The sequence below is a fragment of the Taudactylus pleione genome, unplaced genomic scaffold, assembly GCF_031769625.1.
Source record: "Taudactylus pleione unplaced genomic scaffold, aTauple2 ptg000179l, whole genome shotgun sequence".
Classification (NCBI taxonomy): Eukaryota; Metazoa; Chordata; class Amphibia; order Anura; family Myobatrachidae; genus Taudactylus; species Taudactylus pleione.
Window position 1 is genome coordinate 21,691,852 of NW_028284581.1, and position 72,089 is coordinate 21,763,940.

Below are 72,089 nucleotides of genomic sequence, written 5' to 3' on the forward strand. Positions count from 1 at the left end.
ATTTCAACATTTGCCCTGGGCTCCAAATACCCTACTTACGCCACTGGATAGCACTAGATATAAACAATAAAAATGTAAATAATTTACTGATGGACTCCTATTAAAATGATAACACATTTATGAAAATACCATATTTGTAAGCTACAAAATATAATTAAAATAATTCATGTCATATTAAAATGGTGGTTGCTACACAATACCAGCTCCTAGAAAGGTCAGTTCATCAATGTAAAAATTGACTCTCCAAAGTGTATAGTCAAATTAGTACAATGGCCCTGATTCAGAGCCGGACGCTCTGACCAGAGCGCTCGCTCTGAATTAGGGCCCACCTCCATAATTATGGAGCGTCCTCCTGGACGCTCGTATAGCTGTGGGTCACCACCCACAGCCTATATGAGCGTGCAGGTTGATGGTCGCGATGGTCTTGACCATCGCGACCATCGCCACTGCGAGCCGGAGCCTGCGGTTGAGTTTCTCAACCGCAAGGCCCGGAGTGATTTTGGCTCAATCAGAGCCAAAATCACTCCCACTGACATCACTAGTGATGTCAGTGGGCCGGCTTCTGACGGTAGGCGTTCCCTTGGGAACGCCCCATCTGGGAGGCACGCCCCCGGCACGCCCACCAAAGGGGGCGTGCTGTCAATCAACATCAACAGCACACCCCCTTTGATCAGACACAACGAGCGAAGGAAAGTCCTTCGCTCGTCGCGTCTCGCGCATGTGCACGATGGAGCTCCCTCCGTCGTGAGCATGCTCAGTGCACACCATCGACCCACTTGCGAGCGGACAGCCGCTCGCGAGTGGGTCTGAATCAGGCCCAATGTTTTTAAATTGGTTCCAGTAATTAGCAGAGGTTTTTACCCAACATGTGGAGAAATAGATCCATAAAGTCCTTAGCAGTTGGCTTTCAGATGTATTAGGGCTGGAGGAGGTATAAACAGGATAACTTTTTTGGGGGGAAGGTGGGTGACACTTGCCCAGCGAAATGCATCAAGCTTTCACTACCTACCTACAGGACTCCTGTCATGCCTGAGGGTTGGTTTGGGTAGGAACAGGCGTTGGAGGCTGAAGGGGAGATCAGAGATGCGTGAAGGAACTTGGGTGGCTTGAGCCAGGACTTCCTCATGTAATGATGTGATGAGATAGAGATACAGCAGTGGATGATGGGCCCAATGACGAGTACATACAGATGGGCCCAGCTAGTTTGTTGCTCATAGCGCACCATTCAGGCCTCCGTGTCGCACCATGGAACGTTACATGATGGCTGGACTTTTGCGTATCATAGTATTCTTCTTAAATTGCATGGATATCACATTCACGCACTGTGGGCCTGGGCACTGAATCAGGGCGTTTCTTTTTTTTTTCGGCCTCCAGGCCACTCGCTAAGGTGTGGGTGACCACCAACAGCTTTTGTGAGTGGCTTAGCGATGGTCACGATTATCGCGACCATCGGGCTTGTGAGGAGACCCTGAGGTAGGGTCTCAGCTCTCGCAAGCCCGAGTGGACTTCATGCTCTAATAGAGCAGGAAGTCCACTACTGACATCATTCGTGATGTCAGCAGGGCCACCCACAAATACCAGGCATTCCTAAGGGAACTGCAAGCAAAAAATATGGTAGTTGCTCAATCAGCTTAATACTATACTACAGGTGCTTGTAAAGGGAGGGGTTTACACTGAACACAGAAAAAAAGAAAATTGCCCCCCAGCACACTGCAGATAAATCAAAAATACTTGAATCCTACATGATAATAGAAATTCAGAAATTATAAATTTTTGATTTATCTGCAGTGTGCTGGGGGGCAATTTTCTTTTTTCTGTGTTCAGTGTAAACCCCTCCCTTTACAAGCACCTGTAGTACATTAAGCTGATTGAGCAACTACCATATTTTTTGCTTGCAGTTTGGAGGCATGAAAGGAGTCAGCATTAGGAGGAGGTGCTGATCCTTATAGTGCCATGTGGAGGTTTTTTGGGGTACCTCCAAGGAAAGTTAGCTCTCAGCTCATACATGTACTGTTATCATGCAGTACATCAATTTGTAATTATATGACCCAGAGTGGGTGCTACTATTATGTAGCAATAATTATTTTGGGGTGAGCGTTTGCGAGTGGGGCCCCCGGGGCTGTTCTGGCTGGACCTTGCTCATGGCGTCACCACTTAATTCACATAGAATATTTTTTCACTTCTCTATACGTTTGTGTATTATTTATGTCATTTTAATTCTTTTACATTTCATTTACACTTATTGATTTATCTTTACACATCTATCCTTTTTACACATCACTATCACCTTTTTTCCCCTTTTCGTGTGATGCCCTGGGGATGGTCCTTGGCTGGAATTTTTTGGGGTGCCTTGCTTCTCGGACGTGAACCCCTTAATGTTAGGGACGCTGGTATAGAGGAACCTTGATGTCGGCCCAGCGCTTATTCTTATATTTGCATATGTATGTAAACCAATACCTCTGAATTTCTATTATCAAGTAGGATTCAAGTAATTTTAATTTATCTGCAGTGTGCTGGGGGGCAATTTTCTTTTTTCTGTATTCCTAAGGGAACGCCTGTGTTTGTGCAGCCACCCCCCCTCCCCGCCTACAAAATGGGGCGAGCTGTCAATCAACATCGACAGCCGCCCTGTCTTGTAGTGAGACCCGTTGCGACAGAGCTGCCGTTGCAGTACAGGTCTTGCGCATGCGCACACCGGAGGCGCCGCAGTCGGTGAATATCGACCCACATTTTCTAGTGCTGTGTGCTCGGTAGCAGGTCTGAATCAGGCTCTGTATTTGCATGTTCGCACAACCAATCTTATTAATATCACATAAGCTCTTAAAACGGGATGCAAATCAATACACAAACTGTACATAACTGTACAGTAGTGTAGTTGCCGTGTTGTCATGATGGTATAATACTGTAGATTAATGAGATGCACGCACAACTTTCAATGAGATGGGATGAATTATTCTCTAATGGTGGTGTACTGTGTGTATATATGTACTAGTATAATATTTTGAAAGGAAGACACATTTTTTTATTATTAAAAACAGCAGCGGATGAGTGGAGTGCACAAGAATGAGCCCGCTATGTGTGGTTCTTGATATAGCTGGCATGTGGGCTAGACGTTAGGTGATCACTTTGCAGTAGGGCTTGTCCCTGGTTCGAGCCCTGGAAAAGAATATTTTTTTTTGGCACTGTCCCAGATTTAGATACTATAGTAAAACTAGTAGTGGGCTGTTTAAAAGTGAGGCATTACACACGATTGTGCATTTTAAAATGCACACTTGCAACACTGTTGGCACATCGGTGAAGTGGTGGTTGTCAGATCTGGGGGTTGCAATGGGATCTCTGGCGCATGCCCAGTGGAGCCGCTCCATACGCCATTTCGCATTATGCCATGGCGTATGGAAGATCATAGCACTGCGCATGCCCAGTGGGTCGGGAGTCGCAAACAGCGAAAGTGGGACGTCTGTATTACATACTGACTGTGTGGTTGAAGTTGCACACTTGCGGCACTGTCAGCGCTGTCACAGACTTTGACACCATAGTGATTTCATGACTTTAGAAACTAGTAGTGTGGGTACTCTGGGCCTGATTCAGACCAGGTCGCAAGGGCTGAGAGCTCGCAACTGGGTCGATGGTGTCCCAGAGCGCATGCGCACGACGGAGCCGGCTCTGTCGTGCGCATGCGTGAGACCCGGATAGCGACGGGCAATCCGTTGTTCCGGGTCTTGCACCAAAGGGGGAGTGCCGTCGATGTTGAGTGACAGCACGCCCCCTTTGGTGGGCGGGCCGGGGGGGTGGCTGCCCAGACGGAGGTGTTCCCATGAGAACGCCTACCGTCTGGGGGCGGCCCCACTGACATCACAAGTGATATCAGTGGGAGAGCTTTCGGCTCTCTCAGAGCCGAAAGCTCTCTGGGGCTTGCGGCAACGAGACCCTACCACAAGGGTCTCGTAGCAAGCCCGATGATCATCGCGACCATCATCATTGCCGCTCGCATTAGCTGTGGGTGGTCACCCACAGCTATGTGAGCGGCCAGGAGGCCATTCTTAAAAAAAAAAAAAAAAGACCGGCCCTGATACAGAGCGAGCGCTCTGTCAGAGCGACCGGCTCTGAATCAGGCTCTCTGTTTAAAGAAGAGGTCTCTGTATTACAAACTGTGCGTTTAAAACAGCAAACTTGTGCCAATGTCGGCACATTGGCACTGTGGTGGCTGTCAGCTCCGAGGGGTTACAATGGGATCTCTGGTGCTATTAATGTGTCGGTCACTGCGGCACTGCAGAATACGCGATGGCATGTTTTACTAATTTGTAGTGTTGTTTTAACAGTGGTACATAAAACCATCATTGAACTAGAAGTCAACCAAAAAAGACGTGTCTCTGTATTACAAACTGACTGTGCGGTTGAAGTTGCACACTTGCGGCACTGTTGACGGTCTCCCAGACTTGGACACTATAGTGATTTCATGACTTCAGAAACTGGTAGTGGACTGTTTGAAAGAGGGGTCTCTGTATTACAAACTGACTGTGTGGTTGAAGTTGGACACTACTGTAGCGCCCTGCTAGTCACGCAATGCTGTGGCGCATGCCCAGTTGAGCCACTCGGGAGTCTCACACAGTGCATCAGGTTCCTTCCCCCAAAGCAAGCAAGAGCCTTTCATTACCATAATATATATATATATAAATAAAGAATAATGTAAGTGACGCACAAAGCTCATAAGCTGACTTTTGAACAAATGAACCAAAAATATGTGTAAGCATTGAATATAAATAAGGACACTCCCTAATAAGGTGGCTGCCAATCCTTCCAAAGGATGATCTATTCAAACAATCATTTAGAAAATAATAAAAATAATGCAGGAACGGCGCCTTCAGTGTACCAGTTCTTTTTAGATAATTTGCAACAAAACTGTTCATAGAGAGTCCGTAGGATCTTTAAAGGACGCCCTGACAGGATCTCCGTGTACAATGACCCAGGAGTATATCTCAAAAAAAGAGAATGAAAATAAATATAGTGTGACCTGATAAAAAAACCTTATATAATATATATGACTGTGCTAATTGCACAGTAATAATGTGATCATACAAAAACAAACTAGTGTCAGAAAAAACATAAATCACTCGTGTGATGAATTCAGCAATCACCAACACCCAAAATATGCAAGCCTTGTACCGAATGTAACTTTTCACAAAGCAGTGTACATAAGGTCTCTTCTCCTTAGGAAAATTTCGACTCCAAAGAATACATGGAAATGTAAAGAGAGAGTCTCCAGATTGTGTGATACGTTTAACACACAAAATATTTTATTAAGAACACAATAAAGACTCGTACAATTTAACAGTAAAAAATGGGCTTATCTGTCCAAAGTGTTGTGGAGGTAGTTTACAGGAGGTCCAGTCTCCAGCTCAACGTGTTTCGTCCCGCTGTAGTCTCTGGGGACTTCTGTTCTGATTAATCAGTTCTGACTTCGATTAGATACGTCTTGGCTGAGCTAGACGTGTCTAATCGAAGTCAGAACTGATTAATTGTCTTGCTTTGGAACTACAGGTCCCAGCAAGCTTCCCTTAATGCTGTTATTTGGAGAACCACAAGTACCAGCATGCAGGGCATTACAGGACTACTGGTACCTGTAGTTCCACAGCAATAGAAATATTAAATTAAACACACGGAATGGATATGAAGTATCCAACACCAGCAACCAGAAGGAAGAAGGTAAGTACGCTATCCCTACCCCTATCCCCCCCCCTAACCCTCCCTTAGCAGTGTCTAACCCTAACATCCCCATCTATTGTATAACCCTAACCTCCTCCCGGAGGTGCCTAAACCTACTGTACCCCTAAACCTAACCCTCACGGGGGTGCATAACCCTAACCTACCCTCAGGGGTTCTCATTTGGGCTGACGTCCTTTGCATTCGGTATTTTTTCAGGTATTTCAACAGCTATCTTAAGTCCCGTGCTGGGCTTCTGCAGTAGAGATATAGACCAGCAGTATCTCGTCCACTGGTCTAGTGACTGCATCCCTGCCCACACACATGCCACAAGTGTGCAACTTCAACCGCACAGTCAGTATGTAATACAGACATCCCACTTTTGCTGTGTGTGACTCCCGACCCACTGGGCATGCGTAGTGCTATGATCTTCCATACGCCATGGCATTTTCGCGAACTGGCATATAGAGCGGCTCCACTGGGCATGCTCCAGAGATCATTGCAACCCCTTCACTGGGCATGCGCCAGAGATCCCATTGTAACCCCTCAGAGCTGACAGCCACCACAGCACCGATGTACCGACATTGGCACAAGTTTGCTGTTTTAAATGCACAGTTTGTAATACAGAGCCCACTACTAGTTGCTAAAGTCATGAAATCACTATGGTGTCAAAGTCTGGGACAGCGCCGACAGTGCTGCAAGTGTGCAACTTCAACCACACAGTCAGTATGTAATACACACTTAATGATTTAAAACTTTATTAGACATTCTTCTACAGCCCTGATTCCATGAGTAAAACGCTGTACTACAGTATATTGTACAGAATCACTGCTTCTGTCAGCCTATCATCAGGTGGTGATATAGAAAATGCATTGGAAATCAGACACATGCACTGTGTAGTTTAGGAAAAGTGACACCTGGTGGGACAAAAAGTTGTATTACACATTATGAAATTTTTTCAGTGCTATGCCAGTCGTGCGTTACAAAACTTTCTGTGTGTCATGACTCATGGTATAGTGTGTGGTGTGAGATACATGGCGCGCTACATGGCATATGGAGCAACAAACTAGCTGGGCACATCTGTAAATAGAGTGTCTTTATTCAACAGAAGGTTAGAATGAATGAAAACTGGAGATGATAATACAGAAAGAATGAGCAGAATCGGGTTGGGACTGATGATGCTGGATTGAGAGCCGGATCGGTTTGAGACTGATGTTGAGAATAATGAGCTTGATTTGTTAACACCGATGTTGATGAATTGAGAACTTAATTGAAAGAGTCTGATGTTGATGAATTGATTAACTTGATCAGTCGGGACCAATGTTGATGAATTGATGCACTTGATTGGTTGGAACTGATGTTGAAGAATTTATGCACTTGATCGCTTGGAACCGATGTTGAAGAATTGATGTACTTCACTGGTTGGGACCAATGTTTGGAGATATCGGCTGGGACCGATAGTTGAAGATATCGGCTGGGACCAATGGTTGCAGATATCGGCTGGGACCGTTGGTTGTAGTTAGGAACAAGTCTCAGTGAATAACCCAGACTGGAGCACAGATGAAATGGAGACTTGCAACCAGAGTACCTGGGAGCTCAGCACAGAGCTGTAATTTCAGCAGAAGTGATATTCTACTGGCAATGGAGGCCAGTCAGGAAGTGGAATTTATAGGGGTGGATCCCCAGGGATTGGATGCTGCGATCAGATGGTCTGGGAGCAGCACTCTGAGTGGTGTAGTAGAGTCAGGTGACTGAATTCAACATGGCTGCACCCATACTGAGTTGTGGAGGTAACTGAGGTGTGCAGTCTGAGGGCCTGATTCAGAGCCGCTCGCTCTGACAGAGCGCTCACTCTGAATCAGGGCCGGGCTGTTTTTTTTTCTTTTTTGGAGCGGCCTCTCGGCCACTCGCACAGCTGTGGGTGACTACCCCCAGCTATTGCAAGCAGCCAGGATGATGGTCTCGATGTTCAAGACCATTGCGACCATCGGGCTTGTGATGAGACCCTTGTGGTAGGGTCTCGCCCATTGCAAGCCCCAGAGAGCTTTCGGCTCTAACAGAGCCGGAAGCTCTCCACTGACATCACTTGTGATGTCAGTGGGGCCGCCCGCAAACGGGAACGCCTCCGTATGGGCAGCCATCCCCCTGGCCCGCCCACCAAAGGGGGCGAGCTGTCACTCAACATCAACAGCTCGCCCCCTTTGGTGCGAGACCCGTCGCTAACTGGGTCTCGCGCATTCACACAACGGAGCTGGCTCCGTCGTGCGCATGCGCTGTGGGCCACCATCGACCCGGTTATGAGCGCTCAGCGCTTGCGACCGGGTCTAAATCAGGCCCTGAGTGCTAGCATGCTGAGTAAACACACTGAGAGCACAGAGCAGTAACCATGTGGACATACCTCATAGCCAGCTGGATGCAATGTGCAGTGCAGGCAGACCTCTGTGCCATCCAGGAGTGATGTGCGGCCACAGCGCGAATGGACCTCAGTGCAAGCTGGAACAACACCGCAGAGATAAAACATAGGAGAATATGGAAATACATGTCAGGATCGTAACAACTCCTTGGATCAGATCATTGCAAAAAAAATTTATCCTGTGGACACCTCCTCCAGCCCGAACACATCTGTAAGCCACTTGCTAAGAACTGCATGGATCTATTTATCCATGTATTGGGTAACAACCTTTGATAATTACTGGACCCAATCTAAATACATTGTTCTAATTTGACTACACACTTTGGAGAGTCGATTTTTTAATTTACAAACTGAGGAGCTAATTCAGCAGTACATGAAAGTGCACTGCTGAATGCAGATTCCCAATTATCGTGAATCTGCGGATGTGTATTACCCATTCTGTGAGTGTGCAGAATGGGTCCTGCTAACATGATTGACAGAGGCATTTAAGGGGCAGTGTGGGGGTGGGTTCTGGATTCAATAAAGGTCACGTGATCGGCGCGCCTCTTCACTCCAGTGGTGGCTCTGGTGTTGTTTGTGTCAGGGCTGTTCTGTGTCCTTCAGGGGCTGCTGTGTCCAACCAGGGGCAGGGGCTGCTGTGTCCATCCAGGAGCAGGGGCTGCTGTGTCCATTCAGGGGCTTCTGTGTCCATAAAGGGCCAGGTCCTGCTGTATCCATCCAGGAGCTGCTGTGTTCATTCAGGGCAGGGGCTGCTGTGTCCATCCAGGGGCTGCTAAGTATATCCAGGGGCTGCTGTGTTCATCCAGGGGCTGCTGGCTGGGTCCATCCAGCAGCTCTGCTGTGTCTGTCTAAGGGCTCTGCTGTGTCCGTCCAGGGTCTCTGCTTCACAATAAAAAAAATAAATGATAAAATTATAAGTTACTTTTTTTTGTGCTGTACCCCAGTGTAATATTTGTACATGTATTGTGACACTGTAGGTCATACCGCAGTGTAATATTCATACATGTATTGTTATGCTGTAAGTCATACCACAGTGTAATTTTCATACAAGTATTGTGACGCTGTAGGTTGTACCCCAGTGTATTCACATAAGTGGTGTGACTCCGAAGTGTCATTTGTGAACAAAGTTTAAAATAAAGTTAAATTTAAAAAAAATGGTACAGTACAAATTGTGGTGTGTGCTGTACCCCACTTCATTCATGTTTGTTGATATGGAAAACAATTAGTTGAGAGGAGAGCAGGAACAACATACTAGTGTTGGAGCTGCTGCCACCAGTCATGATGATACTAGTCCATCAATGTAATTTACTAGAGCCGATGCTCAAGGGCATAGAGGCTTAAGTCAGGGCATCTAAAATCAAATAATCAATAGTTTACAGTGATAAAGCAAAAACATTAAAGGGAAAGTTAGCTGCAGAAAGACATAAAATTGGCAATATGCCATTTACCACATTAAATGGCAAGGAAAGGTTAAGGCCTTGGCCTTTATTTATGACTGGTCGTTCTGCCTCTTATGATAATGTAAGCCATTCTCCCCATAGCAGTGTCAAAAAAATGTAAATTGTTAAGGCACGGGAACCACAGTATTTGTGCTCAGAAATGTCACAAATCCCTGAGGAGAGTCTATTGTGTCCGCGGGTGCCATGTGTGAGACTGACCTTTCCAATACTGTACTCAAAGAGGTTCCTCCATTCACCATTTGTGCGCCCTCTGCAAATGTGGGATGAGCAGCACAAGTCAACATGCTGACATAGAAATTGAGGATGCTGCTGTGGAAGTGCACCAGGATGAGGAGGATATTTGTGTAGCTGATGCTAATAAGGATGTTGATGATGAGGATGTTGTTTGTGTAAACTGTGGAAACAGTTGTTGCCCATGATAAGAAAAACCCATGCCTGGGCATAAGACAAAAAAACTCACTTCTTCCGTGTGGAATTATTTCGACCCAAATTCAGACAACAATTATCACGCCATCTGTAGCGTTTGCAAAGCACTAGTAAGTAGATGTAGGGACCTTAACCATCTAGGAACCTCCTCCCTGAAACATCATTTTCAGCGAATTCATGGAACATTTTTGGGAAAATCAGAACAACAGACAGTCTAGCTTCAGTTAGCTCCCTTCCCTCAGCTAGATCCCAGCACCTACAATGTCCAATGTCAACACCTTCACCATCAATATCTTAACTAATGATCAGAGTTAATTCTGTATCCAGAATAAGGCTAGGTGACTCCTCCCTTATTTAGGATTCCTCAGAAGAATCATTGAGCACTAGGCCTGCTGCTGCTACTGGAGGTGGATCTTCATCCCAGAAAGGGACCAAGAAGACTACTACTAGTAGTAGTTTAAAAAAAAACAATTGACTGTTAAACAATCCTTTGATAGGAGGAAGCAAGTATGACAGCTGTCATCCAGTTCCACAGCGGATCACTGATGGCATGACAGCTGTGCCAGTATTAGATGGTGAAATAATAGAAATTACAGATGATAATGTGGAGGAAGTGCAAAAGGAGGATGAGGGGGATATTTGTGTCCTATCTGATGCTATGAGTATGTTGATGATGAGGATGTTGTTTGTGTAAATCAACCAACAGTGGCAGCAGTTCTTGCTCATGATTAGGGGTGAGCGGGTTCGGATTTCTGAAATCCGAACCCCCCCCAAGCCCCCCCGATCCGAGTCCGATCCGAGTCAGGCTCGACTTTTCCCGCCTGACTCGGATCTGAAATCGAGGCAAAACGTCATCATCCCGCCTTCCGAGTCTCGCGGGTTTTGGATCCTATATGAGGTACCCGCGTCAGCGCCATTTTCTCACTCGGCTGTGGACAGTGAAGAGGGAGGGTGGGAGTTAGGGCTGTGTAGTGTAGTGTAGTGTAGTGCTGCTGTTGTCCACTACTTCAAAGTCCATAGGGGCTGGCTGTGTTGTGCTGTGCTGCTGTTGTTAATAGCGGCTGTGTCCACTACTTCAAAGTCCATAGAGGCTGGCTGGACTGTGTTGTGCAGTCAGTTCTCCATAGCGGCTGTGTCCACTCCAAAGTCCTGTGCAGTGTCCCAGTCCTAAAGGGGTGCTGTAGTGTTGTCCAGGGGGTGCTCTGTCCATCAGGGGTGCTCCCCCCAAGTGCTAAAAAAATAATATATTTTCTGTGTTTGTGAATTGTGTGCGCAGTAGCCACACGTGCATCAACAAAGTAGTGCCAAGCGTGCGCCTGTGTCATAAGTAAAGGGCCGGCTGGCTTGACCGTTAAAGGGTGCTGTAATCCCCGAAAGTACACTCCAATCCAAACCAAAAAAAAATTATTTTCTGTGTTTGTGAATTGTGTGCGCAGTAGCCGCACGTGCATCAACAAAGTAGTGCCAAGCGTGCGCCTGTGTCATAAGTAAAGGGCCGGCTGGTTTGACCGTTAAGGGTGCTGTAACCCCCGAAAGTACACTCCAGTCCAAACCAAAAAAAAAATGATTTTCTGTGTTTGTGAATTGTGTGCGCAGTAGCCGCACGTGCATCAACAAAGTAGTGCCAAGCGTGCGCCTGTGTCATAAGTAAAGGGCCGGCTGGTTTGACCGTTAAGGGTGCTGTAACCCCCGAAAGTACACTCCAGTCCAAACCAAAAAAAAAATTATTTTCTGTTTGTGAATTGTGTGCGCAGTGGCCGCACGTGCATCAACAAAGTAGTGCCAAGCGTGCGCCTGTGTCATAAGTAAAGGGCTGGCTGGCTTGACCGTTAAAGGGTGCTGTAACCCCCAAAGTACACTCCAGTCCAAACCAAAAAAAAAATTATTTTCTGTGTTTGTGAATTGTGTGCGCAGTAGCCGCACGTGCATCAACAAAGTAGTGCCAAGCGTGCGCCTGTGTCATAAGTAAAGGGCTGGCTGGCTTGACCGTTAAGGGTGCTGTAACCCCCGAAAGTACACTCCAGTCCAAACCAAAAAAAAAATTATTTTCTGTGTTTGTGAATTGTGTGCGCAGTAGCCGCACGTGCATCAACAAAGTAGTGCCAAGCGTGCGCCTGTGTCATAAGTAAAGGGCCGGCTGGCTTGACCGTTAAGGGTGCTGTAACCCCCGAAAGTACACTCCAGTCCAAACCAAAAAAAAAATTATTTTCTGTGTTTGTGAATTGTGTGCGCAGTAGCCGCACGTGCATCAACAAAGTAGTGCCAAGCATGCGCCTGTGTCATAAGTAAAGGGCCGGCTGGCTTGAACGTTAAAGGGTGCTATAACCGCCAAAGTATACTCCAGTCCAAACCAAAAAAAAATTATTTTCTGTGTTTGTGAATTGTGTGCGCAGTAGCCGCACGTGCATCAACAAAGTAGTGCCAAGTGTGCGCCTGTGTCATAAGTAAAGGGCCGGCTGGCTTGACCGTTAAAGGGTTCTGTAACCCCCAAAGTACACTCCAAAACAAAAAAATATATATTTTCTGTGTTTGTAACTTGTGTGCACTGTGGCTGCACGTGCATCAAGAAAGGAGCAGCGCCAAGCGTGCGCCTGTGTCCCATAAGTAAAGAGCCGGCTGGCTCATTTCTTAAAGGGTGGTGTAACCCACAAAGTGCACTACTCTCTAGCAAAAATAAAAAAATATTTTCTGTGTTTGTGTGCGCTTTAGCCGCACGTATATATCAATATAACATAAATGGAGGACCAAACTTTCTCCGATAAAAATAAAATAGGGAAAGATCAAGAACCACTTCCTCCTAGTGCTGTTGCTGCTGCTGGGAGTTGTTCATCATCCCAGAGAGGAAGTAGGAACATCACTACTTTTACTAAACAATTGACCCTCCAACAGTCCCTAGCGATGAAGATGAAGTACGACAGCAGTCATCCTGAAGCAAAACGTATAACTGAGGCCTTGACTGCTATGTTGGTGTTAGACATGCATCCGGTATCCGCCATTAGTGCAGTGGGATTTAGACAATTGATGGAGGTAGTGTGTCCTCGGTTCCAAATCCCGTCTAGATTCCACCAGCATCCTCAAAGCAGCAGCGACAAGCGTGCGTCTGTCTGTTAAAGGGTGGTGACACCCTCAAAGTGTGCTACACAAACAATAAAAATATTCTTCTTTTTTCTGTCTTTGTGAATTGTGTGGGCTGTAGCCGCACCTGCATCCTTAAAGCAGCAGCGACAAGCGTGCGTCTGTCTGTTAAAGGGTGGTGACACCCTCAAAGTGTGCTACACAAACAATTAAAATATTGTTCTTTTTTTTTCGGTCTTTGTGAAATGTGTGGGCTGTAGCCGCACCTGCATCCTTAAAGCAGCAGCGACAAGCGTGCGTCTGTCTGTTAAAGGGTGGTGTAACTCTCAAAGTGCTCCAAAAAATAAAAAACTATTTTTTTAATGTGTTTGTTACTTGTGTGCGATGTAGCCGCACTTGCATCCTCAAAGCAGCAGCGACAAGCGTGCGTCTGTCTGTTAAAGGGTGTTGTAACTCTCAAAGTGCTCCAAAAAATAAAATAAAAATTTTAATGTGTTTGTGACTTGTGTGCGATGTAGCCGCACTTGCATCCTCAAAGCAGCAGCGACAAGCGTGCGTCTGTCTGTTAAAGGGTGGTGACACCCTCAAAGTGTGCTACACAAACAATAAAAATATTCTTCTTCTTTTTTCTGTCTTTGTGAATTGTGTGGGCTGTAGCCGCACCTGCATCCTTAAAGCAGCAGCGACAAGCGTGCGTCTGTCTGTTAAAGGGTGGTGACACCCTCAAAGTGTGCTACACAAACAATTAAAATATTGTTCTTTTTTTTTTGGTCTTTGTGAAATGTGTGGGCTGTAGCCGCACCTGCATCCTTAAAGCAGCAGCGACAAGCGTGCATCTGTCTGTTAAAGGGTGGTGACACCCTCAAAGTGTGCTACACAAACAATAAAAATATTCTTCTTCTTTTTTCTGTCTTTGTGAATTGTGTGGGCTGTAGCCGCACTTGCATCCTCAAAGCAGCAGCGACAAGCGTGCGTCTGTCTGTTAAAGGGTGGTGTAACCCTCAAAGTGCGCTCCACAAACAATAAAAATATTCTTTTTTTTTTTCTGTCTTTGTGAATTGTGTGGGCTGTAGCCGCACTTGCATCCTCAAAGCAGCAGCGACAAGCGTGCGTCTGTCTGTTAAAGGATTACATCGGTGACAGCATCCAAGTAGGCATGTCAGACAGTCCGTACCTGTACTGGCAGGAAAAAGAAGCAATTTGGAGGTCCCTGTACAAACTGGCTCTATTTTACCTGAGTTGCCCCCCCTCCAGTGTGTACTCCGAAAGAGTGTTTAGTGCAGCCGGGAACCTTGTCAGCGAAAGGCGTAGGAGGTTGCTTCCACAAAATGTGGAGAAGATGATGTTCATAAAATGAATTATCAACTCTTCCAGGGAGACCAGCCTCCAGAACGTACAGAGGGACCTGTGGTTCCAGCAGGGACGAATTAATACTCTGTGAGGATGAGGATGTACACACTGAAGAGGGTGAGGAATCGGTGGATGAGGAGGATGAGGATGACATCTTGCCTCCGTAGAGCCAGTTTGTGCAGGGACAGATTAATTGCCAGCTTGTTTTGTGGGGGCCCAAACGAACCAATCATTTCAGCCACAGTTGTGTGGCAGACCCTGGCGCTGAAATTATTGGTTTGTTAAAGTGTGCATGTCCTGTTTATACAACATAAGGGTGGGTGGGAGGGCCCAAGGACAATTCCATCTTGCACCTCTTTTTTTTCTTTGCATTATGCACAGTTTGGGGCCTAGTTTTTCAAACTGCCATTCTGTCTGCCACTGCAGTTTCACGCCTAGATGGGTCACGTGTTTGTGCCGCCCACTCGTGTCGCTTAGCATAGTCATCCAGCTACCTCGGTGCAACCTTTTGGACATAAAAACACTATTGTGAGGTGTGAGGTGTTCAGAATAGACTGGAAATGAGTGGAAATTAAGGTTATTGAGGTTAATAATAGCATAGGAGCAGAAAAACCTACAAATTCTGTGATTTTAGCTGTTTTTATGCTTTTTTTCAAAAAAATACAGATCCAAAACACAAAACCCAGAACCCAAAACACGGAAGGGTGGTTTTGGCAAAACCAATCCAGATCCAAAACACGAAGAAAGATCCAGATCCAAAACCAAAACACAAAATACGAAAAGTGGCCGGTGCACACCCCTACTCGTGATACAAATAAAGCCATTGGTATGCCTGGGCATAAAACCAGAAAAGCCACGTCTTGAGTGTGGAATTATTTTAATCCAAATACTGACAACAGTTGCGAAAGCATCTGTACCAGTTGTGAAGCCAAAGTTAGTAGAGGTAGTGAACGCTAACCATCTAGGCACCTCTTCCCTGATACGTCATTTGCAGTGAGTTCACACAATTTATTAAACAAAATTACAATAATTTGTAAATTAATAACAAGCAGTTCAGTATCAGCTACTAACAGTTTGGACCAACACATGGAATCTCCACCGCTAACACCCTCATCATCAACGTTCTCCTTAATAATTGGAGGCAGTCTTTCAGGATTCAGCCTGGGATCATCCATTACTCACCGCGGTGCCGGCTTCCCTTGACTAGCAACATGGTCAGACACCATGCACGGCAGCGGGTGACATGCTAGGTATTATCCCCGAGGCCCAGTTCACTTCCATGTGATCCTCCATAGCGGAAGGTGGTCATGGCACAGCCATATTGTCTGTCTTACCTTACCGGACCCTCCACCAATGGTAGCCTGGTCACCTCTCAGCTGACTCTCGCCTCCAATGGATGGCTACATAATTGTATAAAGCTGGACTCCAGGAAACAGGAAGTCACCTGAACAACTTCTCTTCTCCAGTAGCTGCTTGCTTTGGATCGCTGTTCCAGGTTCCACGCTGTTGTTTCCTCAGTATGCTTCACCAATCTCTGTGATATTTAACTTCAGTCACTACTGTTATTCTCCAGTGACATTCAGCATCGGTCACTACCGATATTCTTCAGTGATATTCAACATCAGTCACTTCAGTGATATTCAACATCGGTCACTACCAGTGACATTCAGCATCATCCCTAACTATATTCTTCTATATCGGTCACTATCAATATTCTTCAGTGATACTCAACATCAGTCACCACCAGTGGTATTCAACATGGGTCACTACCGATATTTCTCCAGTGTTATTCTACATCAGTCTCTTCCAATATACTTCAGTATTACTAACATCAGTGATTACTGATATTCATCATTGATAATCTCCAGCCACTCAGTTGTCTTCTTATCTCTCTGTCAGTTTTTAGCATTTTAAAAAAAAAATACAGATCCAAAACCAAGGGCAGTTTTGCAAAACCAAATCCAGATCCAAAACATGAAGGAGATACAGATCCAAAACCAAAACTAGCAAAAATGGTCCAGTGCACATCTCAATGAAAACATTGCCATCTCACTCTGCAAACCCAACTGCATTGGTGGAAATCTAGGCGTACTTGTGCTACAATTACTTTGCACTGTCATGACCATTGTAAATTACCTTGATGATGGTTTCCAAAGAATTTTACTGTACTGTCAATCACTATATATAATTATAAGTTTAATGATGTTCAATAAATAGACAGATTGCAATCAAACACTACGCAAATTGTTCTTGTTAAGTATGTTTATATTTGTTAATTTGTCTAAGAGGTACATAATGTTTCACATGCATCTGCTGCCAAAAGTCTGGGGGAGGTAAATGACAACACATATGGCTGTGCAAGTCTTGTAGCATCAATATTTGCATTCATTACCATGTTGCTGGAGTGATAAATTGCATCTCTGAATGAAGTTCTAGATTCTGGATTTAAATGAAGAAGGCATGTGAAAAAAATTGCAATTTCAAGTTTTCTCTTGATATTTTAAATGTGTTACTATAAGTGCTGTTTCATATTTTATTCCAAGCACATAATTCTAAATACTGTTTCAAAAATGTTTTAATGCTAAATATAAAGTAATACTTATTTTAATGCCTAGGGCCTGATTCACTACGGTACACAATATTGCGTACGTACACAGCGATCGTATGTTAATCCATAGCGATCACAATGCCACCGCAGTACTACATAAGGAAACTTTGTTTACCGTGCACGCACATCCATAATGTTTATCAAGACTACATCGGTACAATGGAGTACCATCACAGCCTCACGCACAGTTAAGGCAGAAATTGCTAACTTCAGTGCACGCTATGAGACCTCAGGCTGCGTATGGTATCGCAGTGGATCATTTATGCACACCTACGGTCGGCGGACCTCCCCCCGTCACCACCCACAAATGGCACTTCCTGTCAATCACTCTGCAATGGGTCTGCATAGTCACTGCGATCGCAGTCCCGATCGTAATGGCTAGTTCACGCACGTGCACTGCATGCGCAGAAAACAACAATCGGCCGATTGCGTGCATATTAGCAACTGTGTTCCTTGCTGAATCAGACCCCTAGTGCCTAATCCCATGTTTAAATGCTTTGCAACCCTATACTACTTTTTCTACGTCAGCTAATATGCGACTAGATGTTTATGGATCCAAACTCTGCTGCACCCTACGGATAGAATTTTAAATAATTCAGCCCAAGCTAAAACTGGGCCGACACATCGGATCCTGCGTACACATCAGAACAATGTAATGAACGATGCAATGATCCCTCGTTCCATCCTTCATTAACATGCATGGAGCCGCAAGCGATATTGTCAAATATGATGTGCAGCACATCAAACCTGACGATGTTGTATGCAACCGCAGGAGCACGCATATCGTGAATACACATTGCATGATATGTCATTACAATTTGGTCCAATCGGACAAATCGTAATGACATTGTCTCAGTGTGTACCCAGCTTAAATCCAGTCTAACATTTTTTAATCATTATATAAGCAGATAACGGTGTGTGTCTAGAGCAGAGGTTCTCAAACTCTGTCTTCAGGATCCTGAGCAGTTCCCATTTTCCAGACCACCTAGCTGAGCACAGGTGTATTACCAATGGTCACATTTCTAGTGCAAACAGTAGTAAAGTACAGGAAGGCACTGTCCCCTTCCCTCACAGGCTGTAGAGAACATTAAAGGATGCAGCTGAAAAGACACACACAGGCTCTATGGCACCCACACAGGGCCGGTTCTACATATACGCATGTTACGAAGCCAAGGAGGGTGCCCAGGCCGCAACATGCTAGGCAGCTCAGCGCAGGCAGACTGTGCCACTGTGACACAGCTGCCTGCACAGCACCACGCCATTCCCTTGGCTTGTAAGGGGTGGCCCCTTTGCTTGGTCATGAAGTCACGTCGCAGTGCACAGACACAAGTAGGGCTGGCAGGGTCTGGACGCCGGGGTGGGGGACGCAGCTGTAACTATATGTATTACTCAGTACAAGCCCACCATTATTTTAACTAAGAGTCCCTCCTGACCTGCCTGGTCAGTGAGTCAGTACAGCGCCAGCACCAAACTTCCAGAGCCTCTCTGTTACTTACTGGACATAGTGACAGCCTCACAGGACCAACTGCAAACAGTCTGAGGTGAGGCATTGTTTGTGACCATGTGTATGGCAATGTAATTACCCCACTCTTATGTGTGTATGGGTGTGTTTATGCGGGCAGACTGTGAAACTCTCATGCTGAGTTGGGGCATACTTGCCGACATCCTGGCTTCCCCCTCCAGGAGGGAGCAGCCAGGTCAGCTTAGCATGGGGGTGGGGCCAGCATAGAGCGGCGCGGCCGGGCACATTACACAGCATTTAGGGCGGAGCTGTGGACGTGGCCATATGACCGCATAATTTTGCCCCCGCTACACAATGCCGAGATTTCCAGCATTGTGAAGCAGGGGACAGGGGCATGATGATGCGATTCAGCGCAAATCACCCGTTGTGGGCAGTGGTACCCGATTTTCAGGAGGCTCCCGGCCAAATCGGGAGAGTAGGCATGACTGAGTTGGGGTGTATATGGTTGATGGGTGCTGGGTGGGGAGATCATTATGGGAGCAGGGAGGGTGGATGAATGTTTTAGCGGGTGCTGGAAGCAAGGTCGGTTCTATAGATACACTGGGTACGTAGGGCGCAGCATAGAGGAGGGCGCCTTGACCAGGCCTCGGCCAGCGACATGTAGTAAGCTCCAGTGGGTGGCAGTCAGACTGTGTCACAACTGCCTGCGCCATGCCATTGTGTTTGGGGAGGACGGCAGCTCCTTTGCATGAGCGGCTGCTGGACCGGGCTGTGGAACAGAGGCTGCACAGAGCGCTGCTCAGTAACAGTCACCTCTCTGTAGATAGGTCTCCTGTAAATTACCCATGTATCTCCCATTTATACAGTAAATAAAAATGGGATGCTCATAGAAAATGTAACATAAAATTATCTCTGACCACATGGGTCAACGTCAAAATTATACCCCTTTTACACAGGAGCTAAAACCCGGGTTTTTGAAGGGTTAACCACATGGGTCAAGGTCAAAATTATACCCCTTTTACACCGAAGCTAAAACCCGGGTTTTTGAAGGGTTAACCCGGGCAGCTCCCTGGTGTAAAAGGGGAGAGAGTTGGATCGCCGGGTCGAGTGACCCAGCAATCCAACCCAGGTACCTAGCAGGATTTAACACGGGCTTAGCCCGTGAAACCCTGTTGTGAGAACAGCGCACTCCGGGTCACGATGACGTGGAGTGCGCTGCTAGCCGGCCGATTGGTCCGGCTTCAGTGGCGCTTGGAGATGACGTCATCTCCAAGCGACCACTTTCACTCCGCAAAAGCCGGGTCTATGCAGACCCGACTCCGGTGTGTGCAGCGCCGACTCGGGAATATCCCGAGTCGGTGCCGGCAAAATTCCGTGTCTGATCCAGATAGGAACTTTGTTGCAACTCCGGGTCAGACCTGGAATTTAGGTGGAAAAGGGGTATAAGAGATGAACTTTGATATGAAGCATTTGGGTTCCTATCACTTAGCTTTGTGTAGAGACATGGTGGTCTGCAGTTCGGGGAATATCTATGAGAAGTGAACACATATGCAAATCTTTTCAGACATCAGATCGGTTATGGACGAGTGGGTTTGCTCTGCTGTAATAACAATACTTGCATAATAATAAAAAAGGTTCTTTTTAATTACTGCATTTCAAATTAAACTGTTATACCCTAACATACCTACACAGCATGAGAGAAAACAAAAAGCAAACTAGCGATAGTTCTGTTTATCAAATTTTTAAATACATATTTTACTCACCTGGGAAATGCTTTTTCCTAATTGACCTGTTTAATAAACATGAAATAGTCTATATAAGGCACAGATTGTACGGTTTCCTGCCTGTCAGATTTTGAGGTAAAGCCCGATCAAAGTCAATTCAGCAAATATGCTATTGATTAAACTACTGGAAAGGATGTTTTGCCATCTGTACACCATGTTTTCAGAGAGACAATTCCACTCATGAAGATAATCTATTATTACCTAAAATCACCAAACGTAGTGTGGAAGGCTGTGCTGGGATCAAGTGTTTGATCCCAGCATCAGCAGAGTTGCAGGGGCAGGCAGAGGGGATGTGTCCTCTGCGGGACACATCCGTTGCCGGCGCTGGGACAGTGATGTCCCTAGCGTCGGTGCAGACGCCGCGGGCACCTGGTGAAGGGACCACCTGGTCCCTTTCATCAGTGCCGGCGGTACTGTGGCGCCGAGAGATGCTTGGCTCCGGGCGCAGGCTCAGCGGAGCTTGGCGTCCGGCAGCCAAGAAGCGGCAGGTAGCCGGCGCTAGGACAGAGTACCTGCTCCCAGCGCCGGTCAAGCGTCGGGCGCGGCGCTCCGTGTGGCGGGTGTTTGGCTTGCGGGCCAGCAGCCAATAGGAGGCGGACGCGACGAGCCAATCGTGGCTCGCTGCATCATAGCCCCGCCCACTCGCGCCGTCTTTTATTAGATGGCGCCGAGCGGGAAGAGTTAGTTCGGCGGCGGAGAGGGAGGAGAGAAGACCTCCCGAAGAGCGGAAGATCGGCGTGTCAACAGGGGCGGCGGCCGCGGAAGAGGCCAGAAGATGCCGCTGTCAAGAGAGAAGACAGGCAGCGCCGGCTGGAAGAAGAAAAGAAGAGGCGGCGCCGCTGGCCAGGACGGGCCAGCGGCCGAAGAATGCGGCTGAGGACCGGAGAGGACTGCGGGGGTGGGAAGTAAAGAGCTACACGAAGTTCCCCCCGCAGCCTCTTCCAACGTAGCAGGTAGGCCCTCCGTGAGGCCCACCATATACCCCCCTCCCTAGACCGCCAGGGTTGTCGGCGCTAGGCCCGTGGAGCGTTGTCGGGCACTAGGCCCGTGGGTAATTAGTAGGGATGTGCAGGCTCGGTTCTACTCGGTTCCGTTCGGTTCTTTTTACCGGATCTTATTGGGTTTCAGCTGTCACGAGTTTTGGATAGCCAATAAGATTCGGTAAAAAGAACCGAACGGAACCGAGTAGAACCGAGCCTGCACATCCCTAGTAATTAGTCGGGCACAAGGCCTGAGGCACAATAGCGGGCATTAGGCCCTGTTAAAAGGATTGGCCCTTAATCAGGTGTGAGTGGCCTGGGTACTAGGCCCAGGTCACTAGTCAATAAGATAGGCAGGCAAATAGGCCTGAGCCCCATAAAAAAGTGGTCTGGGCATTAGGCCCAGGCCACTACCAGAGCCCACCGTTAGGCAGGCCCCTAGGCCTGAGCTGCAAAATAGAGACGGGACTCTGGGTAGTAGGCCCAAGTCCCTTGAGTACCCTGCAGTAGGCAGGCATAAGCCCTGAGCTGCTGGTAAGACCCTGGGCGTTAGGCCCAGGGCCCTGAGCCCATTAGGTAGCCCCGCATAGATGATCAGTGGTGTGAGCAGCGGTGGAGAGCTGTACGGCTCCCACCAATAAGGTAGAGTTTCCCCAGTCACTGGGAAGAGGAGCTGGCCAGCTCTGGATAGGTAGGAAGCAGGCATTTAAAAGGGACAGTACCGTGTTTTGCTCTTGTGTACTTATAGTCTGTGATTGGTGTTCCGTGCAGGGCAAAAGTTTAGTTATTGTTATATATGTCGCACTACACACACTGTAGGTTGAGGGTGATGCCGTTTTAGTATGTGTAGTTGCTTGACATAGGTTTAGGCCCTGCACGGCTGTGTTGTGTATCTCCTTACAGGGACCTGTAGGCGAGTGAGCGGACGAAGAGCAAGAGTGGACACGGTGAGAAATATCTGTGTGTACTGTCTTTCACTGTTTGTTTGTCACTATCTATCTTTCCTTCCTTCTGGGCGGACGGTGCACCTTGCAACACGGTGCAAGGACGGATCTTCACCTGGTGCGTGAGTACCGATAGGTGAAAATTCGGGATCTGAGGCCATAAGTGCCAATGATGATCTTCACTTAAAACCTGAATTTATCCCTCGGTTCGGTAGGGCGCGTCGGTCGACATGAGGAAGGACGGTACTCATCTCGTCTCCTTCACCCTAGGTCATCGTGTCCGTGTTCTATTTGGAGGTTCCAGGACCGTCTGTTCAACACACGGCCTGAAGGTGAGAGGGTGCGACGCAAGGTAAGGAACAGACGTACACCTGCACGGCAGCAGGCACTGCACCGCACGAACGACCTCTCACAGTAGTATAAAAATGAAATAAACAAGGTGCCTTTGAGGGACTGAAGTGCAATAGTTCACCACAAAATGAGAGGAACTGTGCACATGTCACACTCTTCTCACACACACACTCATTTATTATTACTAGCAAGCTAATCAGTGCGGGGCTCTCTGGGCTGGTGTGGCTGGACTGTTTAACGTCATCATAATGTGCACTTTTTCACTTCTCTAGTTTGTTTTTTATATGTATAGCACTTTATACACTTTTAATTATAACCTCCTACTTATGTAGGACTTAACACATAGGCGTTTCTTTATTATTCTCTAACCTTCACTCTAAATCTCACACTAGTGTGATGCCATGGGGCGGTTCTGCTGGGTTGGCCTGGGGTGTCCCGTGCCCTGAATTTGTTCCATAGGAGTGTTAAGGACCTGCCTGATGGAGGTCACCTGGATATGGTGGGCAAGCCCATTATTATGGCCATCATTGTGTTAAGAACCTCTTGGATGCAATATAGCAGTATTATTATTAGGTTCAGCGGAGTTAGAGTGTGCACTTGCATTTGTTTCTGCTTGCAGCACTACAAGTCTCAGCAGGTAGCTCCTCACACTGTGCTTAGGGTATGCAATCTAGGGCCCCTCCCCTATGTAGTTTGCTAATCAGCCTGGCCTGATTATTGGGTCTATGGTTTAAGCACAGCCTTAATTCATTAGCCAGCACCCAATCCATTCTACCCTATATTAGGTTAGATATGTGCCAACATGGCATGGTGCTGCTATTTGGCCTAGTTTAGTACCATGTGCAGGAACTATTTTGTCAGCCTTTGTTTATAATTATAACCAAGATAATGTGCAGTAGTGATCTGAGAGAAAGCACTTCCAGAGTATCCTACCAGTTTCTTCAGATCATATCATTAGTGAATTATTTACAAAACAATTCGCTAGAATTCAACGCTGAGAATTTTAAACTTTGTCAAATTGTTTTGTTCAATTCTATAAAGTGCTTACAAACTGTACAAATAATGCACCTTTATATTAACTATAATATATTAATGTATCTGTGATCATCTCTGCCTTCCCTGCATTCATTCTAAACTACTAACACTAATGCTTCATAAATGTTTCTTTTTTATTTTTATTAGTAAATATTAATTAGTAATGAAGAAAAGAAAGTCTATAATTTAAAAAAATATATGTTTGATTAATATTCTTGACTTGTTCTTTATAGAATAGGTGGCACATTTCCAAATTTTACACAGAGCTCCAACACGCCCAGAAATTCCTGTTCCACAACAGATATTGCTTGTATGTACTGCAGACAGAGGGCCTGATCCAGTAAGGATCGCAACTGCTAATACGCACGCAGTCGGACGATTTTGCATTCGGCATATGCATCGCAGTGCATGTGCGCGAACTGGCCACTGCAATAAGGACTGCGATCACAGTGTCTACGCAGACCCATTGCAGAGTGATTGACAGGAAGTGCCATTTGTGGGTGGTGACGGGGGGGTGGTCGGCGAAATGCCGGCGTGCCAGTGCGTTTCAACACCGTTGCATGGACGTGCATAAATTATACACTGCGATGCAGGGGCGTCTTAAGAGAGGAGGGGGCCCATGTGCACCCCTCCTGCGGGGTCCCCTCCTCTCTACCCGGTGGCCGGCAGCTGACTGACACGGCTGGCCAGCTACCGGAGCATTAGTAGACTCCAGGCACTAGAGTGTGCCCGGATTCTACTGCACATTCACAGAACACCGGAAAAATGGCCGCGGCGACCATTTTCCGGTGTTCTTAGCAGCGCAGACACCCGAATCGGGACATCGGACAGGTGAGTTTAAACTAATATGGGTGCAGGGTGTGCGGTGCGGGGTCCCCCTGGACCCGGGGGCCCTGTGCCCCGCACACACTGCACCCATTATAGATACGCCACTGCTGCGATGCCTTACGCAGCCTGAGTACTCATAGCATGCAATGAGGTTATCAATTTCTGAGTAAGGTTAAGGCTTGTGTAAGTGTGCATGAGGCTGCGATGGTACTGATGGATTCACAGTCTTGCTAAGGATTACGTTTAGAAATTTTGGATTACGGATGTGTGTAAGGAAAAGTGGGCATCCTTATGTTGTGCTGTGATCACAATGGATTAGCATACCATCACAGTGAGACTGCGTGCGTAATCGCTAGTGCAGTCGCAATCTATAATGAATCAGGCCCAGAGTGTGATTAGCATTATGGGGTATATTTTTCCATATTATTTTACTAAAATAATGTGAAAATGGTTGTTTTCACACCCTTTTCACATTATTTTAGTATCACAGGAATGTATGAAAGGACAATTGGAGAAGTCTTCTTAAAAAAATCCTCCAAGCCCTCAATATTTTTTTAGTAAGCAGATCACATTTCCCATACTTGTAATGGGAAATATATTCTGTTCAAATTTACTAAAGTCAAATGTAAAATAATACCGGGGAGAGCCTTGCAATAATAACGCTATGTTCAGATAGCATTTTGCAGACTCCCCCGTTGCACCTGCTAAGCCTTCCATGCCTTCTGACAGGGAGAGCAGAGCCAGGAGTAGGCTTCTGTAATCAGTCATGTGTGTCTGGTAGACCACAGACTGATCCCAGTGAAAATAAATAGTTAAAATAAATCAAACTTACCTGCACCCATGGACCGGTGTTCGGTGTCTCCTTCAATGGTGGTCTCTGCCACGTAGGATCCATCAACTAAAAGTTCCTGGTTTCTTTTATTTACTTATGTTGTAGGTTTTATGCACTGTGCTTTATTTATGCATGTATGTATAATTGCCTAATACTCTAATGTTATCACAACAGAATACGACCAGTATTGTGTTATACATAGACAGGGGACTCTCACTGTACTGACAGTGAGCCAATGGGTTATTAATCAAAAACCTAAAGGGGCTAGCAGCAGACATTAGGTGCCTCCACCGCTTCACACATATTGTAACTATACTTGCCAACTCCCTGACATAGTAGTAATCTCCCTGACGACTACAGCAATCTCCTTGATTGCACCTTACCCCCATTATGTAGCAGTTATATACAGTATATAAAAACCCAGACATACTGTATATTCATTCAAATGGTAACAGTGTCATTTCCCTGCATTGGTTATAAGTCACAATGATCCCTATGGCTACATATATTTTCTGAAAAGTATCAGTGTGTTTTCATCAACACGTAGATCTTACTCACTACTCTGGGGCTCATTTACATTCAGAGGTAAATCAATTTTATGGCACGCCTCAGTTACAGTGTTGCTGTCGTAGCAACCACTATATGGTAGAATCCTAAGTATTCTTTCAGTAAGATTCGGTTTCTGCTTAAGCTCCTGTTATGGACTAAATATTCAGCTGGCACTATGCTAGGTAGCTGTGCTTCTTAGGAGAGCTGACTGGGATAAATCTGGTTTTAAATGATCTATTTTACATGCCTGATATACAATGGGAAAATGTTGCTACAACATAATTGCATGATACTATGATCCATCTTATTAAATAACTTACAGTAGTGTAAAAAGCAGGAGGTGCCTATTGTGCTTGCCTCATCTGTATATCTAGTACTGTTCCTACATGCTTCACATAACCTGCCTGCATTACTATGACATTCAGGTGTAGTGTCATCTGCCAGAACAAGCCCATCAGCCATTGCAGGTTAAGTCAACTATTGCTCTGACATTCTAACAGGACTAAATAGCTCCTCACCAGCTGCTTCTTCCACAAGCATTACCATATCTCTACTTACTGTTTTGCACATCAGTGCTGCTCTGTTGATTTTGTTAAGGAAATGTCTGTGTGACGCTTGCTGTTCTTCTATCTGAAAACATCCCACACTAAAACGTTCTCCTTTTGATGTTCATTTTCTCACATGCCTGCGGGAAACAGTCCTCTATGCCTAAAATATGCAGACAATAGAGTTTGGGTTTTCCAGTAGAAAAGCACTTTCCATTGAATTACATTAAAATGTTTTATTCTAATGTGCATATTGTAATATTTTTAAGTTCCAATTCAAGGATTTATTTGACAATATAATCATTTATTACAGTTATTTATTGTTAAACATAATTTCTAATATGTGTGCGGGGGATGGGTTCGGGATGCCGACGCTCGGGTTCCCGGCGGTCAGAATCCCGATACCGGCATCCCGACCAGGTTAGGATACCCACACCTGTCGTAGGTATCCTAACCCTCCCCCTCTCCCTACCCTAACCCTTCCGGTGCCTGTACCTAACTTCCCCCCTAGTGCCTAAACATAACCTCCCCTCCCCACACCCTAAAGCTAACCCTTCCCCCTTAGTGCCTAACCCTAATGCCCAACCCAAACCCCTAATGCTAACCCTCCCCCAAACCCCGCTACTTACCTTTGGGATTCCGGGGGTCGGAATGCCGGCAGTCAGGATTCTGACAGGCGATGGGAAATTACGGCGCTGGCATTCTGAGCTCAGAAATCCTCGCAGGATATTGACTGCATCCCATCTGCGAGTGTGGTAGAAAAAGTCAAAGTTCAGACTGTTGATATGGAGGAGTTGCATTAAGCCTTGGAGAGAGATAAAGTGGAAAGAGATAGGAACTGATTGGTTGGTACTTTATCACTATACAAGGTTTAATGCATCTCCCCCATGGTTTGAATGTTGACCTTTAGAATGTCGACATGTTGCCATATCATATGTCGACATTCACAGTGTCGTCATTGACATAATATCAACATTGTGTCAATACTCACCATGCCGACCATGCTGTTTGTCAAAGCTTTCTTAACTAACCCTAACCCAAACAGCAGCCTAAACCTAACCCTAAAATCAGATAATATCAGCTGTTGACCATTCACAATGTTGACATCATGGCATTGTCGACATTTTGAATGTCGACATTCTGTCCAAGTTCACATTCAGAGCATGTCGACAAGTTACCATTTGTTATGGTTGGGTCGGACTGTGCTCTACTGTATGGCCAGATGGGATGTGGTGCGAGGATATGAATGGAGGCTAATGTGTGGTTGGGTTGCTGCACTTTCCTACTGACAGGAGTATCAGGTCCTGTGTGGTAGCTTGGAAAGAGGGTGGGGTTGGAAGGTGCGCTCTTCCAGTGGGTGCAGTGGTTCTATGTGTGTCTGGGAATGTGTCAGTGGTAGCTTGCGTGTGGGGTGTACTGGGGTGGGATGTGGAAAAAGAAAGAAACAGATAAGGATGAGGGGTCAAATTGTTTTATTGGATTAGTCACAGTGCTTCTCCTATAGAGTCCCGGGCAGAGGGGGAGGGTGTGGTGGTGGGAGAGACTGGGGAGGTAGGTAGACCCTTTCAGGGGGCTCCTTCTGTGTGGTTCAATAGACTGGCACATTGCCCCTGCAGTCTGCACTACACTAATAGGAACAAACACACAGCAGCCGGCGCCGGCAGCTGTGTGTTTGTTTCAGCAGCTGATGAGAGTCAGACAGACTCTCATCGGCTGCTGCGCCCACTGCCGGAGCCGGGCTGGAGCTCACTCATGAGCTCCATTTTCCGGCTCCCGCAGTGGGTGATGGGAGAAACGTCAGTGGAGTTTTTTTTTTCTTTTTACATGTGTGTCTGTCTGGGGGGAGGCTATTACTGGGGGCATTGCTGGAGGGAGGCTACTACTGGGGGCACTATATAAGGGGCACTGCACGGGGGGGACTAATAATGGGAACATTATATAAGGGGGACCACTACCTGGGGCACTATATAAGGTGCACTGCATAGGTGGGACTACTACTGGGAGCATTATATAAGGGGCACTGCATAGGGGGACCACTACTGGGGGCACTGCATAGGAGACACTACATAGAGGGGACCACTGCTGGGGGCATTATATAAGGGGCACTGCATAGGGGGAGCACTACTGGGAGCACTGCATCTAGAGTGCTCGCTCTGAATCAGGGTATTTTGGGGGTTTTTTTGGAGCGGCCTCCTTGCCGCTTGCATAGCTGTGGGTGACCACCCACAGCTATTGCGAGCGGCCAGGTGATGGTCACGGTGGTCAAGACCATCGCGACCATCGGGCTTGCGATGAGACCCTTGTGGTAGGGTCTTGTGGTCGCAAGCCCCAGAGAGCTTCTGGCTCTAATAGAGCTGGAAGCTCTCCCACTGACATCACTGGTGATGTCAGTGGGGCCGCCCACAAATGGCAGGCGTTCGTATGGGAACGCCTCTGTTTGTGAAGCCACCCCCACGCCACACCTCCAAACGGTGCGAGGTGTCGATCAAAATCGACAGCCGCCCCCTTTTGGTGCGAGACCCGGAGCGACGGAGCGCCCGTCGCTAGCCGGGTCTCGCACATGCGCATGTCGGAGCTGGCTCTAGCGTGCGCATGCACAGTGGCCTAACACCGACCAGCGGGTCTGAATCAGGCCCTATGTACTGTCTCGAAGTAATCTTCATGTGCAGTCTAAAAGTGTGCTTCATTTTAGGGGTGTGCACCGGCCACTTTTCGTGTTTTGTGCTTTGGTTTTGGATCAGGATCTTTCTTCGTGTTTTGGATCTGGATTGGTTTTGCCAAAACCACCCTTCCGTGTTTTGGATCTGTATTTTTTTTTTAAAAAGCATAAAAACAGCTAAAATCACAGAATTTGTGTGTTTTTCTGCTCCTATGCTATTATTAACCTCAATAACCTTAATTTCCACTCATTTCCAGTCTATTCTGAACACCTCACACCTCACAATAGTGTTTTTATATCCATAAGGTTGCACCGAGGTAGCTGGATGACTATGCTAAGAGATACGAGTGGGCGGCACAAACACGTGGTCCATCTAGGAGTGACACTGCAGTGGCAGACAGGATGGCAGTTTGAAAAACTAGGCCCCAAAGAGTACATAAATCAAAGAAAAAAAAGAGGTGCAAGATGCAATTGTCCTCCCACCCACCCTTATGTTGTATAAACAGGACATGCACACTTTAACAAACCAAACATTTCAGCGCCAGGGTCTGCCACATGACTGTGGCTGAAATGATTGGTTCGTTTGGGCCCCCACAAAACAAGCTGGCAATTAATCTGTCCCTGCACAAACTGGCTCTACGGTAGCAAGATGTCGTCCTCATCCTCCGATTCCTCACCCTCTTCAGTGTTGTGTACATCCTCATCCTCACAGAGTATTAATTCGTCCCCGCTGGAATCCACAACCACAGGTCCCTCTGTACGATCTGGAGGCTGGTCTCCCTGGAAGAGTTGATAATTAATTTTATGAACATCATCTTCTCAACATTTTGTGGAAGCAACCTCCTACGCCTTTCGCTGACAAGGTTCCCGGCTGCACTAAACACTCTTTCGGAGTACACACTGGAGGGGGGGCAACTCAGGTAAAATAGAGCCAGTTTGTACAGGGACCTCCAAATTGCTTCTTTTTCCTGCCAGTACAGGTATGGACTGTCTGACATGCCTACTTGGATGCTGTCACCGATGTAATCCTTTAACAGACAGACGCACGCTTGTCGCTGCTGCTTTAAGGATGCAGGTGCGGCTACAGCCCACACATTTCACAAAGACAGAAAAAAAAATAAGAATTTTTTTATTGTTTGTGGAGTGCACTTTGAGGGTTACACCACCCTTTAACAGACAGACGCACGCTTGTCGCTGCTGCTTTGAGGACAGTATCATATGCAGTGACAGTAGACTTGTCAGAAATTGTTGGCACGTCCTTCAGTCTGGACCAGATTGACTTATGACACAGGCGCACGCTTGGCGCTGCTACTGTGATGCTGCACGTGCGGCTACATCGCACACAAGTCACAAACACATAAAAAAAAATTTTTTTATTTTTTGGAGCACTTTGAGGGTTACACCACCCTTTAACAGACAGACGCACGCTTGTCGCTGCTGCTTTGAGGATGCAAGTGCGGCTACAGCCCACACAATTCACAAAGACAGAAAAAAAAAGAAGAATTTTTTTATTGTTTGTGGAGCGCACTTTGAGGGTTACACCACCCTTTAACAGACAGACGCACGCTTGTCGCTGCTGCTTTAAGGATGCGGGTGCGGCTACAGCCCACACATTTCACAAAGACAGAAAAAAAAAGAAGAATATTTTTATTGTTTGTGGAGCACACTTTGAGGGTTACACCACCCTTTAACAGACAGACGCACGCTTGTCGCTGCTGCTTTGAGGATGCAAGTGCGGCTACAGCCCACACAATTCACAAAGACAGAAAAAAAAAGAATATTTTTAATGTTTGTGGAGCGCACTTTGAGGGTTACCCCACCCTTTAACAGACAGACGCCCGCTTGTCGCTGCTGCTTTAAGGATGCAGGTGCTGCTACAGCCCACACATTTCACAAAGACAGAGAAAAAATAAGAATTTTTTAAATTGTTTGTGGAGCGCACTTTGAGGGTTACACCACCCTTTAACAGACAGACGCACGCTTGTCGCTGCTGCTTTGAGGACAGTATCATATGCAGTGACAGTAGACTTGTCATAAATTGTTGGCACGTCCTTCAGTCCGGACCAGATGTCCAAACCGGACCTTGACTTAAGACACAGGTGCACGCTTGGCGCTGCTACTGTGTTGCTGCACGTACGGCTACATCGCACACAAGTCACAAACACATAAAAAAAATATTTTTTATTTTTTGGAGCACTTTGAGGGTTACACCACCCTTTAACAGACAGACGCACGCTTGTCACTGCTGCTTTAAGGATGTGGGTGCAGCTACAGCCCACACATTTCACAAAGACAGAAAAAAAAGAAGAATATTTTTATTGTTTGTGGAGCACACTTTGAGGGTTACACCACCCTTTAACAGACAGACACACGCTTGTCGCTGCTGCTTTGAGGATGCAAGTGGAATCTAGACGGGATTTGGAACCGGGGACACACTACCTCCATCAATTGTCTAAATCCCACTTCACTAATGGCGGATACCGGACCCACGTCTAACACCAACATAGCAGTCAAGGCCTCAGTTATACGTTTTGCTTCAGGATGACTGCTGTCGTACTTCATCCTCATCGCTAGGGACTGTTGGAGGGTCAATTGTTTAGTAAAAGTGGTGGTGTTCCTACTTCCTCTCTGGGATGATGAACAACTCCCAGCAGCAGCAACAGCACTAGGAGGAAGTGGTTCTTGATCTTTCCCTATTTTATTTTTATCAGAGAAAGTTTGGGCCTCCATTTATGTTATATTGATATATACGTGCGGCTAAAGCGCACACAAACACAGAAAATATTTTTTAAATTTTTGCTGGAGAGTAGTGCACTTTGTGGGTTACACCACCCTTTAAGAAATGAGCCAGCCGGCTCTTTACTTATGGGACACAGGCGCACGCTTGGCGCTGCTCCTTTGTTGATGCACGTGCAGCCACAGTGCACACAATTCACAAACACAGAAAATATTTTTTTTATTTGGTTTGTAGTGTACTTTGGGGGTTACAGCACCCTTTAACGGTCAAGCCAGCCGGCCCTTTACTTATGACACAGGCGCACGCTTGGCACTACTTTGTTGATGCACGTGTGGCTACTGCGCACACAATTCACAAACACAGAAAATATTTTTTTTGGGGGTTTGGACTGGAGTGTACTTTGGGGGATACAGCACCCTTTAACGGTCAAGCCAGCCGGACCTTTACTTATGACACAGGCGCACGCTTGGCACTACTTTGTTGATGCACGTGCGGCTACTGCGCACACAATTCACAAACACAGAAAAAATATTTTGTTATTTGGTTTGGAGTGTACTTTGGGGGTTACAGCACCCTTTAACGGTCAAGCCAGCCGGCCCTTTACTTATGACACAGGCGCACGCTTGGCACTACTTTGTTGATGCACGTGCGGCAACTGCGCACACAATTCACAAACACAGAAAATATTTTTTTATTTGGTTTGGAGTGTACTTTGGGGGTTACAGCACCCTTTAATGGTCAAGCCAGCCGGCCCTTTACTTATGACACAGGCGCACGCTTGGCACTACTTTGTTGATGCACGTGCGGCTACTGCGCACACAATTCACAAACACAGAAAATATTTTTTTATTTGGTTTGGACTGGAGTGTACTTTAGGGGTTACAGCACCCTTTAACGGTCAAGCCAGCCGGCCCTTTACTTATGACACAGGCGCACGCTTGGCACTACTTTGTTGATGCACGTGCGGCTACTGCGCACACAATTCACAAACACAGAAAAAATATTTTTGTTATTTGGTTTGGAGTGTACTTTGGGGGATACAGCACCCTTTAACGGTCAAGCTAGCCGGCCCTTTACTTATGACACAGGCGCACGCTTGGCACTACTTTGTTGATGCACGTGCGGCTACTGCGCACACAATTCACAAACACAGAAAATATTTTTTTATTTGGTTTGGAGTGTACTTTGGGGGTTACAGCACCCTTTAACGGTCAAGCCAGCTAGCCCTTTACTTATGACACAGGCGCACGCTTGGCACTACTTTGTTGATGCACGTGCGGCTACTGCGCACACAATTCACAAACACAGAAAATATTTTTTTATTTGGTTTGGACTGGAGTGTACTTTGGGGGTTACAGCATCCTTTAACGGTAAAGCCAGCTGGCCCTTTACTTATGACACAGGCGCACGCTTGGCACTACTTTGTTGATGCACGTGCGGCTACTGCGCACACAATTCACGAACACAGAAAATATTTTTTTGGGGGGTTTGGACTGGAGTGTACTTTGGGGGTTACAGCACCCTTTAATGGTCAAGCCAGCCGGACCTTTACTTATGACACAGGCGCACGCTTGGCACTACTTTGTTGATGCACGTGCGGCTACTGCGCACACAATTCACAAACACAGAAAATATTTTATTTTTTGGTTTGGTCTGGAGTGTACTTGGGGGTTACAGCACCCTTTAACGGTCAAGCCAGCCGGCCCTTTACTTATGACACAGGCGCACGCTTGGCACTACTTTGTTGATGCACGTGCGGCTGCTGCGCACACAATTCACAAACTCAGAAAATATTTTTTTATTTGGTTTGGACTGGAGTGTACTTTGGGGGTTACAGCACCCTTTAACGGTCAAGCCAGCCGGACCTTTACTTATGACACAGGCGCACGCTTGGCACTACTTTGTTGATGCACGTGCGGCTACTGCGCACACAATTCACAAACACAGAAAATATTTTTTTATTTGGTTTGGAGTGTACTTTGGGGGTTACAGCACCCTTTAACGGTCAAGCCAGCCGGCCCTTTACTTATGACACAGGCGCACGCTTGGCACTACTTTGTTGATGCACGTGTGGCTACTGCGCACACAATTCACAAACACAGAAAATATTTTTTTTGGGGGTTTGGACTGGAGTGTACTTTGGGGGATACAGCACCCTTTAACGGTCAAGCCAGCCGGACCTTTACTTATGACACAGGCGCACGCTTGGCACTACTTTGTTGATGCACGTGCGGCTACTGCGCACACAATTCACAAACACAGAAAAAATATTTTGTTATTTGGTTTGGAGTGTACTTTGGGGGTTACAGCACCCTTTAACGGTCAAGCCAGCCGGCCCTTTACTTATGACACAGGCGCACGCTTGGCACTACTTTGTTGATGCACGTGCGGCAACTGCGCACACAATTCACAAACACAGAAAATATTTTTTTATTTGGTTTGGAGTGTACTTTGGGGGTTACAGCACCCTTTAATGGTCAAGCCAGCCGGCCCTTTACTTATGACACAGGCGCACGCTTGGCACTACTTTGTTGATGCACGTGCGGCTACTGCGCACACAATTCACAAACACAGAAAATATTTTTTTATTTGGTTTGGACTGGAGTGTACTTTAGGGGTTACAGCACCCTTTAACGGTCAAGCCAGCCGGCCCTTTACTTATGACACAGGCGCACGCTTGGCACTACTTTGTTGATGCACGTGCGGCTACTGCGCACACAATTCACAAACACAGAAAAAATATTTTTGTTATTTGGTTTGGAGTGTACTTTGGGGGATACAGCACCCTTTAACGGTCAAGCTAGCCGGCCCTTTACTTATGACACAGGCGCACGCTTGGCACTACTTTGTTGATGCACGTGCGGCTACTGCGCACACAATTCACAAACACAGAAAATATTTTTTTATTTGGTTTGGAGTGTACTTTGGGGGTTACAGCACCCTTTAACGGTCAAGCCAGCTAGCCCTTTACTTATGACACAGGCGCACGCTTGGCACTACTTTGTTGATGCACGTGCGGCTACTGCGCACACAATTCACAAACACAGAAAATATTTTTTTATTTGGTTTGGACTGGAGTGTACTTTGGGGGTTACAGCATCCTTTAACGGTAAAGCCAGCCGGCCCTTTACTTATGACACAGGCGCACGCTTGGCACTACTTTGTTGATGCACGTGCGGCTACTGCGCACACAATTCACGAACACAGAAAATATTTTTTTGGGGGGTTTGGACTGGAGTGTACTTTGGGGGTTACAGCACCCTTTAATGGTCAAGCCAGCCGGACCTTTACTTATGACACAGGCGCACGCTTGGCACTACTTTGTTGATGCACGTGCGGCTACTGCGCACACAATTCACAAACACAGAAAATATTTTATTTTTTGGTTTGGTCTGGAGTGTACTTGGGGGTTACAGCACCCTTTAACGGTCAAGCCAGCCGGCCCTTTACTTATGACACAGGCGCACGCTTGGCACTACTTTGTTGATGCACGTGCGGCTGCTGCGCACACAATTCACAAACTCAGAAAATATTTTTTTATTTGGTTTGGACTGGAGTGTACTTTGGGGGTTACAGCACCCTTTAACGGTCAAGCCAGCCGGCCCTTTACTTATGACACAGGCGCACGCTTGGCACTACTTTGTTGATGCACGTGCGGCTACTGCGCACACAATTCACAAACACAGAAAATATTTTTTTATTTGGTTTGGAGTGTACTTTGGGGGTTACAGCACCCTTTAATGGTCAAGCCAGCCGGCCCTTTACTTATGACACAGGCGCACGCTTGGCACTACTTTGTTGATGCACGTGCGGCTACTGCGCACACAATTCACAAACACAGAAAATATTTTGTTTTTTGGTTTGGTCTTGAGTGTACTTGGGGGTTACAGCACCCTTTAACGGTCAAGCCAGCCGGACCTTTACTTATGACACAGGCGCACGCTTGGCACTACTTTGTTGATGCACGTGCGGCTACTGCGCACACAATTCACAAACACAGAAAATATTTTTTTATTTGGTTTGGACTGGAGTGTACTTTGGGGGTTACAGCACCCTTTAACGGTCAAGCCAGCCGGCCCTTTACTTATGACACAGGCGCACGCTTGGCACTACTTTGTTGATGCACGTGCGGCTACTGCACACACAATTCACAAACACAGAAAATATTTTTTTATTTGGTTTGGAGTGTACTTTGGGGGTTACAGCACCCTTTAACGGTCAAGCCAGCTGGCCCTTTACTTATGACACAGGCGCACGCTTGGCACTACTTTGTTGATGCACGTGCGGCTACTGCGCACACAATTCACAAACACAGAAAATCTTTTTTTTGGGGGGTTTGGACTGGAGTGTACTTTGGGGGTTACAGCACCCTTTAACGGTCAAGCCAGTCGGACCTTTACTTATGACACAGGCGCACGCTTGGCACTACTTTGTTGATGCACGTGCGGCTACTGCGCACACAATTCACAAACACAGAAAATATTTTTTTTTTTGGTTTGGACTGGAGTGTACTTTGGGGGTTACAGCACCCTTTAACGGTCAAGCCAGCCGGCCCTTTACTTATGACACAGGCGCACGCTTGGCACTACTTTGTTGATGCACGTGCGGCTACTGCGCACACAATTCACAAACACAGAAATTATTTTTTGGGGGGTTTGGACTGGAGTGTACTTTGGGGGTTACAGCACCCTTTAACGGTCAAGCCAGCGGCCCTTTACTTATGACACAGGCGCACGCTTGGCACTACTTTGTTGATGCACGTGCGGCTACTGCGCACACAATTCACAAACACAGAAAAAATATTATTTTTTTAGCACTTGGGGGGAGCATCCCTGATGGACAGAGCACCCCCTGGACAACACTACAGCACCCCTTTAGGACTGGGACACTGCACAGGACTTTGGAGTGGACACAGCCCCTATGGAGAACTGACTGCACAACACAGTCCAGCCAGCCCCTATGGACTTTGAAGTAGTGGACACAGCCCCTATTAACAACAGCAGCACAGCACAACACAGCCAGCCCCTATGGACTTTGAAGTAGTGGACAACAGCAGCACAGCGCAGCACAGCACAGCACAACACTACTCTGCACTACACTACACTACACTACACAGCCCAGCGAGCCCTAACTCCCACCCTCCCTCTTCACTGTCCACAGCCGAGTGAGAAAATGGCGCCGACGCGGGTACCTTATATAGGATCCAAAACCCGCGAGACCCGGAAGGCGGGATGATGACGTTTTGCCTCGATTTCAGATCTGAGTCAGGTGGGAAAAGTCGAGCCTGACTCGGATCTGACTCGGATCGGGGGGGCTCAGGGGGGTTCGGATTTCAGAAATCCGAACCCGCTCACCCCTACTTCATTTACAAGCCGGAAGTGTGTTTTACATAGAGTCTGGGAATGTGCATAATGTACAGTCTAGTAGCATGCTTCATCTCCAGTTTAATAGTGGGCTTCATATGTAATTTAGGAGTATGCTTTATGTACAGTGTAGCACTTTTGTGGCTAGTATATAGTAGAGTATTTCTTGTACAGTCTTGGTGCATGTTTCATTTCATGTACAATCTAAAAGTGTGTTTCATGTACAGTATAGGAGCGCTTTTTGTGATTCTATAGTAGTGTATTTCTTGTACAGTCTAGGAGCATGTTTCATGTACAATCTATAAGTGTGTTTCATGTACAGTGTAGAAGCACTTTTTGTGGTTAGTATAGTAGTGTTTCTCCTTCATCCACTAGGGGACACTGGAGGACTTCAAGACAGTGGGGTATAGACAGTGATGAGTGGAGCTTAGGCACTTTAAATTTAAATGAAGTGTGACTAGCTCCTCCCCTCTATACCCCCCTATAGGCCAGTATTAGTTTGTGCCCGAGTGGGAGCTGGTCATAGAAAATACCTCTCCTCCTCCAAGGGCTAGGATAGTTTAATAAAGAAATTTCCTAAATAACTCTGAGGACAGACAGGCAGTATCCGCAACTGCCTGTCTGCTAAACGGGACGCTGCCGGAGGGGACCCACTCACAAGTGCATGCACTTAGCCTAGGTCCCCAACTACTGGGACCTCAGTCTTCAGGGGGGGTACCTCATGCCGCTGCATGCAGTGTGCATCGCGGACCCCCCACAGTCAGAGCCACGCCGGCAGCAGCAGCATCACCACAGCCCCAGCGCGTCTCACAGTGAGTACAGCTGGCTCCCTGATTAGCAGGGAAGCCAGCCTAGTGCTACATTAGGCGGCTTCCTGTCTGCACCGGCTCCCTGATTAGCAGGGTAGCCGGTGTTGTCTCTGCATTAGGCGGCTCAGCATAATACTGCACAGAGACAGTATATGTATATAAACAAATATACTGGGAACACGCGCCCATTTACAAAATGGCACTAGAATGCAGGGGGTGGAGCTTAGCTCCAACTTCCTTCTCCTGCCTCCCATCAGCCTCAGCATTTCACTGCAGTGTGCTGGCGGCCATTACAGGGAGAGGCAGCGCTGGACAGCCTACACCGACCTGCGTGTACTACAGCAGGGGTTTGGGCTGATGTAGAGCGTTTTGGAGCATAATAATCCTTTGCCTAGCATGCTGGCACTGCTAGGAGCGCTGTTTTGGGCAAGTGTAACTGTTTCCAAACTCTCTGTACCCCAGTATATTGTTTTTTATTACCCGGTCACTTAACCTCTATGTGGTTTGTGTGGGGCTTGAATGTAGCATGACTGGCAGGTCTAAGGCATCACAAAAATTATTTACCTGCAAAAAGTGTCAAGTGAGATTTACACAGGGTCAGTCAGCTAACTACAGATTGTGTGACAATTGTTATACGGATCAATAATCTGCAGAGATGTCAGAACCACGGTCTTGGACACAGGTTACATCTGTTATGTCCTCTCTCTCGGCTGAACTGGAGGCTTCTCGCAGAGAAAGAGAGGCTTACAGGTCAGCTGCTACAGAGGAACCAGCTTGGGCGTGATCCCTAGCTGTTTCTATGGAGGGGATTTCCAAAGCCATGACAATGGCATCTGCTCCGCAGGTCTCTAAAAAGAGATTGTTACCCTCAGTCCTCCATTGTGATGACCCAGAGGAAGAGGATATGCCGGAGTTATAAGAGGGTGAGTATGCCCCAGATTCGCCTAAAGAGCCTCTGGAGTCTGGTCCTGAACCGGTATCAGAGGGAATAGAAGCCTTGATTGCTGCAATACAACAGATATTGCAAATAGAGAAAGAAGACTCAGGTTTTGCAAAACAGTCTTTCTTTCTTAAGAAACAATGACAAGCTACAGCCTTCCCAATATCGGAAGAGCTGGATTCCCTTCTGACGACAGCCTGGGAACATCCAAATAAAAATTTCAGTTTCCAACAGATAGTAGAAAAGCTTGTCAAACTCCCCCTACAGTAGATTCATCTGTATCGCGACTGTCATAGAAGACTACACTCCCTGTTCCTAGAGTAACGTCCGATCGGTGACTGGAGAGCACTCTTAAGTCCATTTACACCGCTGCAGGGGTGACTTTTCGTCCAGTGATCGTTAACTGCTGGACTAACTAGGCTATCGAAATTTGGGCTAAGCAATTGGCGAATGGAATAAAAGATCAGCTGCCAATGGAGGAACTAATTCCGTTAGCAGAACATATAGGTGAAGCGCCAGCTTCCTTGGAGAAGCATCTAAGGATGTTTGTTCTTTTGCTTCCAGACCTTTAGCTTTGGCAATTTCAGCACGGTGGGCGCTGTGGCTCAAAACTTGGCATGCTGACGCAGAATCCAAAAAGGCTGTGGAAGCACTTTCTTTCACTGGAAATGTATTATTTGGGGCAGAACTAGATAAATGGATATCTCAGGCTACTGGAGGTAAATCCACTTTTCTACCAACTGCATCTCCTCCACGTAGATGATCTTACTCGGGACCTTCATTTCGGTTCTTGCGGGCCCCGGGTCATTCACGTGCTCGTTTCAGAGGTCAGGGTAGAACCGCAGCCACCACAGGCTCAAGTTTACAGGAGGTTAAGTTCACTACTAAACCCAATACATGACAGGCTTCCCTCTAACCTGGGGGACCCCAGAGTGGGAGCGTATCTTCGGGACTTCAGCGAGGTCTGGACGGAAACCTGTGCGGACGCTTGGGTCCAAGCTCTAATAACTTGGGGCTACAAGCTCGATTTCCAGCTTCAACCCCCAAATAGTTTTTTTACCACAGGTTTGCCATTTTCCAACGACAGAGGTGTGGTCTTACAGAAAGCAATAGACAAGCTTCTGTCCATGAAAGTGGTAATCTAAGTCCCCAGTCATCAGAAGGGAAAAGGTTTTTACTCCAGTCTTTTTGTCGTTCCGAAGCCGGACGGCTCGGTCAGACCATTCTAAACTGAAAGGATCTCAATCCATATTTACGGATTTTCAAGTTCAAGATGGAGTCTCTTCAGTCAGTAATTGCAGGCTTGGAGGAGGGCAAGTTCATGGTATCTCTAGATATCAAGGACGCCTACCTGCACATTCCCATTTGGCCACCTCACCAGGCTTTCCTGAGATTCGCAGTTCGGAATTCATATTTCCAGTTTCAGGCTTTGCCCTTCGGCTTATCTTCAGCCCCACAGTTATTCACAAAGGTTATGGCTGAGATGATGAGTCTCCTTCGGAAACAAGGGATCACTATTATTCCGTACCTGGACGACCTACTGCTGAAGGCAAATTCCAAGGATCAACTATTACAGGACATCACTGTGACGCACAACCTACTCATTCGTCATGGATGAATCCTGAATTTTCCCAAGTCGCATCTGCAACCTACACAGAGATTGCAATTTCTTGGATTGATCAAGGACACAGTGTCTCAATGTGTGTTTTCCTTCCCCAGGTCAAGATAACTTCCATTCAGGAAATGGTGCTGTTGGTCCTTTGACGTCGGCAGGTTTTGGTGTATGACTGTATCCGTCTCCTGGGTTAGATGGTGGTGCCTTTGAGGCTGCTCCTTACGGCGTTTCACTCCAGACCTCTTCAGCGAGATAACCTATCACAATGGTCAGGATCCCACCTGTTTCTTCACCTCCAACCCAACACTCAGATATCCCTACTGTGGTGGTTAAATTCAGTTCAATTTACGGAGGGAGATTCAAAGAGTGGGATTGGACTTTTTTTTACCAAGGATGTGAGTCTAAGAGGCTGGGGAGCTGTAATTCTAGAGTATCACTTCCAGGGACGCTGGACAGCTCAGGAATCAAGTCTTCCAATCAACATATTGGAATTAAGAGCAGTTTTTTATGCAATACAGACAGCAGGTTACCTTCTGAGGGGCCGAGCAATCAGGGTCCAGTCCGAAAATGCCACAGCAGTGGTATACATAAACAAGCAAGGAGGCACCAGAAGTCGAGCGGCCATGAAGGAAGTCAGCCGGATTCTTATCTGGGCAGAAAGCTACACAAGGTTGATTTCAGCAATCTTCATACCGGGCGTCGAAAATTGGGAGGCAGATTACCTCAGTCATCAGGATGTATATCCAGGAGAATGGGCTCTACATCCACAGGTGTTTCAGCAGCTGGTCCAATGGTGGGGTCTTCCGCAGGTCGACCTCATGGCACCCAGGCAGAACCATCAATTGCCCCTTTACTGCTCTCAAACAAGGGATCCACAAGCGGTGGCTGTGGATGCACTGTCACCGCCATGTCGGTTCCACTTAATTTATCTGTTTCCTCCACTTCCCCTTCTCCCTCTAATCCTTCAACACATCAAGAGGGAACAGGCCAAGGTCCTGCTGATAGCTCCAGACTGGCCTCACAGAGCTTGGTACTCCAACACTCAACTCCTGTTGGTAGACAATCCGTGGCCCTTACCACTCAGAGAGGATCTACTCCTGCAGGGTCCTTTAGTCTATCCAAACTTAAAGCAGCTACGTTTGATGGCGTGGCTGTTGAAAGGGCCATCTTAAGACATAAAGGGATACCTTCCAAGGTGATTCCTATGATGCTTAGAGCCAGGAAGGAAGTTACTTCTAAGCATTACCATCGTATTTGGAAGGCATATGTATCCTGGTGCGAACGTAGAGGTTTGCCTCCTACAGAGTTCAGTTTTCCAAGTTTTCAGCTTTTTCTGCAAGCATGTCTCTCAGCTGGCCTTCGGTTGGGATCTCTGAAGGTCCAGATTTCAGCGCTCTCGATTTTCTTGCAAAAGAAATTGGCCTTATTACCAGATGTGCAGACTTTTCTGCAGGGTGTGGTTAGATTGCAACCACCCTTTGTTCCTCCTACAGCTCCACGGGACTGTCCTGTCTTTCTTACAGTCTTCTCTGTTCGAGCCTTTGGAGTCGGTGGAATTGAAATATCTTTTATGGAAGGTGATACTTCTCCTGGCTCTGGCTTCCGCCAGGAGGGTATTGGAGCTGGGAGCTTTATCTTGTCATCCTCCATATTTGGTTTTTCATGAGGATAGAGCTGAGCTACGCACCAGAATGGATTTTCTGCCTAAGGTGGTTTCGACCTTCCACATCAATCAACCTATTGTAGTTCCGGTTCTTCCACAGGATTATTTTTCTTCTAGATCCTTGGATGTGGTTAGAGTTCTTCGCATATATGTAGACAGGACAGCAGCCATTCCCAAGATGGATACTCTCTTTGTTTTGTATGATGCTGCTCATCCGTGTTGGCCAGCTTCCAAACAGACACTGGCTCGATGGATTAGTCTGACCATCCAGCAGGCATATATGGCCTCGTCTAGAGAACATCTATCTTCCATTACCGCACATTCCACTCGCTCTGTGGGTGCCTCGTGGGTGGCTGCTTGAGGCGTTTCTATGGAATCTCTATGCCGGGCAGCTACTGTACTTGGTCGGGCTGGCATACTTTTGTTTGGTTTTACAGATTTGTCACCTTTGCGACCACTGCAGCACAGTATGGTTGGTCTGTCTTGCAGGGTTCTCAGCGCTTTCCCACCCATGATGGGAGCTCTGATACGTTCCCACTGTCTTGAAGTCCTCCAATGTCCCCTAGTGGATGAGAGAGAAAACAGGATTTTGGTACTTACCGATAAATCCCTTTCTCCGATTCCACAGGGGACACTGGACGCCTGCCACACCTGTTATGCCTGTTGGCGACATGTTTGTTGTCTAGGGTTATGTTATGGATGTTAGAGACATGTTTGTCGTCTCTTGTTTAATTCTATTTTCCTTTGTTTTCAACTTTCAGTTGTTATGTGTACTTTCGCCTCCTCCTCTTCTGTCAATCTTTTTTCTCTGCTCCCCTCGGGCATGGTTCTAATACTAGCCTATAGGGGGGTATAGAGAGGAGCTAGTCACACTTCATTTAAATTTAAAGTGCCTAAGCTCCACTCAGCACCATCTATACCCCACTGTCTTGAAGTCCTCCAGTGTCCCCTGTGGAATCGGAGAAAGGGTTTTATAGGTAAGTACCAAAATCTTGTTATTTCTTGTACAGTCTAGGAGCATGTTTCATGTGCAATCTAAAAGTGTGTTTCATGTACAGTATAGAAGCACTTTTTGTGGTTAGTATAGTAGTGTATAGACTGTAAGCTCCTAGGAGCAGGGTCTTCCTCCCCACTGTCTCACAGCCTTCTTCTCTAGCACTTCTTTGACAGCCGTCACCTTGCCAGCTGTATTGTGTATGGAGAATTGTGTTGCTAATTGTTACTTGTGCTCTGTTTATAATTTGGTTACTGTGTTGTAATGTAATGTACTATGTACCCTTTACTGTATGTACGGCGCTGCGGACCACTTGTGGCACCCTATAAATAAAATGTAATAATAATAATATTTCTTGTACAGTCTAGTCTTTGCTCCTTGACAAAGGCGGAAGCTGAAACGCTTTGGAGATCCATAGCACTTACACAAGACAGACAGAAGAATCCCCACAAGCCGCATTTATCTATCCCTACAAGCCGCATCCATTTGCCACATTGACCCAGACCTCACGATCATGTGACCACGGGCGGCGCTCTCACACCAAAGACGGAGGACGGAAGACAAAGACGGAGACGGAAGTCACTGCTAGCCGGCAAGGGGCAGGAGCGGCCACCTGGGATACGCAAGGGGAGGTAAGTGCCACAAAAGAGAGGATCTATGGCAGCCAGCTCTGTGAGAGCTCACACCGTTACATCCACTCCCCAGACGTTTGATCACCTGCCTCCAGCAGACACACTGGTGCCGGTCTGGGACGCCGAGCCCAAACGCCGGTGTGCTGTCTGGATAGAATGGCACATATCACATCTAGGACCTTTCCTCCGTCCCTGCACACCCAGTTTAAGAGCCGTACTCCTGCCCTGGGAAGACAACCCCAGGGCATCACATTCATATAGACCACCAATAACTCATATTGTCTCACATAGCCAGATAGCGGGACGCCGCATATCTGACATACTGACACTGATTGGGATTCTAAGTACTGTCGTATCAATACCAAAAGGGAACAGTGACCATAGTGACACACACTGCCTACAGTGATTTGTCTCTACAACGTTCCCCATTTGAAAGTATCCATCTAAAAAACTGCAATATTTATATACATTGACTATTATGCATATAATTTCATTGACTTTATTTATTTAACAATCATAGAGAATACATCGATATTCCATCTGGAGTAGATATTTTGTTTTTGTTTTCTGTTTTTTGTTTTCCCTTTCTCAGTATATATGTTCATGGATTTTTGAATTGAGTAAAACATTTTACATTGTCTGATACATCAGTGAATGTCCAGCATATACATATTTGACTATCATCCTGTAACAACATTGTATGGTGTAGCGCTCCAGTACCTTCATAACTACATTGCAGTCTAGGAACATGTTTCATGTACAATTTAAAAGTGTGTTTCATGTACAGTATAGGAGTGCTTTTTGTGGTTAGTATTGTAGTGTATTTCTTGAACAGTCTAGGAGCATGTTTCATTTAATGTACAATCTAATAGTGTGTTTCATGTACAGTGTAGGAGCGCTTTTTGCAGTTAGTATAGTAGTGTATTTCATGTACAGTCTAGGAGCATGTTTCACGAACAGTCTAATAGTGTGCTTTATATAAAGTCCCGAAGTGTGCTTCATGTACAATGTAGGAGAGCTTTTGTGGCTAGTATAGTAGTGTATTCATGCACAATCTAGGAGTGTTCTTCATGTACAGTCTAATAGCGTGCTTCTTGTACTGTGTAGGAGAGCTTTGGTGGCTAGTACAGTAGTGTATTCATGCTAGGGGTGTGCACCGGCCTCTTTTCATGTTTTGGTTTTGGATCTGGATCTTTCTTCATGTTTTGGATCTGGATTGGATTTGCCAAAACCACGCTTCCGTGTTTTGGGTTTTGTGTTTTGGATCTGTATTTTTTTTTTTAAAAAGCATAAAAACAACTAAATTCACAGAATTTGTGGGTTTTTCTGCTCCTATGCTATTATTAACCTCAATAACCTTAATTTCCACTCATTTCCAGTCTATTCTGAACACCTCACACCTCACAATAGTGTTTTTATGTCCAAAAGGTTGCACCGAGGTAGCTGGATGACTATGCTAAGCGATACAAGTGGGCGGCACAAACACGTGGCCCATCTAGGAGTGACACTGCAGTGGCAGACAGGATGGCAGTTTGAAAAACTAGGCCCCAAACAGTACATAATGCAAAGAAAAAAAGAGGTGCAAGATGGAATTGTCCTTGGGCCCTCCCACCCACCCTTATGTTGTATAAACAGGACATGCACACTTTAACAAACCAATCATTTCAGCGTCAGGGTCTGCCACACGACTGTGGCTGAAATGATTGGTTCGTTTGGGCCCCCACAAAACAAGCTGTTAATTAATCTGTCCCTGCACAAACTGGCTCTACGGAGGCAAGATGTCATCCACATCCTCCTCATCCTCCAATCCTCATCCTCTTCAGTGTTGTGTACATCCTCATCCTCACAGAGTTTTAATTCATCCCCACTGGAATCCACCACAGGTCCCTCTGTACGTTCTGAAGGCTGGTCTCCCTGGAAGAGTAGATAATTAATTTTTATGAACATCATCTTCTCCACATTTTGTGGAAGCAACCTCCTATGCCTTTCGCTGACAAAGTTCCTGGCTGCACTAAACACTCTTTCAGAGCATACACTGGAGGGGGGGCAACTCAGGTAAAATAGAGCCAGTTTGTACAGGGGCCTCCAAATTGCCTCTTTTTCCTGCCAGTACAGGTACGGACTGTCTGACATGCCTACTTGGATGCTGTCACCAATGTAATCCTCCACCATTCTGTCAATGGTGACAGTATCATATGCACTGACAGTAGACATGTCAGAAATTGTTGCCAGGTCCAAACTTGGTCCTGCCTGCCCTGCATCACCGCCAGCGGGTTGCTTAGGATACCTAAGTTTTTTCCTGGCAGCCCCAGTTGCGGCAGAAAATGAAGAAGGAGCTGTTGACGTGTCACGTTCCACTTCAGCTGACAGTGTTTTCATCAGCGGGTCTTTGCACCTCTGCAGGCTTGTGTCGGCCGGAAAGAGAGACACCACATAGGCTTTAAACCTAGGATCGAGCACGGTGGCCAAAATGTAGTGGTCTGATGTCAACAGATTGACCACCCTGGAATCCTGGCAAAGCGAATGAAGGGCTTCATCCACAAGTCCCACATGTCGAGCGGAATCGCTCCGTCTTAGCTCCTCCTTCACTTTCTCCAGCTGCTTCTGCAAAAGCCTGATGAGGGGAATGACCTGACTTAAGCTGGCAGTGTCTGAACTGACTTCACGTGTGGCAAGTTCGAAGGGCTGGAGAACCTTGCACAACACGGAAATCATTCTCCACTGCGCTTGAGTCAGGTGCATACCCCCTCCTTTGCCAATGTCATAGGTGGATGTATAGGCTTGAATGGCCTTTTGCTGCTCCTCCATCCTCTGAAGCATATAGAGGGTTGAGTTCCACCGCGTCACAAACTCTTGCTTCAGGTGATGGTGGGGCAGGTTCAAGAGTGTTTGTTGGCGCTCCAGTCTTCGGCACGCAGTCGCTGAATGGCGAAAGTGGCCAGAAATTTTCCAGCCCACCCAAAGCGTCTCCTGCACGCCCCTGTCGCTTTTCAGAAAATTCTGCACCACCAAATTTATTGTGTGAGCAAAACATGGGACGTGCTGGAATTTGCCCAGATGTAATGCCCGCACAATATTGGTTGCATTGTCAGATATCACAAATCCCCAGAAGAGTCTAAGTGGGGTAAGCCACTGGGCGATAATTTCCCTCAGTTTCTCTAAGAGGTTGTCAGCGGTGTGCCTCTTACTGAAACCGGTGATACACTGCGTAGCTTGCCTTGGAACGAGCTGGCGTTTCTGAGATGCTGCTACTGGTGACGCTGCTGTTGTTGCTGTATAAGGTGATACATCTACCCAGTGGGCTGTCACAGTCATATAGTCCTTAGTCTGCCCTGTTCCACTTGTCCACATGTCCGTGGTTAAGAGGACATTGGGTACAACCGCATTTTTCAGGACACTGAGGACACTTTTTCTGATGTTTCTGTACAGTCTCGGTATCGCCTGCCTAGTGAAGTGGAATCTAGACGGGATTTGGAACCAGGGACACACTACCTCCATCAATTGTCTAAATCCCACTGCACTAATGGCGGATACCGGTTCCACGTCTAACACCAACATAGCAGTCAAGGCTCAGTTATACGTTTTGCTTCAGGATGACTGCTGTCGTACTTCATCCTCCTCGCTAAGGACTGTTGGAGGGTCAATTGTTTAGTCAAAGTAGTGGTGTTCCTACTTCCTCTCTGGGTTGATGAAAGACTCCCAGCACCAACAGCAGCAGCGGCAGCAGTAGGCGTAGCAATGCAGGATCCTCCGTAGGAACCCCGGATAGGAGAGTCAGTCATGCCAGTGACATGGCCTGCAGGACTACTTCCGATCCTGACTAAGGAGGAAATTGACGAGGAGGGAGTTGACGGTGTGGTTTGCAGGTGCTTAGATACAACAGGATGAAGGTATTTATGTGTCTCTGGACTGCTTACGGTCTTAGCCAAAGTTTCTGAACTTGACAGTAACTTTTTATGAACGCGCTGCAGGTGACGTATAAGGGAGGATGTTCTTAGGTGGTTAACGTCCCTACCCCTACTTATTTCACCTTTACATATGGTACATATGGCAAGACAGTTGTTGGCCGGATTTGGATAGAAATATTGCCAGACAAAAGAGGTGGAATGTTTGGTCTTCTGCCCAGGCATGACCATGATGGGCTTTTTCATCCCACAGACAACAACTGTCTCCCCCTGGAGCCTGATTTAAACAAACCATATCACCATCAGAATCCTCCTCGCCAACTTCCTCCTCAGCGCCAGCTACACCAGTATCCTCATCCTGTTGTACTTCAACAGTGACATCTTCAATTTGCATATCAGCAAGTGGACTGTGGGTGCTCCTTTCAGCACTTGCAGAGGGCGTGCAAATGGTGGAAAGAGCCACCTCTTCCCGTGCAGTGCTGGGAAGGTCAGGCATCGCAACCGCCACCACACTTGGACTCTCCTTGGGGATTTGTGATATCTTCTTAGAACGCACAGTTCTTCGCTGTGCTTTTGCCAGCTTAACTCGTTTGATTTTTTTAGTGGGAGGAGGGCTTCCATCGTCATGTGAAGCTGAACCACTAGTCATGAACATAGGGAAAGACCTTAGCCGTTCCTTGCCACTCCATGTCGTAAATGGCATATTGGCAAGTTTACGTTTCTCTTCAGATGATTTAAATATTTTTTTCAAGGTCATTTTCCTGAACTTTGTCATTTGGGATTGTATGTGCCCTCTACTATGACATTGGGCATCGGCCTTGGCAGACGACGTTGATGGCATGTTATCGTCTATGTCATGACTAGTGGCAGCAGCTTCAGCACTAGGAGGAAGTGGTTCTTGATCTTTCCCTATTTTATTTTTATCGGAGAAAGTTTGGTCCTCCATTTATGTTATATTGATATATATGTGCGGCTAAGGCGCACACAAACACAAAAAATTATTTTTATTTTTGTTGGAGACTAGTGCACTTTGTGGGTTACACCACCCTTTAAGAAATGAGCCAGCCGGCCCTTTACTTATGGGACACAGGCGCACGCTTGGCGCTGCTCCTTTGTTGATGCACGTGCAGCTACAGCCCACACAATTCACAAACACAGAAAATATTTTTTTCTTTTGTTTGGAGTGCCCTTTGGGGGTTACAGCACCCTTTAACGGACAAGCCAGCTGGCCTTTTACTTATGGGACACAGGCGCACGCTTGGCGCTGCTCCTTTGTTGATGCACGTGCAGCCACAGTGCACACAATTCACAACCACAGAAAAAATATTTTTTTTCAGCACTTGGGGGGAGCACCCCTGATGGACAGAGCACCCCCTGTACAACACTACAGCACCCCTTTAGGACTGGGACACAGCCCCTATGGACAACTGACAGCACAACACAGTCCAGCCAGCCCCTATGGACTTTGAAGTAGTGGACACAGCCCCTATGGACAACAGCAGCACAGCGCAGCACAGCACAGCACAACACTACACTACACAGCCCAGCCAGCCCTAACTCCCACCCTCCCTCTTCACTGTCCACAGCCAAGAAAATGGCGCCGACGCGGGTACCTTATATAGGATCCAAAACCCGCGAGACCCGGAAGGCGGGATGATGACGTTTTGCCTCGATTTCAGATCCGAGTCAGGTGGGAAAAGTCGAGCCTGACTCGGATCGGCCTCGGATCGGTGGGGCTCGGATCGGCCTCGGATTTCTGAAATCTGAACCCGCTCACCCCTAATTCATGCACAGTCTAGGAGTGTTCTTCGTGTACAGTCTAATAGCGTGCTTCATGTACTGTGTAGGAGAGGTTTTGTGGCTAGCATAGCAGTGTATTCATGCACAGTCTAGGAGTGTTCTTCATGTACAGTCTAATAGCGTGCTTCATGTACTGTGTAGGAGAGGTTTTGTGGCTAGCATAGCAGTGTATTCATGCACAGTCTAGGAGTGTTCTTCATGTACAGTCTAATATCGTGCTTCATGTACAGTATAGGAGAGCTTTTGTGGCTTGTATAGTAGTGTATTCACGCACAGTCTAGGAGTGTTTGTGTACAGTCTAATAGCATGCTTAGTGTACTGGTGAACTGAAGACATTTTTAAGTAGTTCCTCCTTATTGCATTCATAATGTAAGCCTGCAGCACCCTCTTTCCCTCCCCATTGGCAAAACAGTTACAGGCCACATCTGTGGATTCCTGTATTAGCTATTTTCATTACCATCTGCTGCTAAAATTCTTTCAAGCTAGCAAAAAATTAGAAACAGGTTTGTAAATTTTCTACCTGCTGTGGAATTCACATGCATTTAATAAATTTACAGTCTTTCAAGGAGATTATGGGCCCATGCACACAGGCGTTTTTACCCTGCGTTTTATTCTTTTGTTTGTTTAAATAGCGGGCCAAACAACATATCATTTTGTTTTCCTTTGATTATAGCAATAACAATGCGCACTGACTGTTTTTTTTGTACATTGTTATTTCTATAGCCTTTTGTCCAATATTGAAAATGGAGCTTGTAGCAGTTTTGGGCCCTGTATTTTATCATTCAGTAACCTATGGAGACGGATCTAAGACTTCCATGTTTAAGTTACAATGGCAGGTGGGGAGTTTGACTGGGGCGGTACACCCGTCAAACCGTAATGCAGTTGTCCTAAGGCGAGCTCAGGGAGGACAGAAACCTCCCGTGGAACAGAAGGGCAAAAGTGTGTATTGAGATCTTGTTTGAATTCTTGCCTTAGCTAGCATAAGTTCTCCAAAGCCTATCTTATTTAGTGCTGGGGATAATGTCTCAAGCACTTCTTCTGAAGGAGATTCCTTGAGTACTCCAGAAGACATTTGTTTTTGATCTGATGAGTTGACACCAAAGAAATAATTTCACACTAATTGAGAAGAGCTCTTTCCAGGTTTTATTAAGAGTATATAGTCAAGGTTCTTATGGTCTTTCCACATATTCAGATCTATAAACACTGTGCCTTGGAATATGGTAGTTCAGAAATGATGGGCAATCCCATGTAATGTACCCCCATTGATAGTAAAGTCACAGCTTTATTCGTTACTGCTGATCACTAACCCATAGCTTGTGGGTGATGGTTCCCTTACGTCCTCCTAAGGAGGATAGAGGGAGTCGACTGAACAGGTACGTGAAACAAATTGTATGCTCAAAATTGTATAGGTTGAAAATAAAGTGGTTGGGAATTGCAGTGGGGATAGAGGTTGTCTTCCCAAAATAAAGTAGGGAGAGAGAGTTAGATGAGTGCATACTATTTTCACCATAAAACAGCACTTGTAGATGTTGTGGGGATAATGGAGTAAAGTCCCCTTGTAATATAGCAAGTATGTATTTTTTGCTGTTGGTGGGGGGGGGCAGTCAATGGAGTGGAGTTCTCTTGTAATACAGTAAACGTAAGTGTTTGAGGGGATAGTAGCATAAGGTTCCACAATAATGCAGCAAACATGCAGATGTGAAAATAATTAGTGGTAGATGTACTATGACTTGAAGTGAGATAAAATGGAGATAAAGTACCAACAATCAGCTCCTGTAATTTTTCATGTCAAAATTATCACCAGTGATGAGTGTGTTACAATCTAACATTGACAAAATAAAAGATAATTTTGTGCAGTGAGGGTACTCCAAGATATTAGTAAATCAAGCGGAAACAAAGGTCAAATCCTTTTCAAGATCAGAGACATTTTTTTAAAAATCACAAAGCATTAAACAACAGATCGTCTAAACTGGATGCGGAGATCTAACACAATGGTAAATGTAAAGCAAGAGAAAGAAGGCTCTTTTTCTGGGGCACTCTTATGTGTAATTATTTATATAATTTAAAATGTAACTTTTATTGTAGTTAATTAAAATGAAGTTTCTCTAGAAGGTATGAAGAGAAGGAATATAACAATTTTATTGTCTGTGTCGTTAGAACACATATATTATTGAATTCCTAACCAGATGAACGTGATATTTAGTATATGACACTAGAGATTAAAAAAAATGGAATCGTCATATCTAATAATTTTTAAAACTGCTCCACAGATTCAAAAGGGAGTCACAAAATCTAAAAGCAAAGAGCGAAAATATCGTAAGGCAATAATACAGAACAGTAGTTCTAATGTGAATTCTTCTTCATGAACCTGGGTGTATGCATATACAACAAGTCCACCCTAGTATTTATTAATTGAAAGGGTGCAGGTTCTCATATGATACTCTATATGGTGTACAGGGAATAGAAGGTAATAAACCATTAAGGGCGTCTCATTGGTAATTCATATGGGATATCTCAGTGATAAGCTGTCTTTACCATTTTCAAGTGAATAGTCTTGACGGATTAATTCTTACTGCGTGATCACTGAGATCTATAAAACAAGCTATATGAATAAGACAATAACAACAAATAATATAATTTTATTATAATGTGCTTATACAAATATACACACTGTCATTTTACCCGCACATTAATACATAGAGACGTGAGCTTCCTTTGTGGTATCTACAATGACATAAGTAGTACATAACAAATATTATGTTTGCGTAAACATAGCACATAGAAATAGCACAGCACTTCATAGGGATATATACATCAGATCTTACATCAACCACGACCAACATACTGTATGTTTTGGTTTAGAATGTGCTTTGTTCAAATATAGCATATTGATATGTCATAAGATTAGTTGTTGCGTAACGATTTGTAAGCAAAATGTTTGTCTAATCATAAAATCAATGAGTTGCCTGATTATCACAAAATGATCTCCATAGATAATACACCCTGGTACAGCAGTGTGTATCACCCTTCACAAAGACTCACTACATTTCCATTCATTCCATAGCATAGAATAGATATGTTAGGTATATGTCTGCACCTAACGCCAGAACATGCACTTTATATATGCAGACAATGCATGTTCCAAATCCTGAATCTGAAAAATAGCATGAGAAAGGAGAAGAAATACACAGGAGCAGACACGGAGGTCTGAGTGAGGTGATACAGGTACCCTTTAGTAGGTATCGGAGAAGGAGAGGGTGGTCGGCACGTGCACTAGGTGTTTGGCACCGGAAGTGCGGCAGATACTGATGCCGGGCATACAGCATGGGAAAGTGTTTGGCCGATGTTTACTATTTAATGTAAGATCATGTTTGGATATTTCTGTTCCCTGATGACGGATTAATGACGGATGACAGATTAAAGTTCTGAAACGTTGGAATAGGACAACATGGTTTTGATCTTTTTTTTGTTAGACCGGATGAGTACCGCTTTTGTCACTGTGTGTGTGTGTGTATATATATATATATATATATATATGTATATATAAATAATTTGTTTGTATATATGTTCCCGATAAACTCAAGAACTACTGAACCGATTTTGATATGTGTGTATAGCCTATATTACTCAGGTTAACAGGCTATATACACACACCAATCCTTTTTCCTCATCAGGAAGCCATTACAGAGATAACTTACTTTGCTCTTCCTGCAGCAGCTGCTTGTGTAACCTTGGAGAGCAGTGATTGTGACTGACAGGCTTCGCAGGACCCCAGTACAGGAGAGGACTGAAGGAGAGCGAAGAGGTGGCCACCACACTGCCTGCACAACTCTATGCAAGCACACTGATGGATCTCATTGACAGGTGAGAGAATCCACCAATACTTTAATTGTCGATTCAGTGTCATTGAATAAAATTAATAATCACTCAGCATCTATACTTATAAAAAAGTTGTAACGGTTGTAGACATTTTTTGTTGAAATTTACTTATTGGGACTGTGTATGAAAATTGGAGACAAAAAAAAGTTATCTGAATTTTTGTTTGTCAGTTTGTCTGTTCGTTTGGTTTTGGATTGCCTTTTCTATATTGTATAGCTTAGTCACTTAGAAAGAAACTGAGGTATGTAGTTTGCCAATGTGATATCAGGGAGAGGAGCTATAAAGGAAAACCAGACGCTTGACACTCAGCGCGGACAGTGTGCAGGCTCCTCAAGCCCAAAATTACTAGATGTGTATAAATATACTTTTTGGGACTGTTTATGAACTATGGAGATAAAAAAAAATTATCGGAATTTGCACAGGCTCCTCAATATATATATAATGTTTACACACACACGCACATATATTGCACACCCCGAATGCAAAATGTTATATATGTATATATTAAAAAAATCATACAAACTCAGCACTCACCGTTATATTCCAAACTTTACTTATAATTCCAGGGAATGTTAGTTCCAAAGTATTGCAATCATTTGTCAAGCTGACCAACCACATCACGGTCTTCCCATTCTGGTCAGTCCCTACGCTGACTTTCAAAAATATGAGCATTTGGCTCTCGGTATCACATATATTTAAATACACATTATGCTTTTACAATAGGTTTAGGTGCTGGCTCACTGGCTTAAAGTGACAGAACCACACCCAAGCATACTAAGTAATGACACCTGTGGTATATGCTGACAAAATTTGACTTACATATAAGAACATGTGTGTGTTTGTGTAACAATGTACTTGGGTGTTCGCTCCTATTAGTGTTCAATATATATGTAAAATGTTCATTAATACATAAAATATATATTATGTGTGAACAAACCAACAATTGTTACGCATAATGATGCCTTATATACAATTGTGAGTATTACTAAAAGACTGTGTTAAAGTGCTTCAGTGCCAACATTTTTTTTTGTATAAAGATATACACAATTTAATTGGCTGTATATAAAGTGTCAAGTGAAAAAAGAAAATATATATTCAATAAATATAAGTGACAGAGTGCTATGTACCAAAGGATTAGTCTAAAAATATATATTTTTTAAATTTACATTTGTTTAAAAATAAATCATTTATTACAATTATTTCATAAAAATACAACAAACACATAAAGAATTACAAACTAATACTAATTGATGGATAAAACCAAAGTAAAGAAGGAAATACTATTAATTGATACTGTGAGTACTTAGAGAATTAATGAAAACATTTTTCCATGCAATAAATAATCAATGTTTTTTTTTAAATATTCTCTTATCTTATTCTCATCAAGTTCATATTAGGTAGGCAAGGTTAACTCCCAACGTGTTTCATCACAATCTGGACTTCATCAAGGGGATGATAATATATATATATATATATATAAATACCTAGCTATATATATCTCAAGATCTATTTAGCAGGAAAATCCAACTATATATTAAGCACTAATCAGGCAGTTTATATTGACTCATGAAGTTGCAGTATACATGTCAATCCAGTAGATGGTGCACCAAGACAAATACTACATATCATAGAGTCACTGCTCATGTTACTTGCAACCATTCAGCGTTACTGTAGGTTAAGCAGCAACGGATTTGGGATCTACAAGATAATGCAGCTGGACTTCCAGCGCACAGCATTGCACAGAAAGTTGGTGTTCTGATAATGCTTCTGTGGAACTTGACACCACCCAAGTTATGCAATGGAACCCGACTTAAAGTGACTGCTCTACAGAGGAACCTAATTGAGACACAGATTCTAACGGGATCTGGCGCAGGTGAGGCTGTGTTCATACCATGTATACCCCTTATCCCCAATGATTTTCCTTTTAAATTCAAGCAACTGCAGTTTCCTGTAAGCGTCTGCTTGCTGTGACAATCAACAATTCGCAGAGACAAATGCTCAGGGCTGCAGGCGTAGATCTCAGGACCATCTGCTTCTCTCATGGGCAGTTTTATGTGGGTTGCTCACAAGTTAATAGCCCCAAGCATCTTTTTGTGTTAATCCCCGAGGGAAAAACTGCAGATATTGTTTACAAAGACATTTTGTGATCAATGTCTACAATATAAAATATACATCACAATATTATATGCCACTACTGCCAGAAAGTTTGAATAAATAAAGTGGTTCTTTACCGCATAAGAATTAAGCGTATAGTTACCATAAAGGCAACAAAGAGTGATTAGGTTACAAGAATATGGGGAATACTGTATGTAAGTATTATAAAAAAATCAGATTCCTTATCGCTGCATAATGAGCATATAAGGAATATTTTTTTCGGTGGAATGTATTATTGTACAGTCACCAGCACAGGGGCTCTGATGAGAGCCTCTATTGGCGATCGGTAAAAAGTAATTGATTATGCGATTCCTTTACATCATAGTTCAGACCTGGCACAATGCATATGTCCAGACATTTATCCGCACATGTGTAAGCAGACATTACCATAGAGGAATCCTTCAAATCCTTCTCCAGAAAAAAATTATGAAATGTAGCCCATGGGCTACAATGTCTAATGCCATCTAAATATGGCATTAGTGTTGAAAGTGGACTGTGCTACTGCACAGACTACATCTTACTGTCCCTCCAGAGAGGCTTCATTCCCTGTACCAAGATGGCTGCCAGACTTTGTACTGTGCTGCGCCATTTTGTTTACTGTATCGAGTCTCTCGGTGGGGACGGATGTCTCCTACTTAGCTCCAGATAGAAACCCGGTATTTCTGCCACCCAAAACACTGTTCCAGCATTCTGCACCGCTACCCGTTAGCAACATACACCCACTGACTGGTGAGCTGTATGAACCCTCACTCCACTCAAGCTGCGCTCCATCCACCAGTGTGCACAACAGTGAGTATGCCTGTACTAGTAATATCTTCAATAAACCACCACCACTGCTTAAGTACAGTAACTAGCCCGTTCAGAGATTAAGTTATTCACTGGATGTACTGTATGCCTAACAGTGGCGTAACTAGGCTCGTGCCGTGGGTGCCATTGGACTGGCGGCGCAGGGGGTGCCACCAGCCATAGTACCGGCCTGTCCTAGTTAGCCAGTGTAGTGCTGACCGCAGTGAGTGCGGTCAGCACTACACATTTACTCAGGACCAGCGCTAGGCTTCCCTGTGCCCAGCGCCGTCCTGTGCTTCACAGCCGAGCCCCTTCCCTCCCCCTGAGTGTTTACCCAATAGCGCCAGGCGGAGGGTGGGAGGCAGGCTCAGGCTAGTGCATTTACACACACACATCGCTGCCAGAGTGGCGGCTGATGTGTGTGTGTTCATCAGCAGCCAATTAGAGTCAGACAGACTTTCATTGGCTGCTGCTGCTGCGCCCACTTAAAGAGCCGGGCTGGAGCTCACTCATCAGCTCTGCCTTCCGGCTTCTGCAGTGGGTAATTGGAGAGATGTCATGATGTCTCTCCCATAATGCATAGCGTGCCAGCCCGGGAGGACTGACGTGCGGATAGTGGCGGGAGCAGTGGCTGGAACTGGAGCATGGATTTAGGTAAGTATTTTTTTTCTCATTTATTTACTTGTGTATATTTTTTTGGGGAGAGAGTTGGACTACTACTGGGGGCACAATAGTACATGCAGGGACTTCTACTAGGGGCACTACTGGGGGGACTACTACTGGGGCACTGCATCGGGGGACTACTACTGGGTGCACTGCATAGGGGGGGCTACTACTGGGGCACTATATAAAGGGCACTGCATAAGGGAGGACTACTAGTGGGGACACTATATAAAGGGCACTGCATGGGGGGACCACTACTGGGACACTGCATAGGGTGGACTACTACATGGGGCACTGCATAAAGGGGATCACTACTGAGACATGCATAAGGGGGACCACTACTGGGGGCACTGTATAAGGGGCACTGCATAGGGGGGACCACTTCATGGGGCCTGCATAAGGGGTACCAGTACTGGGGGCACTGTATAAGGAACCCCACTGGGGGGATGCATAAGAGTGACTACTACTGGGGGTACTGTATAAAGGGCACTACTGGGGGCCTGCATAAGAGGGACCTCTACTGAGGACATTGCATATTGGGGGAACTGTATAAGGGGCACTACTAGCGGCCTGCATAAGGGGGACCACTACTGGGGGCACTGCATAGGGGGGACTGTATAAGGGACACTGCATTAAGGTGCATATGGAATGGAAAAGAATGTTCAGAGTGACGAGAAAGGGGTGTGTGTCATTTTGACATGCCTCATTTTTAAGTGATCACACCACTTGTGACCATGCCCATTTTTTGCACATGGGGGGGGCCTCCATTTTTAAATTTGCCCTGGGCTCCAAATACCCTAGTTACGCCACTGATGCCTAACTACTCTGCAACATCAACACCTGAAAACACACCATAATTTCCAACAATTAGCTACACATTAAGGAGCTTGGTACATTTCATATTTTAGCAGCCTTCATAGGAACCTATAGGAGCTGCATTTGTGAATTGGAAAGTACTTCATGTTTGTGGGTTTTCTACAAAAATGTCAGTTTTCTGGGAATTTCCAGCATTATATTGATGATAAATATACTTTAAAAACATCTTTTTCTTGCCTAAGACCAGTTTTCTGCTGGTGGAAGTCCTTGTTATGTTGATGTGTCACGTCAAAAGATTGGTGCAACAATTGGCTTGTCAAATACTGAATAGTTAAATGCACCCACTGTTGATCCTCTGTATGTCATTAACTATGTATAGTATTTTAATATCATTTTCATATAGTACAGCTGGTAATGTGTCTAACCTGGAACATTAAAATTAAAGTCATTGTTGAGGATACACCACTCAAAACTGAACAAGGCAATGCTGGAAAACCTATTGTTGTTGTTTGTTTATCAAGCAAGAGAGTAATCTGCAAAAAAATGTCATGTTCAATAATACAATCAAAAGCAGCACTGCACACAAAAAACACAAACAGAAGATGGTAATATGCATTATTAACAAAGTTTATCTCAATTTCTAAAACAAATTCCACATCACTGCAAAAAAATTTTTGAATTAGACCTAATGTAATACTCCAATATTATCAGGTATTACAGTTGCTTCACGACATTGTGTTTTTCTGCACATGCACAAGCAGAGAGGGGCCCTGTTATAGGTCAGCTGGAAGGCTGGGGACAGTTGGTAGAAGAGGAGAGGCAGTTGGTGAGTGGCAGTTAGTCTGAGGTAGCAGCCAGTGAGAGTGGACCTGGACCACTGTGAGGGAGAACAGTTACCTCACAGGATCCAGTGACCTGCGGAGACGGAGCGGCAACGGCATCAGCTAATATCTGAGGGGCTGAACTATCTCATGGATGTGAGCACTGAGAGTTAATAACCCTGTATGAGGTGAAATAAGAGTAGCTTTCTGACAGCTGGGGAAGGACTGAACCCTCCTGCAATGTGGATCAGGTCTGCTCTTAAAACTCAGCAAATTACACCGACCCACTTTCACCTACCTCATACTTATATTGCAATGCATTTGCAAGGTAGCTACCTAGAAATGTCCATTTGATGGACAGAACAGAGCAGAAAGGAACATCCGCTGCTGTATGCTGTGATGCTTATGCATAGTGCGGTGCATGTGCAGTCTGTGATTGCTGTTGCTGTTGCTGTGCATGTCCGCTGATACTTGTGAGAAAAGTCTGCTTTAGAACTTGTGTCCAAATCTAAAACAGGCCCAGAGTGTGCAAATTAATTATATAGCCACATAATTTGAATATAAGGATATTAATTGCTAATGAGGAGTTCTGTAAGTTAATAAGGGGCAGATGTACTAAGCTCTAGAAAGTGATAAATTAGAAAGTGATAAGCTATCAACCAATCAGCTCCTGTCATATTTCTAACACAGCTTGTAACATGACAGTTAGGAGCTGAGTGGCTGGTAGTTTGTCACTCTCTAATTTATCACTTTCCAGAGCTTAGTACAACAGTGTTAATACCCTTTTAAAGTTATAAAGTTTTGGGCTATAATATTTTCTGGAAAATACACATATAAAACTCAAAAAATGGTATACTTTTTTGTAACAAGAAGACACTTCTCAGCCATCACACAGTGACCTGGCTGCCTCATGAAAAGAATTATGACTTGGAAAATAACGAACTATAACTTATCATGACTGCTTTCACATCTCCTACCGATCCCTGCACAGTAAAATATTGTGCTGACAGACCACCCGTAAACATTGTGGCTGATACAAAGTTGAATGCAAGTCACTCCTAATTACTCCTGCATTGCGTGTATGGAGAATAATGCCGACATTATCCGCAATCAGAGTTGTATGCATCTATGCAACCAGACTGTCCATGTCCATACACATGTTAGCATAGCAATCATCATTATCTATGTCCATTTGTGCCAGCACTATTCCTTGTGCAAGGGATCCATCTGAAAACACAAGTATCTACATATAGGCACAACTCTTCATTGTCCGAAATTCCATCAACACACCCTCGACACACCCTTTCTCATTATAGCCTATGTGCGAATGATCCACTGCCACCCACCTACCCCCCTTTAGCCCCACATGGAGATGCAACTTGAGATGCCAATAGATGTGTACGCCCAGCTGTGGAGCATACGCAGTGTGAAAACATGCAAAATCCATCCACAAAATACACTTCATTTCTGAATTGGCCCCATTATCTCCATAGTTTCCACATGGGATTGGTATCTATTGCTGACTCATGTCAAGTTGCTGGTTCCACTGGTAACAAATTTGTATAGAGATCTTCTCAAACAGGTTTTCTAAGTATCGTCTTGATGTATTTTTTCCCCTATAAGCCTGTGCTTGGAGGGACCACAACTGTGCAATAAACTATAGTCGACAGGTCATGATCCCAGGAATTCCAGAATAAACAATCCATGCAAGATGATTAAAACAGGCATATTAAAGCAAATATACTATACATTAACCCCTTATTTACTTACCCTCAGTGATGTCACATGTTCTCTAAAAAAGCTAAATATCCTTCTGTCAGATATGACAACAGTAATATATTATTTTCCTAATTACTCCTCATTACTTGATTTTGTATTTGCTCCCAACTCAGAATCATCCCCAAAGTACTGTATTTGCTGGTAATGCTTCACTCTTATTAATGGAGATGTCCAGTCAAACTTCCCACAACTCTTTGTGGAAACGTCATAATAGTATTTTATTTTCTGTCTAGCCATAAAGCATTGATTTTGCTGTGTTCAAAGCTTGACCGCTAAGTTCCCTGCCCTGAGACTGCAAGATAACGGATTTCATGTGTGTACACTAATGTTACCATGCAGGTCTCCTATCTAAATAATACATTCCTATATTTTCCACACCACTAAATCAGCGCTGGGTAGGTATGTGTAAATATAAAAATAAAATACCATAATGGGGGCATAAAGAGGTGGGAATTCTGCTTTTAACTGAATGAGCGTCTTAATGAAATCTCTTACCGTGACTTCTAATATTGCAAGCATTTTATTAGTCTCAAGTGCATATAATAGCATTGAAGGGTATTTAATAATGTTACATTAGGTTACCTTTTACCTGCCTAGTTAAATAACAAAAGTCAGCATTGGGATTACTTGCTATGGTGTAAAGGAAACTTGGAGTTAAATGCAATGTTAGTAAATAGCCGTCATGTGTGAGTGTGATAAGAGGATAAACTATTGGAAAATTACTTTTTACCCTTAGAATATGCATAGAAGTGTTGAGGAATGTAATGTTTTCAAAGAAAAGATATTTTACACATTAATTGACAGCAGTGGCATAACTAGGGTATTTGGAGCCCAGAGCAAATTGACAAATGGAGCCACCCCCCCCATGTGCGTGCGCCGAAGGCCCGTGCGGCGAATAATGGGTATAGTCAAAAGGGCCATGGCCACTTAAAAATGGGGCATGTCAACATGACTCACACCCCTTTCTCATCACTCTGAACATTTATTTCCATTCCATATGCACCTTAACGCAGTGAACCTTATACAGTCCCCCCTATACATTGCCCCCAGTAGTGGTCCCCCTTATGCAGGCCCCCAGTAGTGCCCCTTGTACAGTACCCCCAGTAGTGGTTCCCCTTATGCAGCCCCCCATTAGTTCCCATTATACAGTGCCCCCAGTAGTGTTCCACCTTATGCAGGCCCCCAGTAGTGATCCCCCCTATCCAGTGCCCCTTATACATTGCCCCCAGTAGTGGTCCTCCCTATTCAGTGCCACCAGTAATTGTCCCCACAGTGCAGTGCCCTTGTGCCCCTAGTAGTAAGCCCCTTATATAGTGCCCCCAGTAGTAGTTTCCCCTATACAGTGCCCCAGTAGTGGTCCCCCCTATGCAGTACCCCTTATATAGTGCCCCCAGTAGTAGTCCCCCCCATTCAGTGCCCCCAGTAGTGCTCCCCCTATGCTGTGGCCTTTATATAGTGCCCCCAGTAGTAGTTCCCCCGTATGCAGTGCCCCCAGTAGTGGTCCCCCGATGCAGTACTACAGTAGTAGTCCTCCCCAGTAGTGCCCCTGCATTATGGGAGAGACGTCAAGATGCCATGACCCACTGCAGGAGCCGGAAGGTGGAGCTCATGAGTGAGCTCCAGTACGGATCTTGCAGTGGGCGCAGCAGAAGCCAATGAGAGTCTGTCTGACTCTCATTGGCTGCTGAAACACACACATCGTCGCTGCGCTGGCAGCAATGTGTGTGTGTGTAAATGTGTAGTACTACCGCACTCACTGTGGTCTGCACTACACTGGCTATCTTGGACGGGCCGATACCGTGGCCGGTGGCGCTTACCCCACGCACGGCCGGTCCCACGGCGCCCAGGGCACGAGCCCCGGCGCCCTGCCCTAGTTAAACCACTGATTGACAGGAAAGGAGGTGGACATAGTTGGTAAAAGTGATACGAAGCTATGCGTGCATTTCCACAGGGTAGCTTGCTTTTTTTGGAAATTTATGGATAATATATTTTTAAACTTCACCTACTGATACATATTTAAATATTTAGTAGAATTATATGAAATTCATTTATTTTTTTCAATATATATATATATATATTTTATATATATATATATATATATATATATATATATATTAATAAATCCTTAATATAGCATAATTTATATAAATTAAAATGACCTATTTCTTATAAAATAACAAAAATGTTATACCATTATACTACAGATATGTATATTTAGTCCATATATTATTATTTAGTCCAGGGATAACATGTGTTACTCCTTACTAAACATTTTGAACTCATGCTACTGTCTAATAATAGTTCATAGTTAATACAGTACCTAGTTCCTTAATTAATTAATTATAATGTAGAACAACATACAGAGATTTAGTGATAAGACATCTGTCAGACCATGTGTTGCTGTGTCTTAAAGCCGCAGTAAATAGTATTGTATTAATGGAGAGTGTGGCTGAGACAATTTCTCATGCAGTGTCACAAGTTTTATAATAGTATGATAAATGTAGAGAATGTTACCAGGGCCAAAACTAGGATTTTTGTCACCAAGGGCAAGACAGTAATTTGGCGACCCCCTGGTAATTCCCCCATAGTAATGCCCCGTGCAGCAATGCCCCTATAGTAATGCCCCATTCAGCAGTGCACCTATAGTAATACCCCTGAGGTAATGCCCCTGTAGTAGTGCCCATATAGTAATGGCCCCATAGTAATGCCCCTGTAGTAGTGCCCATATAGTAATGCCCTCATAGTAATGCCCCTGTAGTAGTGCCCATATAGTAACGCCCCTGTAGTAGTGCCCATATGGTAATGCCCCCATTGTAATGCCCCTGTAGTAGTGCCCATATAGTAATACCCCCATAGTAATGCCCTGTAGTAGTGCCCATATGGTAATGCCCCTGTAGTAGTGCCCATATGGTAATGCCCCTGTAGTAGTGCCCATATGGTAATGCCCCTGTAGTGCCGCTTACAGGAAAAAAAAAAACAATACTTACCTTAAATCCCGCTCCTACATCTGCCGCTGTCCAGTCCGCCCACCTACTCCTCGGTACTATGGGAGAGACATCATGACGTCTCTCCTATAGTGCCCGTAGGGAGAGCCGGAAGCTGGAGTTCAGGAGAGAACTCCAGCCTCCGGCTACCGAGGCGCTGCAGGGAAGGAGCCGGGCGCCCGCAGGTAATAAAATCTCAGCGGGTGTCCGGCTTGGAGCCTCCCTGCAGTGCCGTGCTGTAGGACACTGGCGGTGGGTCCAGAGATGCATCCGGTGCACGTACACCTCCAGCCGCTCCTAGTTGTGGCCCTGATGTTACGTACACTTCTGCTGGCCTGGAAAAAATGGGACTATACAGGGGTTCCTCTTTACAAAGTTATCTTAAAATATGGGCCAAACTGGAGTTAGTGCAAGAGGGTGACAAATAAGGAATACATTTTGATTCACATTACTACTGATTAAATATCTGGTGGAAAGTGAGGGAGGTGTAGGAGAATATAAAGAGGGAGCAAGATAAATAGAAATAAATTAAGGTTCATATAGCACTTAATATGTGCCATTATTTGTGACAATTCTTTCACCATCCTAAATTGAAAGCTGTCATTAACATGGGACATGTAGATTTACAGGGGAATTCAATTATCAGCGATAATGAAAAAACTTATTGCATGCTGTTTTTGCATGCTTTTTGTATCTATGGCCGGGATGCACTAAACGGAAAATGCGGTAAAACCCCTGTTTACCGCATTTTCCTTTTGCATCAATCTCCTGGCCGCCGGACTCAGATACGGAGGGTAACGCCAGCTTTTGCTGGCGTTACCCTGTAGAAGCCTAGGGGCTTCTACCGCATCGCGCTGCTATGAGGGATCCGATCTGATCCCTCCCAGCATGCCCCGCGGCCATCGCGTCACTCTGCGCATGCGCAGATGGACTCCTGGGTCATAAACCCAAAGGTCCACGGTGCAGGGCAGATCGCAAAGGACAGCTCTTATCGGAAGAGCTGTCCTTTGTGCTACTGATCGCATATGTTAGTGCATATGCGATTAGCAGGGAGGCGGTGTCCGGCGGTAAGTGCTGCGAGATGTTAGTGCATCTCGCCCTATATGCGCTTCCGTTTTTTGCAGAATTCACTCCCAAATTTGTGATGCGGCATTCACGCAAAAATTCTTCCTGGTTTTACCCACAATAAGTATAGGTGAAAATGGGGATATCTGCCTGTACACCAAAAAAAGGCAAAGTGATATAGGATAACACCTTTGCCACTCATATTGCACCTCCATATACCTGTCCCACATCAATTAACCCATTTTCCTGCACTTTTAATTTTTCACCGCAAAACTGACATGTTATTATTGGCCAAATAAAGCTAATTCTAAAATATGTTTGCCTAATTAGTCATTAAAGGACGGTGTCCTAGTGGTTCTGAACCAAGTCCCGACTTTTTTTTACCTAGAAATAGGGATTTTCCCAACTTTTCATCTGCTCAGGAGGTGGTGAAATCTTTTCGCAACTTTATGATATGGAGAATTCGCACCCACAAAAACAGCGGCTGATAGGATTGCACAATATGTAAAAATGTGCACGATATTGCGGCTATTTGAATTCCCCCCTTAATGTTCCAAAGCTCTATGAAACATCTATGCTACTGTACTATATGTTTACACCACAGCAGGCTAAAACAGGGATAAAAGAGACTGTGGGTTTCTACCGGTATTTCATCTGTTTATAGTGCATTTTTGCGAAAGCCTTTTGAATCATCCAGGTGGCATTGAGAGCAGTGGCAATGTTTTTTTTTACCACGTCATTTATATTACTCATATCCCTTTTGCACATAGTGAGCTCACAGTACACTGTCATGATACCATGGTTCTTTATGACCTCCTGAAATATTTTACATCTTACCCTTGCAGGTACGGACTGGGGCTGCTCAGCGTGGCCTCCCCTCAAAAGGGGGCATGGTTTCACCTCAAGGGGGCATGCCACAAGTCACGGGGCCTGGCCTCGTGACATGCCCCCAACTGTTAGTATCCTGGCCAAGCAGAGAAGGTTTAACGCCGCACCGGCCCAGATGGACAGTCTGGCTCTGTACCCTTGGGGTAGTTTTCAAACTGCCAGATTTAGCCAAACTGCTAAAAAGAAATGCTGTTTTTCAAATCACCATATTATACATGATAATCTCAATATTTTACAATTCAAAGTATGAAATTTATCGAGCTATAGGGCTAAATGTAATAGGGTGAGAGATTAGAAATTGTGAGAGTTTAGCAGTAAACTCTCACACTTTTTAAACTCGGCCAGTATAATAGAGCCCGAGAACATGCAAACTCGCCTGTTTTTTTACTCAAAAAACTCTCACGATTTAAACTCTCATCCAGATGTTTTCCCATTTTGAAGATAAAACTCGACTGATGATGAGAGTTTACTGCTAAACTCTCACTTTTTTAAACTCTCACCCTATTACATTTGGGCCATAGTTTAACATACAAATTTAAAATACAGCCAAAAAAGAGATGGTTAACAGAGGGTCCCAAATTCCATCATTACAGTCCATGTTTGAGTCCAGATGGGTAAATCAAATTGACTAAGGTACTAATTAAGTCACCTGTGCTCAAGCATAGCTCTCCTTGAAATGTGGACTGTAATGGTGGAGTTTGGGAACCTGTGGGTTATGAGAATCAACATAGTTTGACTGCCCGTCCTCTAGGGGTAGGCTCAACCTAATGATCAGGCGATCGTACCTAGAGATGCCCAGTTTATTGTGAAGTAGCGCTGTTTCACTCCTGGTACCCTGAATAGTAAGCTTTAATGGTGAAAATCAAAATATATGTTTTTTAAGCAATCTGAACATTTTATTTTTAATTACAAAGTATCAAATTATATTGTTTCAATCCTATACACTACACTATAGAGGGGAATACATCACACTGTTAGGCAACATACAGTCATGCTCATTGCCATTGTTTGCTATCTAGATTGTTTCCTATTTATAATGTCACTTTGATAATGAACATCTGCTTAAATTGTGTTTCAGTCAATTATAAGGAAAAAATTATCCTTTTCAAGTTTACATTGTACCTTTTTTATCTGGTGTCACAAGTTATCAGAGCTTTGAATCTATCTTATTATACATATCTCTGTATGTCAGGGTTTCAGTGTTTGTTATCAAAACAATAGTAAACAAAAGTGGATTGGATATGATAGATGGCGCGCACATTGCAATGTCAAAGACCGCGCAACCATTTCAGTCTCTTACCCAAGACAAACAACAGCAACCTTACCATACACATTTCATTTATATCAAGATTAAAGATCTTATCGTTTGTGTTATATCTGAATTTATTTCAATTATCTACAGGAAGTGAGCATCAATTTTTGCAACAACGAAGGAAAAGATAGCAGGAAAATATTATTTGTAAATACAGTTTCACATTCCCATTCGGGTAAGACTAATATCTTGTATAGAACTATTTTAAGAGGAATAATTAGATTTGAAGTGACAAAAAATCTGAAATGCAGCAGGATGTTGAATGCTTAATGAAATGAAGATTATAATCACTTTCAGCTACCGAATTTGATTCTTGGTTCCTGATATTGAGCTGAATGCAAATTAGCCATAGATGCTTATGCGGGATGGGTACGGGATGCCGGAGCGTGGGATCCCAGCCATCAGAATCCTGACACCGGCATCCCAACAGGGGTCAGTATTCGAACCCTCCCCCTCTCCCTACCCTAACCCTCCCTTCTCGTTGCCTGACCCTAACCTCTCTCCCTTAGTGCCTAACCTGAACCCTCCCCTAGTGACTAACCCTGCTACTTACCTTTGAAATTTCAGCAGGCAGGATACCGCTGCTGGGATTCTGACAAGTGTCGGGATGCCGGTGCCAACATTCTGCGTGCCGGAATCTCCGCAGTCGGGATATTGACCACATCCCACTCATGCAATGGAGCATGGAAATACTTGTGTATATTCACCCATATACAGAGTTGTATGCTCATTTGCTGCGCATCCACCCACTGTCCATACACTTGGCTTGATACCTACTGTATCTTCATCATCAGGAAGCACTTGCACCAGCTTATATTTGGAGCAAATGATACACCAGGCATATTTACACTTCCATACAACACTGCATAGCTTGCAGTTGCATCAACGTTCTCTCACTGAACTGTGGTCCTGATTCAGAGACGCTCGCTATTTGCGAACGCTCGCTCTGAATCAGGGCAGAATTTTTTTCTAAAATATCCGCCTCCAGGCCGCTCGCATAGCTGTGGGTGACCACCGACAGCTTGTGCGGGTGGCCTGACGATGGTCGTGCTTATCATGACAATCGGACTTGCGACGAGATCCTTTTGGTAGGGTCTCGTCCACCGCAAGCCCCAGTGAACTTCCTGCTCTAATAGAGCAGGAAGTTCACTACTGACATCACGTGTGATGTCAGTAGAGCCGTCCACAAACGGCAGGTGTTCCTTCGGGAACGCCTCCGTTTGTGCAGCCACCCCCCCGACCCGCCTACAAAACAGGGAGAGCTGTCGATCAACATCGACAGCCAACCCGTTTTGCTGCGAGCCCCGAGCAAGTGAAGTCCTCACTCGCTCCGGGGCTCGCGCATGCCGCGTGTGCGCACTGCCCGACCATCGACCCCCTTGCAAGCACTATGCGCTCACGAGCAGGTCTGAATCAGGCCCTGTATCTTCATTAGAATTCCCCTATTTCAGCTCAGCTCTGCATCTTCAGTCATAAGTAGAGATGTGACTGAAACGCGTAAAGCCAGGTACACACTAGACAATAGTTTGTCCGATCCAGGGGATCAGAGCAACGTATCGGGCACATCTCCTAGTGTGTACCTGCTATGTCGCTGACGACGCACGCTCCCTCGCATCATCAGCAACCTCCTCCATTGGCGTAGCATTCAAAGGTTTATTAGGGATGGTTAAACAATGTAGCTATAATTTTCAGGTACAAACTCACAAACACATATGATATATGTATATATTATAGATATAGCAAATGAAGTACTTTAGAGTAGAAATGATATATTAATGCATAATACTGTAGGTGTTGTATTTATAAGATTATGGGCAGTATTCAATTTGAAGCGAAAACTCATTATCGGCGATGATTTCATTTTCGCCTGTTTGCATTATCCCCGTATTCAATTTTAAAGACTTTTCGCCAGTACGAACAGTCTTTGTTAAAAAAACAGGGATAAATTTTCACCATGCTTTACATGCAGAAAAAAAGTGCAGAATTGGCCCCTGCCTAAGGGGCGTGGCCAGTCTCGACAGTGGCTTAGCCAGCCATCAGAGGGGACAAAGCCTGCAGACAACATAGGGCCTGATTCACTACGGGTCGCAATTGCGAATGCAATGCGATTACACACCATTGCAGCCTCACGCACACTTGCACAAGCCCTGACCTTACTCAGAAATTGCTAATTTCATCACACGCTATCAAGCCTAACGCTGCGTAGAACATCACAGTGGCTGATTTATGCATGCCCATGCAACGGTGTTCATACTTTGGTAACGCAAAAAAGAAAAGAGGCTCACCTGAGGCATTGGATCAGCAAAATAAACCTGAGTTTATTGACACTGGACAATGGAAGCTGAAAGGGCAAGATTACATAGGTACAAAGGTTTATTAGAGATGGTTAAACAATGTAGCTATAATTTTCAGGTACAAAATCACAAACACATATGATACAATATTATAGATATAGCAAATTAAGTACTTTAGAGTAGAAATGATATATTAATGCATAATACTGTAGGTGTTAGCCAGCCATCAGAGAGGACAAAGCCTGCAGACAACATAGGGCCTGATTCACTACGAAACGCAATTGCGAATGCAATAGCAATTACGCACCATTGCAGCCTCACGCACACTTGCATAAGCCCTGACATTACTCAGAAATTGCTAATTTCATCACACGCACTGGCACGCCTGCATTCGGCCGACCACCTCCCCTTTACCACACACAAATGGCACTTCCTGTCAATCATTCTGTGATGGGTCTACATACTCACTGCCCGATCGCAATGGCTTGTTTGTGCACACGCACTGCAATGCATATGTATACGCAGTACACAACAATCGTCCAATTGCGTGTATATCAGCAACTGCGTTCCTTGTTGAATCTAACCCATAGATAATACAGTGCATGGTCTGGGCCCCTATATAAATAAATTAGTAAATATTGACAGTTTATGTAGCATAATGTACCAGATTATGCACTGTAGTATACAACATGGGGCCTGATTCAGACCCACTCGCGAGCGGCTGTCCGCTCGCAAGTGGGTCGATGTTCTGGACTGAGCATGCGCATGATGGAGGGAGCTCCGTCGTGCGCATGCACCAGACGCGACGAGCGAAGGAAAGTCCTTCGCTCGTTGTGTCTGATCAAAGGGGGCGTGCTGTCGATGTTGATTGACAGCACGCCCCCTTTGGTGGGCGTGCCGGGGGCGTTCCCACGGGAACGCCTCCCGTCAGAAGCCGGCCCACTGACATCACTAGTGATGTCAGTGGGAGTGATTTTGGCTCTGATAGAGCCAAAATCACTCCGGAGCTTGCGGTTGAAAACCTCAACCGCAGGCTCCGGCTCGCAGTTTCGATGGTCGCGATGGTCAAGACCATCGCGGCCATCAAACTGCACGCTCGTATAGCCTGTGGGTGGTGACCCACAGCTATACGAGCGTCCAGGAGGACGCTCCATTTTCATGGAGGCCAGCCCTCATTCAGAGCGTGCGCTCTGCTCAGAGCGTACGGCTCTGAATGAGGGCCATAGTCCTGAAAATGCAGTATAATGTAACATATGTATAATAATAAAGTACACGATGATGATCTGTCTACATATATACATTAATGCACTCTACACATGTTAGCAGATCCCGTACACCAGCCAGTGTCTATAGTAAAGGCCAATACATGTCATTGTAAAAAAAAGATTAAATTATCTAAGTTATTACTATTGGGATGACTTAAGTGTTGGTTACTGTTTTACAACTACATAGGTCGGTACTGAATTAGTTTCACAGCCGCGATAAAGTTCCACCTGCCGGACTTTTCGCCTACATTGCGTCTTTTGGCTGCGGAAACTTATCCTGCGCTTTCCCGCTATTCGCCATATTCAATTCCAAAAGACGCGAAAACTGCGACATGCGAAGTCAGAACCGGCGGAAAGTGGTTTCAGAATCGAGGAAATCAGCCTGAACCCCCCAAAAAGATGCTGAAACTTTGGGGATCAATGTAGTAGTTCCCGATTAGCCCTAATAAAACTGTTTGGGGTGCTTAACTTGGTACAATAGCCTCTGATTAGCGTCTTTGCACAAGTGGTGAAGAATGGCATAAAGCAGTATTTTTTGGAGAAAAAAATAGTCCTGGCAAATTTTGGGTACCTGAAAATGGGTGCAAGCATATTTTAATGTCTGTAAAGTGAACTTTTAATAAAAGTGAATTTCCACCTGCAATCCCAAAAACAATTCACCCTTCTTAGAGCACCCCAGAACCTTATTTTGCTAGTTTTTGAAGCTGTCCCCTAACTTTGTGCTTTTTTGCCCCCAAAATGTAAGCACTTTTTTGGGGTGCTCTTCAGTTTTTTCCTGGATTTTTTTGAGGCAGTTGTCCATTGGGGGGCTCTCCCAAGGGTTCTGAGTGGTTTCCCCACCTTTGCACCCCAAAATAAAAATGTTGCACTTCTTTTCTCCTGCTATTCAGAGGTAAATCTTTTTCACCTATTACATTGCATTGACTTTCCATGTACGCGAAACCCAGCTGGAATTGAATACGGAGATACGTTTCCGACAGGCGAAAAGACGCAATCGGCGATACTTTTACGTGGATCTCGGCTTTTCGCATCTAATTGAATACAGCCCATAGTTAGTTTGCAATATACTATATTTAAATGTTATTTTCACACAAGAATACATTAGATCTGTTAACCCAACCAGTGGCACACACAGGGGGGGTTCTGAGTACCCAGAAACCCCCCTAACAGATGTGAGACGAGCACCATGCTTTTAAGTCTCGCCCTCTCATGGCAATATGCCACAATTTGCAGGTCAATGGGGAGGAGGCAGAGCCAGGATGACCTGATTCCATTAGAATCCTTTAATTTTGGTCCCACCCACTCCCGATTGATCCACGAATCGTGGAATTTTGCAGTTAAGGGGAGGGGCCTAATGACTTAGTGCCTGGTCCCATCCCCGTCTACAACCCAGATGCAGCTGCTGCAAGGTATGTGTGCTTGTGTGTGTAATGTAGGTTGGGTACAGGATGCCGGCATTCGGGATGCCAGCAGTCAGAATTCGGTCCTGATGCCAGCATCCCAACTAGATTGCCATCCTGACAGCTCGAGGTAGGTATACCTAGCCCCTATCCCTAACCCTCCCTCCCCGATGCCTATACCTATCCTCCCCGACATAGACTAAACCTTACCCTCCCTCCCTGGTGCCTAAACCTAACCCTCCCCCCTTAGTGCCTAACCCTAACCCAGTGCATCTGGTAGTGCAGTGGCTAATTTATGCATGCCCCTGCAATGGTAGTGAGATTCACTGGCAGGCCTGGCATTCACCTGACCACCCCCCCCCCGATTACCACCCACAAATGGCACTTCCTGTCAATCACTCTGTAAAGTGTCTGCGCAGCCTCTGCATACACAAGCGGCCCGATGTTCACACACTGAGCATGCGCTGGGTCCGACGTGCGCGAGCCCCCTGAGCTACGGGGCTCACAACAAGACGGGGCGGCTG